The following is a 72,089-nucleotide window of genomic DNA, read 5'->3' as shown; positions in this document are numbered from 1 at the left end:
GTTATCTTAACTCGAATTAAGGATTTCTCTTATCTTAGCTACCTTTTCTACACTAAGAACTGACTTGGAGATTCTCTTTCAGCTGTTCTAAACAAGTTCTCATCTGTTTACAGTCATTTTCAATGAATTATTCATGTTTTCATGTAGTTTCCTATATTCTGCCTTCTGGTCCAAGTATAAGCTTTGCCCACTTTATCAAACAACTTCCTACACACTGTTATGAACTGAGGCAGCTAGGGAACATTGTCTCTCAACTGTGTTATAGAGTGTAGTACTACATTTCAGTGAAGTGTAAGGCTTTCCAAAGCTGCCGAACGTGTTTCTTTCTCTATTTCAATGGTATTCTGCCTTGTATAACACACATTTACCACTCTAGTCTCCCTTAAGTAAAGAATATAGGATTCATACAGTGTTTCATGTGATCTTAACTCAAATTAAGGATTTCCCGGATCTTAGCTACCTTTTCTACATTAAGAACAGACTTGGAGAATCTCTTTCAGCTGTTCTAAACAAGTTCTCATCTGTTTACAGTCATTTTCACTGAATTATTCATGTTTTCATGTAGTTTCCTATATTCTGCCTTCTGGCCCAAGTATAAGCTTTGCCCACTTTATCAAACAACTTCCTACACACTGTTATGAACTGAGGCAGCTCGGGAACATTGTCTCTCAACTGTGTTATCGAGTGTAGTACTACATTTCAGTGAAGTATAAGGCTTTCCAAAGCTGCCGAACGTGTTTCTTTCTCTATTTCAATGGTATTCTGCCTTGTATAACACACATTTACCACTCTAGTCTCCTTTAAGTAAAGAATATAGGATTCATACAGTGTTTCATGTGAATTTAACTGGAATTACGGATTTCCCTTATCTTAGCTACCTTTTCTACACTAAGTACTGACTTGGAGAATCTCTTTCAGCTGTTCTAAACAAGTTCTCATCTGTTTACAGTCATTTTCACTGAATTATTCATGTTTTCATGTAGTTTCCTATATTCTGCCTTCTGGTCTAAGTATAAGCTTTGCCCACTTTATCAAACAACTTCCTACACACTGTTATGAACTGAGGCAGCTCGGGAACATTGTCTCTCAACTGTGTGATAGAGTGTAGTACTACATTTCAGTGAAGTGTAAGGCTTTCCAAAGCTGCCGAACGTGTTTCTTTCTCTATTTCAATGGTATTCTGCCTTGTATAACACACATTTACCACTCTAGTCTCCTTTAAGTAAAGAATATAGGATTCATACAGTGTTTCATGTGATCTTAACTCGAATTAAGGATTTCCCTTATCTGAGCTACCTTTTCTATACTAAGAACTGACTTGGAGATTCTCTTTCAGCTGTTCTAAACAAGTTATCATCTGTTTACAGTCATTTTCAATGAATTATTCATGTTTTCATGTAGTTTCCTATATTCTGCCTTCTGGTCCAAGTATAAGCTTTGCCCACTTTATCAAACAACTTCCTACACACTGTTATGAACTGAGGCAGCTAGGGAACATTGTCTCTCAACTGTGTTATAGAGTGTAGTACTACATTTCAGTGAAGTGTAAGGCTTTCCAAAGCTGCCGAACGTGTTTCTTTCTCTATTTCAATGGTATTTTGCCTTGTATAACACACATTTACCACTCTAGTCTCCTTTAAGTAAAGAATATAGGATTCATACAGTGTTTCATCTGATCTTAACTCGAATTAAGGATTTCCCTTATCTTAGCTACCTTTTCTATACTAAGAACTGACTTGGAGATTCTCTTTCAGCTGTTCTAAACAAGTTCTCATCTGTTTACAGTCATTTTCAATGAATTATTCATGTTTTCATGTAGTTTCCTATATTCTGCCTTCTGGTCCAAGTATAAGCATTGCCCACTTTATCAAACAACTTCCTACACACTGTTATGAACTGAGGCAGCTAGGGAACATTGTCTCTCAACTGTGTGATAGAGTGTAGTACTACATTTCAGTGAAGTGTAAGGCTTTCCAAAGCTGCCGAACGTGTTTCTTTCTCTATTTCAATGGTATTCTGCCTTATATAACACACAATTACCACTCTAGTCTCCTTTAAGTAAACAATATAGGATTCATACAGTGTTTGATGTTATCTTAACTCGAATTAAGGATTTCTCTTATCTTAGCTACCTTTTCTACACTAAGAACTGACTTGGAGATTCTCTTTCAGCTGTTCTAAACAAGTTCTCATCTGTTTACAGTCATTTTCAATGAATTATTCATGTTTTCATGTAGTTTCCTATATTCTGCCTTCTGGTCCAAGTATAAGCTTTGCCCACTTTATCAAACAACTTCCTACACACTGTTATGAACTGAGGCAGCTAGGGAACATTGTCTCTCAACTGTGTTATAGAGTGTAGTACTACATTTCAGTGAAGTGTAAGGCTTTCCAAAGCTGCCGAACGTGTTTCTTTCTCTATTTCAATGGTATTCTGCCTTGTATAACACACATTTACCACTCTAGTCTCCCTTAAGTAAAGAATATAGGATTCATACAGTGTTTCATGTGATCTTAACTCGAATTAAGGATTTCCCGGATCTTAGCTACCTTTTCTACATTAAGAACAGACTTGGAGAATCTCTTTCAGCTGTTCTAAACAAGTTCTCATCTGTTTACAGTCATTTTCACTGAATTATTCATGTTTTCATGTAGTTTCCTATATTCTGCCTTCTGGCCCAAGTATAAGCTTTGCCCACTTTATCAAACAACTTCCTACACACTGTTATGAACTGAGGCAGCTCGGGAACATTGTCTCTCAACTGTGTTATCGAGTGTAGTACTACATTTCAGTGAAGTATAAGGCTTTCCAAAGCTGCCGAACGTGTTTCTTTCTCTATTTCAATGGTATTCTGCCTTGTATAACACACATTTACCACTCTAGTCTCCTTTAAGTAATGAATATAGGATTCATACAGTGTTTGATGTTATCTTAACTCGAATTAAGGATTTCCCTTATCTTAGCTACCTTTTCTACACTAAGAACTGACTTGGAGATTCTCTTTCAGCTGTTCTAAACAAGTTCTCATCTGTTTACAGTCATTTTCACTGAATTATTCATGTTTTCATGTAGTTTCCTATATTCTGCCTTCTGGTCCAAGTATAAGCTTTGCCCACTTTATCAAACAACTTCCTACACACTGTTATGAACTGAGGCAGCTAGGGAACATTGTCTCTCAACTGTGTTATAGAGTGTAGTACTACATTTCAGTGAAGTGTAAGGCTTTCCAAAGCTGCCGAACGTGTTTCTTTCTCTATTTCAATGGTATTCTGCCTTGTATAACACACATTTACCACTCTAGTCTCACTTAAGTAAAGAATATAGGATTCATACAGTGTTTCATGTGATCTTAACTCGAATTAAGGATTTCCCGGATCTTAGCTACCTTTTCTACATTAAGAACAGACTTGGAGAATCTCTTTCAGCTATTCTAAACAAGTTCTCATCTGTTTACAGTCATTTTCACTGAATTATTCATGTTTTCATGTAGTTTCCTATATTCTGCCTTCTGGCCCAAGTATAAGCTTTGCCCACTTTATCAAACAACTTCCTACACACTGTTATGAACTGAGGCAGCTCGGGAACATTATCTCTCAACTGTGTTATAGAGTTTAGTACTACATTTCAGTGAAGGGTAAGGCTTTCCAAAGCTGCCGAACGTGTTTCTTTCTCTATTTCAATGGTATTCTCCTTATATAACACACATTTACCACTCTAGTCTCCTTTAAGTAAACAATATAGGATTCATACAGTGTTTGATGTTATCTTAACTCGAATCAAGGATTTCCCTTATCTTAGCTACCTTTTCTACACTAAGAACTGACTTGGAGATTCTCTTTCAGCTCTTCTAAACAAGTTCTCATCTGTTTACAGACATTTTCAATGAATTATTCATGTTTTCATGTAGTTTCCTATATTCTGCCTTCTGGTCCAAGTATAAGCTTTGCCCACTTTATCAAACAACTTCCTACACACTGTTATGAACTGAGGCAGCTAGGGAACATTGTCTCTCAACTGTGTTATAGAGTGTAGTACTACATTTCAGTGAAGTATAAGGCTTTCCAAAGCTGCCGAACGTGTTTCTTTCTCTATTTCAATGGTATTCTGCCTTGTATAACACACATTTACCACTCTAGTCTCCTTTAAGTAATGAATATAGGATTCATACAGTGTTTGATGTTATCTTAACTCGAATTAAGGATTTCCCTTATCTTAGCTACCTTTTCTACACTAAGAACTGACTTGGAGATTCTCTTTCAGCTGTTCTAAACAAGTTCTCATCTGTTTACAGTCATTTTCACTGAATTATTCATGTTTTCATGTAGTTTCCTATATTCTGCCTTCTGGTCCAAGTATAAGCTTTGCCCACTTTATCAAACAACTTCCTACACACTGTTATGAACTGAGGCAGCTAGGGAACATTGTCTCTCAACTGTGTTATAGAGTGTAGTACTACATTTCAGTGAAGTATAAGGCTTTCCAAAGCTGCCGAACGTGTTTCTTTCTCTATTTCAATGGTATTCTGCCTTGTATAACACACATTTACCACTCTAGTCTCCCTTAAGTAAAGAATATAGGATTCATACAGTGTTTCATGTGATCTTAACTCGAATTAAGGATTTCCCGGATCTTAGCTACCTTTTCTACATTAAGAACAGACTTGGAGAATCTCTTTCAGCTGTTCTAAACAAGTTCTCATCTGTTTACAGTCATTTTCACTGAATTATTCATGTTTTCATGTAGTTTCCTATATTCTGCCTTCTGGCCCAAGTATAAGCTTTGCCCACTTTATCAAACAACTTCCTACACACTGTTATGAACTGAGGCAGCTCGGGAACATTGTCTCTCAACTGTGTTATCGAGTGTAGTACTACATTTCAGTGAAGTATAAGGCTTTCCAAAGCTGCCGAACGTGTTTCTTTCTCTATTTCAATGGTATTCTGCCTTGTATAACACACATTTACCACTCTAGTCTCCTTTAAGTAATGAATATAGGATTCATACAGTGTTTGATGTTATCTTAACTCGAATTAAGGATTTCCCTTATCTTAGCTACCTTTTCTACACTAAGAACTGACTTGGAGATTCTCTTTCAGCTGTTCTAAACAAGTTCTCATCTGTTTACAGTCATTTTCACTGAATTATTCATGTTTTCATGTAGTTTCCTATATTCTGCCTTCTGGTCCAAGTATAAGCTTTGCCCACTTTATCAAACAACTTCCTACACACTGTTATGAACTGAGGCAGCTAGGGAACATTGTCTCTCAACTGTGTTATAGAGTGTAGTACTACATTTCAGTGAAGTGTAAGGCTTTCCAAAGCTGCCGAACGTGTTTCTTTCTCTATTTCAATGGTATTCTGCCTTGTATAACACACATTTACCACTCTAGTCTCCCTTAAGTAAAGAATATAGGATTCATACAGTGTTTCATGTGATCTTAACTCGAATTAAGGATTTCCCGGATCTTAGCTACCTTTTCTACATTAAGAACAGACTTGGAGAATCTCTTTCAGCTATTCTAAACAAGTTCTCATCTGTTTACAGTCATTTTCACTGAATTATTCATGTTTTCATGTAGTTTCCTATATTCTGCCTTCTGGCCCAAGTATAAGCTTTGCCCACTTTATCAAACAACTTCCTACACACTGTTATGAACTGAGGCAGCTCGGGAACATTGTCTCTCAACTGTGTTATAGAGTTTAGTACTACATTTCAGTGAAGGGTAAGGCTTTCCAAAGCTGCCGAACGTGTTTCTTTCTCTATTTCAATGGTATTCTGCCTTGTATAACACACATTTACCACTCTAGTCTACTTTAAGTAATGAATATAGGATTCATACAGTGTTTGATGTTATCTTAACTCGAATTAAGGATTTCCCTTATCTTAGCTACCTTTTCTACACTAAGAACTGACTTGGAGATTCTCTTTCAGCTGTTCTAAACAAGTTCTCATCTGTTTACAGTCATTTTCACTGAATTATTCATGTTTTCATGTAGTTTCCTATATTCTGCCTTCTGGTCCAAGTATAAGCTTTGCCCACTTTATCAAACAACTTCCTACACACTGTTATGAACAGAGGGAGCTGGGGAACATTGCCTCTCAACTGTGTTATAGAGTGTAGTACTACATTTCAGTGAAGTGTAAGGCTTTCCAAAGCTGCCGAAAGTGTTTCTTTCTCTATTTCAATGGTATTCTCCTTATATAACACACATTTACCACTCTAGTCTCCTTTAAGTAAACAATATAGGATTCATACAGTGTTTGATGTTATCTTAACTCGAATCAAGGATTTCCCTTATCTTAGCTACCTTTTCTACACTAAGAACTGACTTGGAGATTCTCTTTCAGCTCTTCTAAACAAGTTCTCATCTGTTTACAGACATTTTCAATGAATTATTCATGTTTTCATGTAGTTTCCTATATTCTGCCTTCTGGTCCAAGTATAAGCTTTGCCCACTTTATCAAACAACTTCCTACACACTGTTATGAACTGAGGCAGCTAGGGAACATTGTCTCTCAACTGTGTTATAGAGTGTAGTACTACATTTCAGTGAAGTATAAGGCTTTCCAAAGCTGCCGAACGTGTTTCTTTCTCTATTTCAATGGTATTCTGCCTTGTATAACACACATTTACCACTCTAGTCTCCTTTAAGTAATGAATATAGGATTCATACAGTGTTTGATGTTATCTTAACTCGAATTAAGGATTTCCCTTATCTTAGCTACCTTTTCTACACTAAGAACTGACTTGGAGATTCTCTTTCAGCTGTTCTAAACAAGTTCTCATCTGTTTACAGTCATTTTCACTGAATTATTCATGTTTTCATGTAGTTTCCTATATTCTGCCTTCTGGTCCAAGTATAAGCTTTGCCCACTTTATCAAACAACTTCCTACACACTGTTATGAACTGAGGCAGCTAGGGAACATTGTCTCTCAACTGTGTTATAGAGTGTAGTACTACATTTCAGTGAAGTGTAAGGCTTTCCAAAGCTGCCGAACGTGTTTCTTTCTCTATTTCAATGGTATTCTGCCTTGTATAACACACATTTACCACTCTAGTCTCCTTTAAGTAATGAATATAGGATTCATACAGTGTTTGATGTTATCTTAACTCGAATTAAGGATTTCCCTTATCTTAGCTACCTTTTCTACACTAAGAACTGACTTGGAGATTCTCTTTCAGCTGTTCTAAACAAGTTCTCATCTGTTTACAGTCATTTTCACTGAATTATTCATGTTTTCATGTAGTTTCCTATATTCTGCCTTCTGGTCCAAGTATAAGCTTTGCCCACTTTATCAAACAACTTCCTACACAATGTTATGAACTGAGGCAGCTCGGGAACATTGTCTCTCAACTGTGTTATCGAGTGTAGTACTACATTTCAGTGAATTGTAAGGCTTTCCAAAGCTGCCGAACGTGTTTCTTTCTTTATTTCAATGGTATTCTGCCTTGTATAACACACATTTACCACTCTAGTCTCCTTTAAGTAATGAATATAGGATTCATACAGTGTTTGATGTTATCTTAACTCGAATTAAGGATTTCCCTTATCTTAGCTACCTTTTCTACACTAAGAACTGACTTGGAGATTCTCTTTCAGCTGTTCTAAACAAGTTCTCATCTGTTTACAGTCATTTTCACTGAATTATTCATGTTTTCATGTAGTTTCCTATGTTCTGCCTTCTGGTCCAAGTATAAGCTTTGCCCACTTTATCAAACAACTTCCTACACACTGTTATGAACTGAGGCAGCTAGGGAACATTGTCTCTCAACTGTGTGATAGAGTGTAGTACTACATTTCAGTGAAGTGTAAGGCTTTCCAAAGCTGCCGAACGTGTTTCTTTCTCTATTTCAATGGTATTCTGCCTTGTATAACACACATTTACCTCTCTAGTCTCCTTTAAGTAAAGAATATAGGATTCATACAGTGTTTCATGTGAATTTAACTGGAATTACGGATTTCCCTTATCTTAGCTACCTTTTCTACACTAAGAACTGACTTGGAGAATCTCTTTCAGCTGTTCTAAACAAGTTCTCATCTGTTTACAGTCATTTTCACTGAATTATTCATGTTTTGATGTAATTTCCTATATTCTGCCTTCTGGTCCAAGTATAAGCTTTGCCCACTTTATCAAACAACTTCCTACACACTGTTATGAACTGAGGCAGCTCGGGAACATTGTCTCTCAACTGTGTGATAGAGTGTAGTACTACATTTCAGTGAAGTGTAAGGCTTTCCAAAGCTGCCGAACGTGTTTCTTTCTCTATTTCAATGGTATTCTGCCTTGTATAACACACATTTACCACTCTAGTCTCCTTTAAGTAAAGAATATAGGATTCATACAGTGTTTCATGTGATCTTAACTCGAATTAAGGATTTCCCTTATCTGAGCTACCTTTTCTATACTAAGAACTGACTTGGAGATTCTCTTTCAGCTGTTCTAAACAAGTTATCATCTGTTTACAGTCATTTTCAATGAATTATTCATGTTTTCATGTAGTTTCCTATATTCTGCCTTCTGGTCCAAGTATAAGCTTTGCCCACTTTATCAAACAACTTCCTACACACTGTTATGAACTGAGGCAGCTAGGGAACATTGTCTCTCAACTGTGTTATAGAGTGTAGTACTACATTTCAGTGAAGTGTAAGGCTTTCCAAAGCTGCCGAACGTGTTTCTTTCTCTATTTCAATGGTATTTTGCCTTGTATAACACACATTTACCACTCTAGTCTCCTTTAAGTAAAGAATATAGGATTCATACAGTGTTTCATCTGATCTTAACTCGAATTAAGGATTTCCCTTATCTTAGCTACCTTTTCTATACTAAGAACTGACTTGGAGATTCTCTTTCAGCTGTTCTAAACAAGTTCTCATCTGTTTACAGTCATTTTCACTGAATTATTCATGTTTTCATGTAGTTTCCTATATTCTGCCTTCTGGCCCAAGTATAAGCTTTGCCCACTTTATCAAACAACTTCCTACACACTGTTATGAACTGAGGCAGCTCGGGAACATTGTCTCTCAACTGTGTTATAGAGTGTAGTACTACATTTCAGTGAAGGGTAAGGCTTTCCAAATCTGCCGAACGTGTTTCTTTCTCTATTTCAATGGTATTCTGCCTTGTATAACACACATTTACCACTCTAGTCTACTTTAAGTAATGAATATAGGATTCATACAGTGTTTGATGTTATCTTAACTCGAATTAAGGATTTCCCTTATCTTAGCTACCTTTTCTACACTAAGTACTGACTTGGAGAATCTCTTTCAGCTGTTCTAAACAAGTTCTCATCTGTTTACAGTCATTTTCACTGAATTATTCATGTTTTCATGTAGTTTCCTATATTCTGCCTTCTGGTCCAAGTATAAGCTTTGCCCACTTTATCAAACAACTTCCTACACACTGTTATGAACTGAGGCAGCTCGGGAACATTGTCTCTCAACTGTGTGATAGAGTGTAGTACTACATTTCAGTGAAGTGTAAGGCTTTCCAAAGCTGCCGAACGTGTTTCTTTCTCTATTTCAATGGTATTCTGCCTTGTATAACACACATTTACCACTCTAGTCTCCTTTAAGTAAAGAATATAGGATTCATACAGTGTTTCATGTGATCTTAACTCGAATTAAGGATTTCCCTTATCTGAGCTACCTTTTCTATACTAAGAACTGACTTGGAGATTCTCTTTCAGCTGTTCTAAACAAGTTATCATCTGTTTACAGTCATTTTCAATGAATTATTCATGTTTTCATGTAGTTTCCTATATTCTGCCTTCTGGTCCAAGTATAAGCTTTGCCCACTTTATCAAACAACTTCCTACACACTGTTATGAACTGAGGCAGCTAGGGAACATTGTCTCTCAACTGTGTTATAGAGTGTAGTACTACATTTCAGTGAAGTGTAAGGCTTTCCAAAGCTGCCGAACGTGTTTCTTTCTCTATTTCAATGGTATTTTGCCTTGTATAACACACATTTACCACTCTAGTCTCCTTTAAGTAAAGAATATAGGATTCATACAGTGTTTCATCTGATCTTAACTCGAATTAAGGATTTCCCTTATCTTAGCTACCTTTTCTATACTAAGAACTGACTTGGAGATTCTCTTTCAGCTGTTCTAAACAAGTTCTCATCTGTTTACAGTCATTTTCAATGAATTATTCATGTTTGCATGTAGTTTCCTATATTCTGCCTTCTGGTCCAAGTATAAGCTTTGCCCACTTTATCAAACAACTTCCTACACACTGTTATGAACTGAGGCAGCTAGGGAACATTGTCTCTCAACTGTGTTATAGAGTGTAGTACTACATTTCAGTGAGGTGTAAGGCTTTCCAAAGCTGCCGAACGTGTTTCTTTCTCTATTTCAATGGTATTCTGCCTTATATAACACATATTTACCACTCTAGTCTCCTTTAAGTAAACAATATAGGATTCATACAGTGTTTGATGTTATCTTAACTCGAATTAAGGATTTCTCTTATCTTAGCTACCTTTTCTACACTAAGAACTGACTTGGAGATTCTCTTTCAGCTGTGCTAAACAAGTTCTCATCTGTTTACAGTCATTTTCAATGAATTATTCATGTTTTCATGTAGTTTCCTATATTCTGCCTTCTGGTCCAAGTATAAGCTTTGCCCACTTTATCAAACAACTTCCTACACACTGTTATGTACTGAGGCAGCTAGGGAACATTGTCTCTCAACTGTGTTATAGAGTGTAGTACTACATTTCAGTGAAGTGTAAGGCTTTCCAAAGCTGCCGAACGTGTTTCTTTCTCTATTTCAATGGTATTCTGCCTTGTATAACACACATTTACCACTCTAGTCTCCTTTAAGTAAAGAATATAGGATTCATACAGTGTTTCATGTGATCTTAACTCGAATTAAGGATTTCCCGGATCTTAGCTACCTTTTCTACATTAAGAACAGACTTGGAGAATCTCTTTCAGCTGTTCTAAACAAGTTCTCATCTGTTTACAGTCATTTTCACTGAAATATTCATGTTTTCATGTAGTTTCCTATATTCTGCCTTCTGGCCCAAGTATAAGCTTTGCCCACTTTATCAAACAACTTCCTACACACTGTTATGAACTGAGGCAGCTCGGGAACATTGTCTCTCAACTGTGTTATCGAGTGTAGTTCTACATTTCAGTGAAGTATAAGGCTTTCCAAAGCTGCCGAACGTGTTTCTTTCTCTATTTCAATGGTATTCTGCCTTGTATAACACACATTTACCACTCTAGTCTCCTTTAAGTAATGAATATAGGATTCATACAGTGTTTGATGTTATCTTAACTCGAATTAAGGATTTCCCTTATCTTAGCTACCTTTTCTACACTAAGAACTGACTTGGAGATTCTCTTTCAGCTGTTCTAAACAAGTTCTCATCTGTTTACAGTCATTTTCACTGAATTATTCATGTTTTTATGTAGTTTCCTATATTCTGCCTTCTGGTCCAAGTATAAGCTTTGCCCACTTTATCAAACAACTTCCTACACACTGTTATGAACTGAGGCAGCTAGGGAACATTGTCTCTCAACTGTGTTATAGAGTGTAGTACTACATTTCAGTGAAGTGTAAGGCTTTCCAAAGCTGCCGAACGTGTTTCTTTCTCTATTTCAATGGTATTCTGCCTTGTATAACACACATTTACCACTCTAGTCTCCCTTAAGTAAAGAATATAGGATTCATACAGTGTTTCATGTGATCTTAACTCGAATTAAGGATTTCCCGGATCTTAGCTACCTTTTCTACATTAAGAACAGACTTGGAGAATCTCTTTCAGCTATTCTAAACAAGTTCTCATCTGTTTACAGTCATTTTCACTGAATTATTCATGTTTTCATGTAGTTTCCTATATTCTGCCTTCTGGCCCAAGTATAAGCTTTGCCCACTTTATCAAACAACTTCCTACACACTGTTATGAACTGAGGCAGCTCGGGAACATTGTCTCTCAACTGTGTTATAGAGTGTAGTACTACATTTCAGTGAAGGGTAAGGCTTTCCAAATCTGCCGAACGTGTTTCTTTCTCTATTTCAATGGTATTCTGCCTTGTATAACACACATTTACCACTCTAGTCTACTTTAAGTAATGAATATAGGATTCATACAGTGTTTGATGTTATCTTAACTCGAATTAAGGATTTCCCTTATCTTAGCTACCTTTTCTACACTAAGAACTGACTTGGAGATTCTCTTTCAGCTGTTCTAAACAAGTTCTCATCTGTTTACAGTCATTTTCACTGAATTATTCATGTTTTCATGTAGTTTCCTATATTCTGCCTTCTGGTCCAAGTATAAGCTTTGCCCACTTTATCAAACAACTTCCTACACACTGTTATGAACTGAGGGAGCTGGGGAACATTGCCTCTCAACTGTGTTATAGAGTGTAGTACTACATTTCAGTGAAGTGTAAGGCTTTCCAAAGCTGCCGAAAGTGTTTCTTTCTCTATTTCAATGGTATTCTCCTTATATAACACACATTTACCACTCTAGTCTCCTTTAAGTAAACAATATAGGATTCATACAGTGTTTGATGTTATCTTAACTCGAATTAAGGATTTCCCTTATCTTAGCTACCTTTTCTACACTAAGAACTGACTTGGAGATTCTCTTTCAGCTGCTCTAAACAAGTTCTCATCTGTTTACAGTCATTTTCACTGAATTATTCATGTTTTCATGTAGTTTCCTATATTCTGCCTTCTGGTCCAAGTATAAGCTTTGCCCACTTTATCAAACAACTTCCTACACACTGTTATGAACTGAGGCAGCTAGGGAACATTGTCTCTCAACTGTGTGATAGAGTGTAGTACTACATTTCAGTGAAGTGTAAGGCTTTCCAAAGCTGCCGAACGTGTTTCTTTCTCTATTTCAATGGTATTCTGCCTTGTATAACACACATTTACCACTCTAGTCTCCTTTAAGTAAAGAATATAGGATTCATACAGTGTTTCATGTGATCTTAACTCGAATTAAGGATTTCCCTTATCTTAGCTACCTTTTCTATACTAAGAACTGACTTGGAGATTCTCTTTCAGCTGTTCTAAACAAGTTCTCATCTGTTTACAGTCATTTTCAATGAATTATTCATGTTTTCATGTAGTTTCCTATATTCTGCCTTCTGGTCCAAGTATAAGCTTTGCCCACTTTATCAAACAACTTCCTACACACTGTTATGAACTGAGGCAGCTAGGGAACATTGTCTCTCAACTGTGTTATAGAGTGTAGTACTACATTTCAGTGAAGTGTAAGGCTTTCCAAAGCTGCCGAACGTGTTTCTTTCTCTATTTCAATGGTATTCTGCCTTGTATAACACACATTTACCACTCTAGTCTCCCTTAAGTAAAGAATATAGGATTCATACAGTGTTTCATGTGATCTTAACTCGAATTAAGGATTTCCCGGATCTTAGCTACCTTTTCTACATTAAGAACAGACTTGGAGAATCTCTTTCAGCTATTCTAAACAAGTTCTCATCTGTTTACAGTCATTTTCACTGAATTATTCATGTTTTCATATAGTTTCCTATATTCTGCCTTCTGGCCCAAGTATAAGCTTTGCCCACTTTATCAAACAACTTCCTACACACTGTTATGAACTGAGGCAGCTCGGGAACATTGTCTCTCAACTGTGTTATAGAGTGTAGTACTACATTTCAGTGAAGGGTAAGGCTTTCCAAATCTGCCGAACGTGTTTCTTTCTCTATTTCAATGGTATTCTGCCTTGTATAACACACATTTACCACTCTAGTCTACTTTAAGTAATGAATATAGGATTCATACAGTGTTTGATGTTATCTTAACTCGAATTAAGGATTTCCCTTATCTTAGCTACCTTTTCTACACTAAGAACTGACTTGGAGATTCTCTTTCAGCTGTTCTAAACAAGTTCTCATCTGTTTACAGTCATTTTCACTGAATTATTCATGTTTTCATGTAGTTTCCTATATTCTGCCTTCTGGTCCAAGTATAAGCTTTGCCCACTTTATCAAACAACTTCCTACACACTGTTATGAACTGAGGGAGCTGGGGAACATTGCCTCTCAACTGTGTTATAGAGTGTAGTACTACATTTCAGTGAAGTGTAAGGCTTTCCAAAGCTGCCGAAAGTGTTTCTTTCTCTATTTCAATGGTATTCTCCTTATATAACACACATTTACCACTCTAGTCTCCTTTAAGTAAACAATATAGGATTCATACAGTGTTTGATGTTATCTTAACTCGAATTAAGGATTTCCCTTATCTTAGCTACCTTTTCTACACTAAGAACTGACTTGGAGATTCTCTTTCAGCTGTTCTAAACAAGTACTCATCTGTTTACAGTCATTTTCACTGAATTATTCATGTTTTCATGTATTTTCCTATATTCTGCCTTCTGGTCCAAATATAAGCTTTGCCCACTTTATCAAACAACTTCCTACACACTGTTATGAACTGAGGCAGCTCGGGAACATTGTCTCTCAACTGTGTGATAGAGTGTAGTACTACATTTCAGTGAAGTGTAAGGCTTTCCAAAGCTGCCGAACGTGTTTCTTTCTCTATTTCAATGGTATTCTGCCTTGTATAACACACATTTACCACTCTAGTCTCCTTTAAGTAATGAATATAGGATTCATACAGTGTTTAATGTTATCTTAACTCGAATTAAGGATTTCCCTTATCTTAGCTACCTTTTCTACACTAAGAACTGACTTGGAGATTCTCTTTCAGCTGCTCTAAACAAGTTCTCATCTGTTTACAGTCATTTTCACTGAATTATTCATGTTTTCATGTAGTTTCCTATATTCTGCCTTCTGGTCCAAGTATAAGCTTTGCCCACTTTATCAAACAACTTCCTACACACTGTTATGAACTGAGGCAGCTAGGGAACATTGTCTCTCAACTGTGTGATAGAGTGTAGTACTACATTTCAGTGAAGTGTAAGGCTTTCCAAAGCTGCCGAACGTGTTTCTTTCTCTATTTCAATGGTATTCTGCCTTGTATAACACACATTTACCACTCTAGTCTCCTTTAAGTAAAGAATATAGGATTCATACAGTGTTTCATGTGATCTTAACTCGAATTAAGGATTTCCCTTATCTTAGCTACCTTTTCTATACTAAGAACTGACTTGGAGATTCTCTTTCAGCTGTTCTAAACAAGTTCTCATCTGTTTACAGTCATTTTCAATGAATTATTCATGTTTTCATGTAGTTTCCTATATTCTGCCTTCTGGTCCAAGTATAAGCTTTGCCCACTTTATCAAACAACTTCCTACACACTGTTATGAACTGAGGCAGCTAGGGAACATTGTCTCTCAACTGTGTTATAGAGTGTAGTACTACATTTCAGTGAAGTGTAAGGCTTTCCAAAGCTGCCGAACGTGTTTCTTTCTCTATTTCAATGGTATTCTGCCTTGTATAACACACATTTACCACTCTAGTCTCCTTTAAGTAAAGAATATAGGATTCATACAGTGTTTCATGTGATCTTAACTCGAATTAAGGATTTCCCGGATCTTAGCTACCTTTTCTACATTAAGAACAGACTTGGAGAATCTCTTTCAGCTGTTCTAAACAAGTTCTCATCTGTTTACAGTCATTTTCACTGAATTATTCATGTTTTCATGTAGTTTCCTATATTCTGCCTTCTGGCCCAAGTATAAGCTTTGCCCACTTTATCAAACAACTTCCTACACACTGTTATGAACTGAGGCAGCTCGGGAACATTGTCTCTCAACTGTGTTATCGAGTGTAGTACTACATTTCAGTGAAGTATAAGGCTTTCCAAAGCTGCCGAACGTGTTTCTTTCTCTATTTCAATGGTATTCTGCCTTGTATAACACACATTTACCACTCTAGTCTCCTTTAAGTAATGAATATAGGATTCATACAGTGTTTGATGTTATCTTAACTCGAATTAAGGATTTCCCTTATCTTAGCTACCTTTTCTACACTAAGAACTGACTTGGAGATTCTCTTTCAGCTGTTCTAAACAAGTTCTCATCTGTTTACAGTCATTTTCACTGAATTATTCATGTTTTCATGTAGTTTCCTATATTCTGCCTTCTAGTCCAAGTATAAGCTTTGCCCACTTTATCAAACAACTTCCTACACACTGTTATGAACTGAGGGAGCTGGGGAACATTGCCTCTCAACTGTGTTATAGAGTGTAGTACTACATTTCAGTGAAGTGTAAGGCTTTCCAAAGCTGCCGAAAGTGTTTCTTTCTCTATTTCAATGGTATTCTCCTTATATAACACACATTTACCACTCTAGTCTCCTTTAAGTAAACAATATAGGATTCATACAGTGTTTGATGTTATCTTAACTCGAATTAAGGATTTCCCTTATCTTAGCTACCTTTTCTACACTAAGAACTGACTTGGAGATTCTCTTTCAGCTGTTCTAAACAAGTTCTCATTTGTTTACAGTCATTTTCACTGAATTATTCATGTTTTCATGTATTTTCCTATATTCTGCCTTCTGGTCCAAGTATAAGCTTTGCCAACTTTATCAAACAACTTCCTACACACTGTTATGAACTGAGGCAGCTCGGGAACATTGTCTCTCAACTGTGTGATAGAGTGTAGTACTACATTTCAGTGAAGTGTAAGGCTTTCCAAAGCTGCCGAACGTGTTTCTTTCTCTATTTCAATGGTATTCTGCCTTGTATAACACACATTTACCACTCTAGTCTCCTTTAAGTAATGAATATAGGATTCATACAGTGTTTAATGTTATCTTAACTCGAATTAAGGATTTCCCTTATCTTAGCTACCTTTTCTACACTAAGAACTGACTTGGAGATTCTCTTTCAGCTGTTCTAAACAAGTTCTCATCTGTTTACAGTCATTTTCACTGAATTATTCATGTTTTCATGTAGTTTCCTATATTCTGCCTTCTGGTCCAAGTATAAGCTTTGCCCACTTTATCAAACAACTTCCTACACACTGTTATGAACTGAGGCAGCTAGGGAACATTGTCTCTCAACTGTGTGATAGAGTGTAGTACTACATTTCAGTGAAGTGTAAGGCTTTCCAAAGCTGCCGAACGTGTTTCTTTCTCTATTTCAATGGTATTCTGCCTTGTATAACACACATTTACCACTCTAGTCTCCTTTAAGTAAAGAATATAGGATTCATACAGTGTTTCATGTGATCTTAACTCGAATTAAGGATTTCCCTTATCTTAGCTACCTTTTCTATACTAAGAACTGACTTGGAGATTCTCTTTCAGCTGTTCTAAACAAGTTCTAATCTGTTTACAGTCATTTTCAATGAATTATTCATGTTTTCATGTAGTTTCCTATATTCTGCCTTCTGGTCCAAGTATAAGCTTTGCCCACTTTATCAAACAACTTCCTACACACTGTTATGAACTGAGGCAGCTAGGGAACATTGTCTCTCAACTGTGTTATAGAGTGTAGTACTACATTTCAGTGAAGTATAAGGCTTTCCAAAGCTGCCGAACGTGTTTCTTTCTCTATTTCAATGGTATTCTGCCTTGTATAACACACATTTACCACTCTAGTCTCCTTTAAGTAATGAATATAGGATTCATACAGTGTTTGATGTTATCTTAACTCGAATTAAGGATTTCCCTTATCTTAGCTACCTTTTCTACACTAAGAACTGACTTGGAGATTCTCTTTCAGCTGTTCTAAACAAGTTCTCATCTGTTTACAGTCATTTTCACTGAATTATTCATGTTTTCATGTAGTTTCCTATATTCTGCCTTCTGGTCCAAGTATAAGCTTTGCCCACTTTATCAAACAACTTCCTACACACTGTTATGAACTGAGGCAGCTAGGGAACATTGTCTCTCAACTGTGTTATAGAGTGTAGTACTACATTTCAGTGAAGTGTAAGGCTTTCCAAAGCTGCCGAACGTGTTTCTTTCTCTATTTCAATGGTATTCTGCCTTGTATAACACACATTTACCACTCTAGTCTCCCTTAAGTAAAGAATATAGGATTCATACAGTGTTTCATGTGATCTTAACTCGAATTAAGGATTTCCCGGATCTTAGCTACCTTTTCTACATTAAGAACAGACTTGGAGAATCTCTTTCAGCTATTCTAAACAAGTTCTCATCTGTTTACAGTCATTTTCACTGAATTATTCATGTTTTCATGTAGTTTCCTATATTCTGCCTTCTGGCCCAAGTATAAGCTTTGCCCACTTTATCAAACAACTTCCTACACACTGTTATGAACTGAGGCAGCTCGGGAACATTGTCTCTCATCTGTGTTATAGAGTGTAGTACTACATTTCAGTGAAGGGTAAGGCTTTCCAAAGCTGCCGAACGTGTTTCTTTCTCTATTTCAATGGTATTCTGCCTTGTATAACACACATTTACCACTCTAGTCTACTTAAAGTAATGAATATAGGATTCATACAGTGTTTGATGTTATCTTAACTCGAATTAAGGATTTCCCTTATCTTAGCTACCTTTTCTACACTAAGAACTGACTTGGAGAATCTCTTTCAGCTGTTCTAAACAAGTTCTCATCTGTTTACAGTCATTTTCACTGAATTATTCATGTTTTCATGTAATTTCCTATATTCTGCCTTCTGGTCCAAGTATAAGCTTTGCCCACTTTATCAAACAACTTCCTACACACTGTTATGAACTGAGGCAGCTCGGGAACATTGTCTCTCAACTGTGTGATAGAGTGTAGTACTACATTTCAGTGAAGTGTAAGGCTTTCCAAAGCTGCCGAACGTGTTTCTTTCTCTATTTCAATGGTATTCTGCCTTGTATAACACACATTTACCACTCTAGTCTCCTTTAAGTAATGAATATAGGATTCATACAGTGTTTAATGTTATCTTAACTCGAATTAAGGATTTCCCTTATCTTAGCTACCTTTTCTACACTAAGAACTGACTTGGAGATTCTCTTTCAGCTGTTCTAAACAAGTTCTCATCTGTTTACAGTCATTTTCACTGAATTATTCATGTTTTCATGTAGTTTCCTATATTCTGCCTTCTGGTCCAAGTATAAGCTTTGCCCACTTTATCAAACAACTTCCTACACACTGTTATGAACTGAGGCAGCTAGGGAACATTGTCTCTCAACTGTGTGATAGAGTGTAGTACTACATTTCAGTGAAGTGTAAGGCTTTCCAAAGCTGCCGAACGTGTTTCTTTCTCTATTTCAATGGTATTCTGCCTTGTATAACACACATTTACCACTCTAGTCTCCTGTAAGTAAAGAATATAGGATTCATACAGTGTTTCATGTGATCTTAACTCGAATTAAGGATTTCCCTTATCTTAGCTACCTTTTCTATACTAAGAACTGACTTGGAGATTCTCTTTCAGCTGTTCTAAACAAGTTCTCATCTGTTTACAGTCATTTTCAATGAATTATTCATGTTTTCATGTAGTTTCCTATATTCTGCCTTCTGGTCCAAGTATAAGCTTTGCCCACTTTATCAAACAACTTCCTACACACTGTTATGTACTGAGGCAGCTAGGGAACATTGTCTCTCAACTGTGTTATAGAGTGTAGTACTACATTTCAGTGAGGTGTAAGGCTTTCCAAAGCTGCCTAACGTGTTTCTTTCTCTATTTCAATGGTATTCTGCCTTGTATAACACACATTTACCACTCTAGTCTCCCTTAAGTAAAGAATATAGGATTCATACAGTGTTTCATGTGATCTTAACTCGAATTAAGGATTTCCCGGATCTTAGCTACCTTTTCTACATTAAGAACAGACTTGGAGAATCTCTTTCAGCTATTCTAAACAAGTTCTCATCTGTTTACAGTCATTTTCACTGAATTATTCATGTTTTCATGTAGTTTCCTATATTCTGCCTTCTGGCCCAAGTATAAGCTTTGCCCACTTTATCAAACAACTTCCTACACACTGTTATGAACTGAGGCAGCTCGGGAACATTGTCTCTCAACTGTGTTATAGAGTGTAGTACTACATTTCAGTGAAGGGTAAGGCTTTCCAAATCTGCCGAACGTGTTTCTTTCTCTATTTCAATGGTATTCTGCCTTGTATAACACACATTTACCACTCTAGTCTACTTTAAGTAATGAATATAGGATTCATACAGTGTTTGATGTTATCTTAACTCGAATTAAGGATTTCCCTTATCTTAGCTACCTTTTCTACACTAAGAACTGACTTGGAGATTCTCTTTCAGCTGTTCTAAACAAGTTCTCATCTGTTTACAGTCATTTTCACTGAATTATTCATGTTTTCATGTAGTTTCCTATATTCTGCCTTCTGGTCCAAGTATAAGCTTTGCCCACTTTATCAAACAACTTCCTACACACTGTTATGAACTGAGGCAGCTAGGGAACATTGTCTCTCAACTGTGTTATAGAGTGTAGTACTACATTTCAGTGAAGTGTAAGGCTTTCCAAAGCTGCCGAACGTGTTTCTTTCTCTATTTCAATGGTATTCTGCCTTGTATAACACACATTTACCACTCTAGTCTCCTTTAAGTAATGAATATAGGATTCATACAGTGTTTGATGTTATCTTAACTCGAATTAAGGATTTCCCTTATCTTAGCTACCTTTTCTACACTAAGAACTGACTTGGAGATTCTCTTTCAGCTGTTCTAAACAAGTTCTCATCTGTTTACAGTCATTTTCACTGAATTATTCATGTTTTCATGTAGTTTCCTATATTCTGCCTTCTGGTCCAAGTATAAGCTTTGCCCACTTTATCAAACAACTTCCTACACAATGTTATGAACTGAGGCAGCTCGGGAACATTGTCTCTCAACTGTGTTATCGAGTGTAGTACTACATTTCAGTGAATTGTAAGGCTTTCCAAAGCTGCCGAACGTGTTTCTTTCTTTATTTCAATGGTATTCTGCCTTGTATAACACACATTTACCACTCTAGTCTCCTTTAAGTAATGAATATAGGATTCATACAGTGTTTGATGTTATCTTAACTCGAATTAAGGATTTCCCTTATCTTAGCTACCTTTTCTACACTAAGAACTGACTTGGAGATTCTCTTTCAGCTGTTCTAAACAAGTTCTCATCTGTTTACAGTCATTTTCACTGAATTATTCATGTTTTCATGTAGTTTCCTATATTCTGCCTTCTGGTCCAAGTATAAGCTTTGCCCACTTTATCAAACAACTTCCTACACACTGTTATGAACTGAGGCAGCTAGGGAACATTGTCTCTCAACTGTGTGATAGAGTGTAGTACTACATTTCAGTGAAGTGTAAGGCTTTCCAAAGCTGCCGAACGTGTTTCTTTCTCTATTTCAATGGTATTCTGCCTTGTATAACACACATTTACCTCTCTAGTCTCCTTTAAGTAAAGAATATAGGATTCATACAGTGTTTCATGTGAATTTAACTGGAATTACGGATTTCCCTTATCTTAGCTACCTTTTCTACACTAAGAACTGACTTGGAGAATCTCTTTCAGCTGTTCTAAACAAGTTCTCATCTGTTTACAGTCATTTTCACTGAATTATTCATGTTTTCATGTAGTTTCCTATATTCTGCCTTCTGGTCCAAGTATAAGCTTTGCCCACTTTATCAAACAACTTCCTACACAATGTTATGAACTGAGGGAGCTCGGGAACATTGTCTCTCAACTGTGTTATCGAGTGTAGTACTACATTTCAGTGAATTGTAAGGCTTTCCAAAGCTGCCGAACGTGTTTCTTTCTTTATTTCAATGGTATTCTGCCTTGAATAACACACATTTACCACTCTAGTCTCCTTTAAGTAATGAATATAGGATTCATACAGTGTTTGATGTTATCTTAACTCGAATTAAGGATTTCCCTTATCTTAGCTACCTTTTCTACACTAAGAACTGACTTGGAGATTCTCTTTCAGCTGTTCTAAACAAGTTCTCATCTGTTTACAGTCATTTTCACTGAATTATTCATGTTTTCATGTAGTTTCCTATATTCTGCCTTCTGGTCCAAGTATAAGCTTTGCCCACTTTATCAAACAACTTCCTACACACTGTTATGAACTGAGGCAGCTAGGGAACATTGTCTCTCAACTGTGTGATAGAGTGTAGTACTACATTTCAGTGAAGTGTAAGGCTTTCCAAAGCTGCCGAACGTGTTTCTTTCTCTATTTCAATGGTATTCTGCCTTGTATAACACACATTTACCTCTCTAGTCTCCTTTAAGTAAAGAATATAGGATTCATACAGTGTTTCATGTGAATTTAACTGGAATTACGGATTTCCCTTATCTTAGCTACCTTTTCTACACTAAGAACTGACTTGGAGATTCTCTTTCAGCTGCTCTAAACAAGTTCTCATCTGTTTACAGTCATTTTCACTGAATTATTCATGTTTTCATGTAGTTTCCTATATTCTGCCTTCTGGTCCAAGTATAAGCTTTGCCCACTTTATCAAACAACTTCCTACACACTGTTATGAACTGAGGCAGCTAGGGAACATTGTCTCTCAACTGTGTGATAGAGTGTAGTACTACATTTCAGTGAAGTGTAAGGCTTTCCAAAGCTGCCGAACGTGTTTCTTTCTCTATTTCAATGGTATTCTGCCTTGTATAACACACATTTACCACTCTAGTCTCCTTTAAGTAAAGAATATAGGATTCATACAGTGTTTCATGTGATCTTAACTCGAATTAAGGATTTCCCTTATCTTAGCTACCTTTTCTATACTAAGAACTGACTTGGAGATTCTCTTTCAGCTGTTCTAAACAAGTTCTCATCTGTTTACAGTCATTTTCAATGAATTATTCATGTTTTCATGTAGTTTCCTATATTCTGCCTTCTGGTCCAAGTATAAGCTTTGCCCACTTTATCAAACAACTTCCTACACACTGTTATGAACTGAGGCAGCTAGGGAACATTGTCTCTCAACTGTGTTATAGAGTGTAGTACTACATTTCAGTGAAGTGTAAGGCTTTCCAAAGCTGCCGAACGTGTTTCTTTCTCTATTTCAATGGTATTCTGCCTTGTATAACACACATTTACCACTCTAGTCTCCTTTAAGTAAAGAATATAGGATTCATACAGTGTTTCATGTGATCTTAACTCGAATTAAGGATTTCCCGGATCTTAGCTACCTTTTCTACATTAAGAACAGACTTGGAGAATCTCTTTCAGCTGTTCTAAACAAGTTCTCATCTGTTTACAGTCATTTTCACTGAATTATTCATGTTTTCATGTAGTTTCCTATATTCTGCCTTCTGGCCCAAGTATAAGCTTTGCCCACTTTATCAAACAACTTCCTACACACTGTTATGAACTGAGGCAGCTCGGGAACATTGTCTCTCAACTGTGTTATCGAGTGTAGTACTACATTTCAGTGAAGTATAAGGCTTTCCAAAGCTGCCGAACGTGTTTCTTTCTCTATTTCAATGGTATTCTGCCTTGTATAACACACATTTACCACTCTAGTCTCCTTTAAGTAATAAATATAGGATTCATACAGTGTTTGATGTTATCTTAACTCGAATTAAGGATTTCCCTTATCTTAGCTACCTTTTCTACACTAAGAACTGACTTGGAGATTCTCTTTCAGCTGTTCTAAACAAGTTCTCATCTGTTTACAGTCATTTTCACTGAATTATTCATGTTTTCATGTAGTTTCCTATATTCTGCCTTCTAGTCCAAGTATAAGCTTTGCCCACTTTATCAAACAACTTCCTACACACTGTTATGAACTGAGGGAGCTGGGGAACATTGCCTCTCAACTGTGTTATAGAGTGTAGTACTACATTTCAGTGAAGTGTAAGGCTTTCCAAAGCTGCCGAAAGTGTTTCTTTCTCTATTTCAATGGTATTCTCCTTATATAACACACATTTACCACTCTAGTCTCCTTTAAGTAAACAATATAGGATTCATACAGTGTTTGATGTTATCTTAACTCGAATTAAGGATTTCCCTTATCTTAGCTATCTTTTCTACACTAAGAACTGACTTGGAGATTCTCTTTCAGCTGTTCTAAACAAGTTCTCATTTGTTTACAGTCATTTTCACTGAATTATTCATGTTTTCATGTATTTTCCTATATTCTGCCTTCTGGTCCAAGTATAAGCTTTGCCCACTTTATCAAACAACTTCCTACACACTGTTATGAACTGAGGCAGCTCGGGAACATTGTCTCTCAACTGTGTGATAGAGTGTAGTACTACATTTCAGTGAAGTGTAAGGCTTTCCAAAGCTGCCGAACGTGTTTCTTTCTCTATTTCAATGGTATTCTGCCTTGTATAACACACATTTACCACTCTAGTCTCCTTTAAGTAATGAATATAGGATTCATACAGTGTTTAATGTTATCTTAACTCGAATTAAGGATTTCCCTTATCTTAGCTACCTTTTCTACACTAAGAACTGACTTGGAGATTCTCTTTCAGCTGTTCTAAACAAGTTCTCATCTGTTTACAGTCATTTTCACTGAATTATTCATGTTTTCATGTAGTTTCATATATTCTGCCTTCTGGTCCAAGTATAAGCTTTGCCCACTTTATCAAACAACTTCCTACACACTGTTATGAACTGAGGCAGCTAGGGAACATTGTCTCTCAACTGTGTGATAGAGTGTAGTACTACATTTCAGTGAAGTGTAAGGCTTTCCAAAGCTGCCGAACGTGTTTCTTTCTCTATTTCAATGGTATTCTGCCTTGTATAACACACATTTACCACTCTAGTCTCCTTTAAGTAAAGAATATAGGATTCATACAGTGTTTCATGTGATCTTAACTCGAATTAAGGATTTCCCTTATCTTAGCTACCTTTTCTATACTAAGAACTGACTTGGAGATTCTCTTTCAGCTGTTCTAAACAAGTTCTCATCTGTTTACCGTCATTTTCAATGAATTATTCATGTTTTCATGTAGTTTCCTATATTCTGCCTTCTGGTCCAAGTATAAGCTTTGCCCACTTTATCAAACAACTTCCTACACACTGTTATGAACTGAGGCAGCTAGGGAACATTGTCTCTCAACTGTGTTATAGAGTGTAGTACTACATTTCAGTGAAGTATAAGGCTTTCCAAAGCTGCCGAACGTGTTTCTTTCTCTATTTCAATGGTATTCTGCCTTGTATAACACACATTTACCACTCTAGTCTCCTTTAAGTAATGAATATAGGATTCATACAGTGTTTGATGTTATCTTAACTCGAATTAAGGATTTCCCTTATCTTAGCTACCTTTTCTACACTAAGAACTGACTTGGAGATTCTCTTTCAGCTGTTCTAAACAAGTTCTCATCTGTTTACAGTCATTTTCACTGAATTATTCATGTTTTCATGTAGTTTCCTATATTCTGCCTTCTGGTCCAAGTATAAGCTTTGCCCACTTTATCAAACAACTTCCTACACACTGTTATGAACTGAGGCAGCTAGGGAACATTGTCTCTCAACTGTGTTATAGAGTGTAGTACTACATTTCAGTGAAGTGTAAGGCTTTCCAAAGCTGCCGAACGTGTTTCTTTCTCTATTTCAATGGTATTCTGCCTTGTATAACACACATTTACCACTCTAGTCTCCCTTAAGTAAAGAATATAGGATTCATACAGTGTTTCATGTGATCTTAACTCGAATTAAGGATTTCCCGGATCTTAGCTACCTTTTCTACATTAAGAACAGACTTGGAGAATCTCTTTCAGCTATTCTAAACAAGTTCTCATCTGTTTACAGTCATTTTCACTGAATTATTCATGTTTTCATGTAGTTTCCTATATTCTGCCTTCTGGCCCAAGTATAAGCTTTGCCCACTTTATCAAACAACTTCCTACACACTGTTATGAACTGAGGCAGCTCGGGAACATTGTCTCTCATCTGTGTTATAGAGTGTAGTACTACATTTCAGTGAAGGGTAAGGCTTTCCAAAGCTGCCGAACGTGTTTCTTTCTCTATTTCAATGGTATTCTGCCTTGTATAACACACATTTACCACTCTAGTCTACTTAAAGTAATGAATATAGGATTCATACAGTGTTTGATGTTATCTTAACTCGAATTAAGGATTTCCCTTATCTTAGCTACCTTTTCTACACTAAGAACTGACTTGGAGAATCTCTTTCAGCTGTTCTAAACAAGTTCTCATCTGTTTACAGTCATTTTCACTGAATTATTCATGTTTTCATGTAATTTCCTATATTCTGCCTTCTGGTCCAAGTATAAGCTTTGCCCACTTTATCAAACAACTTCCTACACACTGTTATGAACTGAGGCAGCTCGGGAACATTGTCTCTCAACTGTGTGATAGAGTGTAGTACTACATTTCAGTGAAGTGTAAGGCTTTCCAAAGCTGCCGAACGTGTTTCTTTCTCTATTTCAATGGTATTCTGCCTTGTATAACACACATTTACCACTCTAGTCTCCTTTAAGTAATGAATATAGGATTCATACAGTGTTTAATGTTATCTTAACTCGAATTAAGGATTTCCCTTATCTTAGCTACCTTTTCTACACTAAGAACTGACTTGGAGATTCTCTTTCAGCTGTTCTAAACAAGTTCTCATCTGTTTACAGTCATTTTCACTGAATTATTCATGTTTTCATGTAGTTTCCTATATTCTGCCTTCTGGTCCAAGTATAAGCTTTGCCCACTTTATCAAACAACTTCCTACACACTGTTATGAACTGAGGCAGCTAGGGAACATTGTCTCTCAACTGTGTGATAGAGTGTAGTACTACATTTCAGTGAAGTGTAAGGCTTTCCAAAGCTGCCGAACGTGTTTCTTTCTCTATTTCAATGGTATTCTGCCTTGTATAACACACATTTACCACTCTAGTCTCCTGTAAGTAAAGAATATAGGATTCATACAGTGTTTCATGTGATCTTAACTCGAATTAAGGATTTCCCTTATCTTAGCTACCTTTTCTATACTAAGAACTGACTTGGAGATTCTCTTTCAGCTGTTCTAAACAAGTTCTCATCTGTTTACAGTCATTTTCAATGAATTATTCATGTTTTCATGTAGTTTCCTATATTCTGCCTTCTGGTCCAAGTATAAGCTTTGCCCACTTTATCAAACAACTTCCTACACACTGTTATGTACTGAGGCAGCTAGGGAACATTGTCTCTCAACTGTGTTATAGAGTGTAGTACTACATTTCAGTGAGGTGTAAGGCTTTCCAAAGCTGCCTAACGTGTTTCTTTCTCTATTTCAATGGTATTCTGCCTTGTATAACACACATTTACCACTCTAGTCTCCCTTAAGTAAAGAATATAGGATTCATACAGTGTTTCATGTGATCTTAACTCGAATTAAGGATTTCCCGGATCTTAGCTACCTTTTCTACATTAAGAACAGACTTGGAGAATCTCTTTCAGCTATTCTAAACAAGTTCTCATCTGTTTACAGTCATTTTCACTGAATTATTCATGTTTTCATGTAGTTTCCTATATTCTGCCTTCTGGCCCAAGTATAAGCTTTGCCCACTTTATCAAACAACTTCCTACACACTGTTATGAACTGAGGCAGCTCGGGAACATTGTCTCTCAACTGTGTTATAGAGTGTAGTACTACATTTCAGTGAAGGGTAAGGCTTTCCAAATCTGCCGAACGTGTTTCTTTCTCTATTTCAATGGTATTCTGCCTTGTATAACACACATTTACCACTCTAGTCTACTTTAAGTAATGAATATAGGATTCATACAGTGTTTGATGTTATCTTAACTCGAATTAAGGATTTCCCTTATCTTAGCTACCTTTTCTACACTAAGAACTGACTTGGAGATTCTCTTTCAGCTGTTCTAAACAAGTTCTCATCTGTTTACAGTCATTTTCACTGAATTATTCATGTTTTCATGTAGTTTCCTATATTCTGCCTTCTGGTCCAAGTATAAGCTTTGCCCACTTTATCAAACAACTTCCTACACACTGTTATGAACTGAGGGAGCTGGGGAACATTGCCTCTCAACTGTGTTATAGAGTGTAGTACTACATTTCAGTGAAGTGTAAGGCTTTCCAAAGCTGCCGAAAGTGTTTCTTTCTCTATTTCAATGGTATTCTCCTTATATAACACACATTTACCACTCTAGTCTCCTTTAAGTAAACAATATAGGATTCATACAGTGTTTGATGTTATCTTAACTCGAATTAAGGATTTCCCTTATCTTAGCTACCTTTTCTACACTAAGAACTGACTTGGAGATTCTCTTTCAGCTGTTCTAAACAAGTTCTCATCTGTTTACAGTCATTTTCACTGAATTATTCATGTTTTCATGTATTTTCCTATATTCTGCCTTCTGGTCCAAATATAAGCTTTGCCCACTTTATCAAACAACTTCCTACACACTGTTATGAACTGAGGCAGCTCGGGAACATTGTCTCTCAACTGTGTGATAGAGTGTAGTACTACATTTCAGTGAAGTGTAAGGCTTTCCAAAGCTGCCGAACGTGTTTCTTTCTCTATTTCAATGGTATTCTGCCTTGTATAACACACATTTACCACTCTAGTCTCCTTTAAGTAATGAATATAGGATTCATACAGTGTTTAATGTTATCTTAACTCGAATTAAGGATTTCCCTTATCTTAGCTACCTTTTCTACACTAAGAACTGACTTGGAGATTCTCTTTCAGCTGCTCTAAACAAGTTCTCATCTGTTTACAGTCATTTTCACTGAATTATTCATGTTTTCATGTAGTTTCCTATATTCTGCCTTCTGGTCCAAGTATAAGCTTTGCCCACTTTATCAAACAACTTCCTACACACTGTTATGAACTGAGGCAGCTAGGGAACATTGTCTCTCAACTGTGTGATAGAGTGTAGTACTACATTTCAGTGAAGTGTAAGGCTTTCCAAAGCTGCCGAACGTGTTTCTTTCTCTATTTCAATGGTATTCTGCCTTGTATAACACACATTTACCACTCTAGTCTCCTTTAAGTAAAGAATATAGGATTCATACAGTGTTTCATGTGATCTTAACTCGAATTAAGGATTTCCCGGATCTTAGCTACCTTTTCTACATTAAGAACAGACTTGGAGAATCTCTTTCAGCTGTTCTAAACAAGTTCTCATCTGTTTACAGTCATTTTCACTGAATTATTCATGTTTTCATGTAGTTTCCTATATTCTGCCTTCTGGCCCAAGTATAAGCTTTGCCCACTTTATCAAACAACTTCCTACACACTGTTATGAACTGAGGCAGCTCGGGAACATTGTCTCTCAACTGTGTTATCGAGTGTAGTACTACATTTCAGTGAAGTATAAGGCTTTCCAAAGCTGCCGAACGTGTTTCTTTCTCTATTTCAATGGTATTCTGCCTTGTATAACACACATTTACCACTCTAGTCTCCTTTAAGTAATGAATATAGGATTCATACAGTGTTTGATGTTATCTTAACTCGAATTAAGGATTTCCCTTATCTTAGCTACCTTTTCTACACTAAGAACTGACTTGGAGATTCTCTTTCAGCTGTTCTAAACAAGTTCTCATCTGTTTACAGTCATTTTCACTGAATTATTCATGTTTTCATGTAGTTTCCTATATTCTGCCTTCTGGCCCAAGTATAAGCTTTGCCCACTTTATCAAACAACTTCCTACACACTGTTATGAACTGAGGCAGCTCGGGAACATTGTCTCTCAACTGTGTTATCGAGTGTAGTACTACATTTCAGTGAAGTATAAGGCTTTCCAAAGCTGCCGAACGTGTTTCTTTCTCTATTTCAATGGTATTCTGCCTTGTATAACACACATTTACCACTCTAGTCTCCTTTAAGTAATGAATATAGGATTCATACAGTGTTTGATGTTATCTTAACTCGAATTAAGGATTTCCCTTATCTTAGCTACCTTTTCTACACTAAGAACTGACTTGGAGATTCTCTTTCAGCTGTTCTAAACAAGTTCTCATCTGTTTACAGTCATTTTCACTGAATTATTCATGTTTTCATGTAGTTTCCTATATTCTGCCTTCTAGTCCAAGTATAAGCTTTGCCCACTTTATCAAACAACTTCCTACACACTGTTATGAACTGAGGGAGCTGGGGAACATTGCCTCTCAACTGTGTTATAGAGTGTAGTACTACATTTCAGTGAAGTGTAAGGCTTTCCAAAGCTGCCGAAAGTGTTTCTTTCTCTATTTCAATGGTATTCTCCTTATATAACACACATTTACCACTCTAGTCTCCTTTAAGTAAACAATATAGGATTCATACAGTGTTTGATGTTATCTTAACTCGAATTAAGGATTTCCCTTATCTTAGCTACCTTTTCTACACTAAGAACTGACTTGGAGATTCTCTTTCAGCTGTTCTAAACAAGTTCTCATCTGTTTACAGTCATTTTCACTGAATTATTCATGTTTTCATGTATTTTCCTATATTCTGCCTTCTGGTTCAAATATAAGCTTTGCCCACTTTATCAAACAACTTCCTACACACTGTTATGAACTGAGGCAGCTCGGGAACATTGTCTCTCAACTGTGTGATAGAGTGTAGTACTACATTTCAGTGAAGTGTAAGGCTTTCCAAAGCTGCCGAACGTGTTTCTTTCTCTATTTCAATGGTATTCTGCCTTGTATAACACACATTTACCACTCTAGTCTCCTTTAAGTAATGAATATAGGATTCATACAGTGTTTAATGTTATCTTAACTCGAATTAAGGATTTCCCTTATCTTAGCTACCTTTTCTACACTAAGAACTGACTTGGAGATTCTCTTTCAGCTGCTCTAAACAAGTTCTCATCTGTTTACAGTCATTTTCACTGAATTATTCATGTTTTCATGTAGTTTCCTATATTCTGCCTTCTGGTCCAAGTATAAGCTTTGCCCACTTTATCAAACAACTTCCTACACACTGTTATGAACTGAGGCAGCTAGGGAACATTGTCTCTCAACTGTGTGATAGAGTGTAGTACTACATTTCAGTGAAGTGTAAGGCTTTCCAAAGCTGCCGAACGTGTTTCTTTCTCTATTTCAATGGTATTCTGCCTTGTATAACACACATTTACCACTCTAGTCTCCTTTAAGTAAAGAATATAGGATTCATACAGTGTTTCATGTGATCTTAACTCGAATTAAGGATTTCCCGGATCTTAGCTACCTTTTCTACATTAAGAACAGACTTGGAGAATCTCTTTCAGCTGTTCTAAACAAGTTCTCATCTGTTTACAGTCATTTTCACTGAATTATTCATGTTTTCATGTAGTTTCCTATATTCTGCCTTCTGGCCCAAGTATAAGCTTTGCCCACTTTATCAAACAACTTCCTACACACTGTTATGAACTGAGGCAGCTCGGGAACATTGTCTCTCAACTGTGTTATCGAGTGTAGTACTACATTTCAGTGAAGTATAAGGCTTTCCAAAGCTGCCGAACGTGTTTCTTTCTCTATTTCAATGGTATTCTGCCTTGTATAACACACATTTACCACTCTAGTCTCCTTTAAGTAATGAATATAGGATTCATACAGTGTTTGATGTTATCTTAACTCGAATTAAGGATTTCCCTTATCTTAGCTACCTTTTCTACACTAAGAACTGACTTGGAGATTCTCTTTCAGCTGTTCTAAACAAGTTCTCATCTGTTTACAGTCATTTTCACTGAATTATTCATGTTTTCATGTAGTTTCCTATATTCTGCCTTCTAGTCCAAGTATAAGCTTTGCCCACTTTATCAAACAACTTCCTACACACTGTTATGAACTGAGGGAGCTGGGGAACATTGCCTCTCAACTGTGTTATAGAGTGTAGTACTACATTTCAGTGAAGTGTAAGGCTTTCCAAAGCTGCCGAAAGTGTTTCTTTCTCTATTTCAATGGTATTCTCCTTATATAACACACATTTACCACTCTAGTCTCCTTTAAGTAAACAATATAGGATTCATACAGTGTTTGATGTTATCTTAACTCGAATTAAGGATTTCCCTTATCTTAGCTACCTTTTCTACACTAAGAACTGACTTGGAGATTCTCTTTCAGCTGTTCTAAACAAGTTCTCATTTGTTTACAGTCATTTTCACTGAATTATTCATGTTTTCATGTATTTTCCTATATTCTGCCTTCTGGTCCAAGTATAAGCTTTGCCCACTTTATCAAACAACTTCCTACACACTGTTATGAACTGAGGCAGCTCAGGAACATTGTCTCTCAACTGTGTGATAGAGTGTAGTACTACATTTCAGTGAAGTGTAAGGCTTTCCAAAGCTGCCGAACGTGTTTCTTTCTCTATTTCAATGGTATTCTGCCTTGTATAACACACATTTACCACTCTAGTCTCCTTTAAGTAATGAATATAGGATTCATACAGTGTTTAATGTTATCTTAACTCGAATTAAGGATTTCCCTTATCTTAGCTACCTTTTCTACACTAAGAACTGACTTGGAGATTCTCTTTCAGCTGTTCTAAACAAGTTCTCATCTGTTTACAGTCATTTTCACTGAATTATTCATGTTTTCATGTAGTTTCCTATATTCTGCCTTCTGGTCCAAGTATAAGCTTTGCCCACTTTATCAAACAACTTCCTACACACTGTTATGAACTGAGGCAGCTAGGGAACATTGTCTCTCAACTGTGTGATAGAGTGTAGTACTACATTTCAGTGAAGTGTAAGGCTTTCCAAAGCTGCCGAACGTGTTTCTTTCTCTATTTCAATGGTATTCTGCCTTGTATAACACACATTTACCACTCTAGTCTCCTTTAAGTAAAGAATATAGGATTCATACAGTGTTTCATGTGATCTTAACTCGAATTAAGGATTTCCCGGATCTTAGCTACCTTTTCTACATTAAGAACAGACTTGGAGAATCTCTTTCAGCTGTTCTAAACAAGTTCTCATCTGTTTACAGTCATTTTCACTGAATTATTCATGTTTTCATGTAGTTTCCTATATTCTGCCTTCTGGCCCAAGTATAAGCTTTGCCCACTTTATCAAACAACTTCCTACACACTGTTATGAACTGAGGCAGCTCGGGAACATTGTCTCTCAACTGTGTTATCGAGTGTAGTACTACATTTCAGTGAAGTATAAGGCTTTCCAAAGCTGCCGAACGTGTTTCTTTCTCTATTTCAATGGTATTCTGCCTTGTATAACACACATTTACCACTCTAGTCTCCTTTAAGTAATGAATATAGGATTCATACAGTGTTTGATGTTATCTTAACTCGAATTAAGGATTTCCCTTATCTTAGCTACCTTTTCTACACTAAGAACTGACTTGGAGATTCTCTTTCATCTGTTCTAAACAAGTTCTCATCTGTTTACAGTCATTTTCACTGAATTATTCATGTTTTCATGTAGTTTCCTATATTCTGCCTTCTGGCCCAAGTATAAGCTTTGCCCACTTTATCAAACAACTTCCTACACACTGTTATGAACTGAGGCAGCTCGGGAACATTGTCTCTCAACTGTGTTATCGAGTGTAGTACTACATTTCAGTGAAGTATAAGGCTTTCCAAAGCTGCCGAACGTGTTTCTTTCTCTATTTCAATGGTATTCTGCCTTGTATAACACACATTTACCACTCTAGTCTCCTTTAAGTAATGAATATAGGATTCATACAGTGTTTGATGTTATCTTAACTCGAATTAAGGATTTCCCTTATCTTAGCTACCTTTTCTACACTAAGAACTGACTTGGAGATTCTCTTTCAGCTGTTCTAAACAAGTTCTCATCTGTTTACAGTCATTTTCACTGAATTATTCATGTTTTCATGTAGTTTCCTATATTCTGCCTTCTAGTCCAAGTATAAGCTTTGCCCACTTTATCAAACAACTTCCTACACACTGTTATGAACTGAGGGAGCTGGGGAACATTGCCTCTCAACTGTGTTATAGAGTGTAGTACTACATTTCAGTGAAGTGTAAGGCTTTCCAAAGCTGCCGAAAGTGTTTCTTTCTCTATTTCAATGGTATTCTCCTTATATAACACACATTTACCACTCTAGTCTCCTTTAAGTAAACAATATAGGATTCATACAGTGTTTGATGTTATCTTAACTCGAATTAAGGATTTCCCTTATCTTAGCTACCTTTTCTACACTAAGAACTGACTTGGAGATTCTCTTTCAGCTGTTCTAAACAAGTTCTCATCTGTTTACAGTCATTTTCACTGAATTATTCATGTTTTCATGTATTTTCCTATATTCTGCCTTCTGGTTCAAATATAAGCTTTGCCCACTTTATCAAACAACTTCCTACACACTGTTATGAACTGAGGCAGCTCGGGAACATTGTCTCTCAACTGTGTGATAGAGTGTAGTACTACATTTCAGTGAAGTGTAAGGCTTTCCAAAGCTGCCGAACGTGTTTCTTTCTCTATTTCAATGGTATTCTGCCTTGTATAACACACATTTACCACTCTAGTCTCCTTTAAGTAATGAATATAGGATTCATACAGTGTTTAATGTTATCTTAACTCGAATTAAGGATTTCCCTTATCTTAGCTACCTTTTCTACACTAAGAACTGACTTGGAGATTCTCTTTCAGCTGCTCTAAACAAGTTCTCATCTGTTTACAGTCATTTTCACTGAATTATTCATGTTTTCATGTAGTTTCCTATATTCTGCCTTCTGGTCCAAGTATAAGCTTTGCCCACTTTATCAAACAACTTCCTACACACTGTTATGAACTGAGGCAGCTAGGGAACATTGTCTCTCAACTGTGTGATAGAGTGTAGTACTACATTTCAGTGAAGTGTAAGGCTTTCCAAAGCTGCCGAACGTGTTTCTTTCTCTATTTCAATGGTATTCTGCCTTGTATAACACACATTTACCACTCTAGTCTCCTTTAAGTAAAGAATATAGGATTCATACAGTGTTTCATGTGATCTTAACTCGAATTAAGGATTTCCCGGATCTTAGCTACCTTTTCTACATTAAGAACAGACTTGGAGAATCTCTTTCAGCTGTTCTAAACAAGTTCTCATCTGTTTACAGTCATTTTCACTGAATTATTCATGTTTTCATGTAGTTTCCTATATTCTGCCTTCTGGCCCAAGTATAAGCTTTGCCCACTTTATCAAACAACTTCCTACACACTGTTATGAACTGAGGCAGCTCGGGAACATTGTCTCTCAACTGTGTTATCGAGTGTAGTACTACATTTCAGTGAAGTATAAGGCTTTCCAAAGCTGCCGAACGTGTTTCTTTCTCTATTTCAATGGTATTCTGCCTTGTATAACACACATTTACCACTCTAGTCTCCTTTAAGTAATGAATATAGGATTCATACAGTGTTTGATGTTATCTTAACTCGAATTAAGGATTTCCCTTATCTTAGCTACCTTTTCTACACTAAGAACTGACTTGGAGATTCTCTTTCAGCTGTTCTAAACAAGTTCTCATCTGTTTACAGTCATTTTCACTGAATTATTCATGTTTTCATGTAGTTTCCTATATTCTGCCTTCTAGTCCAAGTATAAGCTTTGCCCACTTTATCAAACAACTTCCTACACACTGTTATGAACTGAGGGAGCTGGGGAACATTGCCTCTCAACTGTGTTATAGAGTGTAGTACTACATTTCAGTGAAGTGTAAGGCTTTCCAAAGCTGCCGAAAGTGTTTCTTTCTCTATTTCAATGGTATTCTCCTTATATAACACACATTTACCACTCTAGTCTCCTTTAAGTAAACAATATAGGATTCATACAGTGTTTGATGTTATCTTAACTCGAATTAAGGATTTCCCTTATCTTAGCTACCTTTTCTACACTAAGAACTGACTTGGAGATTCTCTTTCAGCTGTTCTAAACAAGTTCTCATTTGTTTACAGTCATTTTCACTGAATTATTCATGTTTTCATGTATTTTCCTATATTCTGCCTTCTGGTCCAAGTATAAGCTTTGCCCACTTTATCAAACAACTTCCTACACACTGTTATGAACTGAGGCAGCTCAGGAACATTGTCTCTCAACTGTGTGATAGAGTGTAGTACTACATTTCAGTGAAGTGTAAGGCTTTCCAAAGCTGCCGAACGTGTTTCTTTCTCTATTTCAATGGTATTCTGCCTTGTATAACACACATTTACCACTCTAGTCTCCTTTAAGTAATGAATATAGGATTCATACAGTGTTTAATGTTATCTTAACTCGAATTAAGGATTTCCCTTATCTTAGCTACCTTTTCTACACTAAGAACTGACTTGGAGATTCTCTTTCAGCTGTTCTAAACAAGTTCTCATCTGTTTACAGTCATTTTCACTGAATTATTCATGTTTTCATGTAGTTTCCTATATTCTGCCTTCTGGTCCAAGTATAAGCTTTGCCCACTTTATCAAACAACTTCCTACACACTGTTATGAACTGAGGCAGCTAGGGAACATTGTCTCTCAACTGTGTGATAGAGTGTAGTACTACATTTCAGTGAAGTGTAAGGCTTTCCAAAGCTGCCGAACGTGTTTCTTTCTCTATTTCAATGGTATTCTGCCTTGTATAACACACATTTACCACTCTAGTCTCCTTTAAGTAAAGAATATAGGATTCATACAGTGTTTCATGTGATCTTAACTCGAATTAAGGATTTCCCGGATCTTAGCTACCTTTTCTACATTAAGAACAGACTTGGAGAATCTCTTTCAGCTGTTCTAAACAAGTTCTCATCTGTTTACAGTCATTTTCACTGAATTATTCATGTTTTCATGTAGTTTCCTATATTCTGCCTTCTGGCCCAAGTATAAGCTTTGCCCACTTTATCAAACAACTTCCTACACACTGTTATGAACTGAGGCAGCTCGGGAACATTGTCTCTCAACTGTGTTATCGAGTGTAGTACTACATTTCAGTGAAGTATAAGGCTTTCCAAAGCTACCGAACGTGTTTCTTTCTCTATTTCAATGGTATTCTGCCTTGTATAACACACATTTACCACTCTAGTCTCCTTTAAGTAATGAATATAGGATTCATACAGTGTTTGATGTTATCTTAACTCGAATTAAGGATTTCCCTTATCTTAGCTACCTTTTCTACACTAAGAACTGACTTGGAGATTCTCTTTCAGCTGTTCTAAACAAGTTCTCATCTGTTTACAGTCATTTTCACTGAATTATTCATGTTTTCATGTAGTTTCCTATATTCTGCCTTCTGGCCCAAGTATAAGCTTTGCCCACTTTATCAAACAACTTCCTACACACTGTTATGAACTGAGGGAGCTGGGGAACATTGCCTCTCAACTGTGTTATAGAGTGTAGTACTACATTTCAGTGAAGTGTAAGGCTTTCCAAAGCTGCCGAAAGTGTTTCTTTCTCTATTTCAATGGTATTCTCCTTATATAACACACATTTACCACTCTAGTCTCCTTTAAGTAAACAATATAGGATTCATACAGTGTTTGATGTTATCTTAACTCGAATTAAGGATTTCCCTTATCTTAGCTACCTTTTCTACACTAAGAACTGACTTGGAGATTCTCTTTCAGCTGTTCTAAACAAGTTCTCATCTGTTTACAGTCATTTTCACTGAATTATTCATGTTTTCATGTATTTTCCTATATTCTGCCTTCTGGTTCAAATATAAGCTTTGCCCACTTTATCAAACAACTTCCTACACACTGTTATGAACTGAGGCAGCTCGGGAACATTGTCTCTCAACTGTGTGATAGAGTGTAGTACTACATTTCAGTGAAGTGTAAGGCTTTCCAAAGCTGCCGAACGTGTTTCTTTCTCTATTTCAATGGTATTCTGCCTTGTATAACACACATTTACCACTCTAGTCTCCTTTAAGTAATGAATATAGGATTCATACAGTGTTTAATGTTATCTTAACTCGAATTAAGGATTTCCCTTATCTTAGCTACCTTTTCTACACTAAGAACTGACTTGGAGATTCTCTTTCAGCTGCTCTAAACAAGTTCTCATCTGTTTACAGTCATTTTCACTGAATTATTCATGTTTTCATGTAGTTTCCTATATTCTGCCTTCTGGTCCAAGTATAAGCTTTGCCCACTTTATCAAACAACTTCCTACACACTGTTATGAACTGAGGCAGCTAGGGAACATTGTCTCTCAACTGTGTGATAGAGTGTAGTACTACATTTCAGTGAAGTGTAAGGCTTTCCAAAGCTGCCGAACGTGTTTCTTTCTCTATTTCAATGGTATTCTGCCTTGTATAACACACATTTACCACTCTAGTCTCCTTTAAGTAAAGAATATAGGATTCATACAGTGTTTCATGTGATCTTAACTCGAATTAAGGATTTCCCGGATCTTAGCTACCTTTTCTACATTAAGAACAGACTTGGAGAATCTCTTTCAGCTGTTCTAAACAAGTTCTCATCTGTTTACAGTCATTTTCACTGAATTATTCATGTTTTCATGTAGTTTCCTATATTCTGCCTTCTGGCCCAAGTATAAGCTTTGCCCACTTTATCAAACAACTTCCTACACACTGTTATGAACTGAGGCAGCTCGGGAACATTGTCTCTCAACTGTGTTATCGAGTGTAGTACTACATTTCAGTGAAGTATAAGGCTTTCCAAAGCTGCCGAACGTGTTTCTTTCTCTATTTCAATGGTATTCTGCCTTGTATAACACACATTTACCACTCTAGTCTCCTTTAAGTAATGAATATAGGATTCATACAGTGTTTGATGTTATCTTAACTCGAATTAAGGATTTCCCTTATCTTAGCTACCTTTTCTACACTAAGAACTGACTTGGAGATTCTCTTTCAGCTGTTCTAAACAAGTTCTCATCTGTTTACAGTCATTTTCACTGAATTATTCATGTTTTCATGTAGTTTCCTATATTCTGCCTTCTAGTCCAAGTATAAGCTTTGCCCACTTTATCAAACAACTTCCTACACACTGTTATGAACTGAGGGAGCTGGGGAACATTGCCTCTCAACTGTGTTATAGAGTGTAGTACTACATTTCAGTGAAGTGTAAGGCTTTCCAAAGCTGCCGAAAGTGTTTCTTTCTCTATTTCAATGGTATTCTCCTTATATAACACACATTTACCACTCTAGTCTCCTTTAAGTAAACAATATAGGATTCATACAGTGTTTGATGTTATCTTAACTCGAATTAAGGATTTCCCTTATCTTAGCTACCTTTTCTACACTAAGAACTGACTTGGAGATTCTCTTTCAGCTGTTCTAAACAAGTTCTCATTTGTTTACAGTCATTTTCACTGAATTATTCATGTTTTCATGTATTTTCCTATATTCTGCCTTCTGGTCCAAGTATAAGCTTTGCCCACTTTATCAAACAACTTCCTACACACTGTTATGAACTGAGGCAGCTCAGGAATATTGTCTCTCAACTGTGTGATAGAGTGTAGTACTACATTTCAGTGAAGTGTAAGGCTTTCCAAAGCTGCCGAACGTGTTTCTTTCTCTATTTCAATGGTATTCTGCCTTGTATAACACACATTTACCACTCTAGTCTCCTTTAAGTAATGAATATAGGATTCATACAGTGTTTAATGTTATCTTAACTCGAATTAAGGATTTCCCTTATCTTAGCTACCTTTTCTACACTAAGAACTGACTTGGAGATTCTCTTTCAGCTGTTCTAAACAAGTTCTCATCTGTTTACAGTCATTTTCACTGAATTATTCATGTTTTCATGTAGTTTCCTATATTCTGCCTTCTGGTCCAAGTATAAGCTTTGCCCACTTTATCAAACAACTTCCTACACACTGTTATGTACTGAGGCAGCTAGGGAACATTGTCTCTCAACTGTGTTATAGAGTGTAGTACTACATTTCAGTGAGGTGTAAGGCTTTCCAAAGCTGCCTAACGTGTTTCTTTCTCTATTTCAATGGTATTCTGCCTTGTATAACACACATTTACCACTCTAGTCACCTTTAAGTAAAGAATATAGGATTCATACAGTGTTTCATGTGATCTTAACTCGAATTAAGGATTTCCCTTATCTTAGCTACCTTTTCTATACTAAGAACTGAGTTGGAGATTCTCTTTCAGCTGTTCTAAACAAGTTCTCATCTGTTTACAGTCATTTTCAATGAATTATTCATGTTTTCATGTAGTTTCCTATATTCTGCCTTCTAGTCCAAGTATAAGCTTTGCCCACTTTATCAAACAACTTCCTACACACTGTTATGAACTGAGGGAGCTGGGGAACATTGCCTCTCAACTGTGTTATAGAGTGTAGTACTACATTTCAGTGAAGGGTAAGGCTTTCCAAAGCTGCCGAACGTGTTTCTTTCTCTATTTCAATGGTATTCTGCCTTGTATAACACACATTTACCACTCTAGTCTACTTAAAGTAATGAATATAGGATTCATACAGTGTTTGATGTTATCTTAACTCGAATTAAGGATTTCCCTTATCTTAGCTACCTTTTCTACACTAAGAACTGACTTGGAGAATCTCTTTCAGCTGTTCTAAACAAGTTCTCATCTGTTTACAGTCATTTTCACTGAATTATTCATGTTTTCATGTAATTTCCTATATTCTGCCTTCTGGTCCAAGTATAAGCTTTGCCCACTTTATCAAACAACTTCCTACACACTGTTATGAACTGAGGCAGCTCGGGAACATTGTCTCTCAACTGTGTGATAGAGTGTAGTACTACATTTCAGTGAAGTGTAAGGCTTTCCAAAGCTGCCGAACGTGTTTCTTTCTCTATTTCAATGGTATTCTGCCTTGTATAACACACATTTACCACTCTAGTCTCCTTTAAGTAATGAATATAGGATTCATACAGTGTTTAATGTTATCTTAACTCGAATTAAGGATTTCCCTTATCTTAGCTACCTTTTCTACACTAAGAACTGACTTGGAGATTCTCTTTCAGCTGTTCTAAACAAGTTCTCATCTGTTTACAGTCATTTTCACTGAATTATTCATGTTTTCATGTAGTTTCCTATATTCTGCCTTCTGGTCCAAGTATAAGCTTTGCCCACTTTATCAAACAACTTCCTACACACTGTTATGAACTGAGGCAGCTAGGGAACATTGTCTCTCAACTGTGTGATAGAGTGTAGTACTACATTTCAGTGAAGTGTAAGGCTTTCCAAAGCTGCCGAACGTGTTTCTTTCTCTATTTCAATGGTATTCTGCCTTGTATAACACACATTTCCCACTCTAGTCTCCTTTAAGTAAAGAATATAGGATTCATACAGTGTTTCATGTGATCTTAACTCGAATTAAGGATTTCCCTTATCTTAGCTACCTTTTCTATACTAAGAACTGACTTGGAGATTCTCTTTCAGCTGTTCTAAACAAGTTCTCATCTGTTTACAGTCATTTTCAATGAATTATTCATGTTTTCATGTAGTTTCCTATATTCTGCCTTCTGGTCCAAGTATAAGCTTTGCCCACTTTATCAAACAACTTCCTACACACTGTTATGAACTGAGGCAGCTAGGGAACATTGTCTCTCAACTGTGTTATAGAGTGTAGTACTACATTTCAGTGAAGTATAAGGCTTTCCAAAGCTGCCGAACGTGTTTCTTTCTCTATTTCAATGGTATTCTGCCTTGTATAACACACATTTACCACTCTAGTCTCCTTTAAGTAATGAATATAGGATTCATACAGTGTTTGATGTTATCTTAACTCGAATTAAGGATTTCCCTTATCTTAGCTACCTTTTCTACACTAAGAACTGACTTGGAGATTCTCTTTCAGCTGTTCTAAACAAGTTCTCATCTGTTTACAGTCATTTTCACTGAATTATTCATGTTTTCATGTAGTTTCCTATATTCTGCCTTCTGGTCCAAGTATAAGCTTTGCCCACTTTATCAAACAACTTCCTACACACTGTTATGAACTGAGGCAGCTAGGGAACATTGTCTCTCAACTGTGTTATAGAGTGTAGTACTACATTTCAGTGAAGTGTAAGGCTTTCCAAAGCTGCCGAACGTGTTTCTTTCTCTATTTCAATGGTATTCTGCCTTGTATAACACACATTTACCACTCTAGTCTCCCTTAAGTAAAGAATATAGGATTCATACAGTGTTTCATGTGATCTTAACTCGAATTAAGGATTTCCCGGATCTTAGCTACCTTTTCTACATTAAGAACAGACTTGGAGAATCTCTTTCAGCTATTCTAAACAAGTTCTCATCTGTTTACAGTCATTTTCACTGAATTATTCATGTTTTCATGTAGTTTCCTATATTCTGCCTTCTGGCCCAAGTATAAGCTTTGCCCACTTTATCAAACAACTTCCTACACACTGTTATGAACTGAGGCAGCTCGGGAACATTGTCTCTCATCTGTGTTATAGAGTGTAGTACTACATTTCAGTGAAGGGTAAGGCTTTCCAAAGCTGCCGAACGTGTTTCTTTCTCTATTTCAATGGTATTCTGCCTTGTATAACACACATTTACCACTCTAGTCTACTTAAAGTAATGAATATAGGATTCATACAGTGTTTGATGTTATCTTAACTCGAATTAAGGATTTCCCTTATCTTAGCTACCTTTTCTACACTAAGAACTGACTTGGAGAATCTCTTTCAGCTGTTCTAAACAAGTTCTCATCTGTTTACAGTCATTTTCACTGAATTATTCATGTTTTCATGTAATTTCCTATATTCTGCCTTCTGGTCCAAGTATAAGCTTTGCCCACTTTATCAAACAACTTCCTACACACTGTTATGAACTGAGGCAGCTCGGGAACATTGTCTCTCAACTGTGTGATAGAGTGTAGTACTACATTTCAGTGAAGTGTAAGGCTTTCCAAAGCTGCCGAACGTGTTTCTTTCTCTATTTCAATGGTATTCTGCCTTGTATAACACACATTTACCACTCTAGTCTCCTTTAAGTAATGAATATAGGATTCATACAGTGTTTAATGTTATCTTAACTCGAATTAAGGATTTCCCTTATCTTAGCTACCTTTTCTACACTAAGAACTGACTTGGAGATTCTCTTTCAGCTGTTCTAAACAAGTTCTCATCTGTTTACAGTCATTTTCACTGAATTATTCATGTTTTCATGTAGTTTCCTATATTCTGCCTTCTGGTCCAAGTATAAGCTTTGCCCACTTTATCAAACAACTTCCTACACACTGTTATGAACTGAGGCAGCTAGGGAACATTGTCTCTCAACTGTGTGATAGAGTGTAGTACTACATTTCAGTGAAGTGTAAGGCTTTCCAAAGCTGCCGAACGTGTTTCTTTCTCTATTTCAATGGTATTCTGCCTTGTATAACACACATTTACCACTCTAGTCTCCTTTAAGTAAAGAATATAGGATTCATACAGTGTTTCATGTGATCTTAACTCGAATTAAGGATTTCCCTTATCTTAGCTACCTTTTCTATACTAAGAACTGACTTGGAGATTCTCTTTCAGCTGTTCTAAACAAGTTCTCATCTGTTTACAGTCATTTTCAATGAATTATTCATGTTTTCATGTAGTTTCCTATATTCTGCCTTCTGGTCCAAGTATAAGCTTTGCCCACTTTATCAAACAACTTCCTACACACTGTTATGAACTGAGGCAGCTAGGGAACATTGTCTCTCAACTGTGTTATAGAGTGTAGTACTACATTTCAGTGAAGTATAAGGCTTTCCAAAGCTGCCGAACGTGTTTCTTTCTCTATTTCAATGGTATTCTGCCTTGTATAACACACATTTACCACTCTAGTCTCCTTTAAGTAATGAATATAGGATTCATACAGTGTTTGATGTTATCTTAACTCGAATTAAGGATTTCCCTTATCTTAGCTACCTTTTCTACACTAAGAACTGACTTGGAGATTCTCTTTCAGCTGTTCTAAACAAGTTCTCATCTGTTTACAGTCATTTTCACTGAATTATTCATGTTTTCATGTAGTTTCCTATATTCTGCCTTCTGGTCCAAGTATAAGCTTTGCCCACTTTATCAAACAACTTCCTACACACTGTTATGAACTGAGGCAGCTAGGGAACATTGTCTCTCAACTGTGTTATAGAGTGTAGTACTACATTTCAGTGAAGTGTAAGGCTTTCCAAAGCTGCCGAACGTGTTTCTTTCTCTATTTCAATGGTATTCTGCCTTGTATAACACACATTTACCACTCTAGTCTCCCTTAAGTAAAGAATATAGGATTCATACAGTGTTTCATGTGATCTTAACTCGAATTAAGGATTTCCCGGATCTTAGCTACCTTTTCTACATTAAGAACAGACTTGGAGAATCTCTTTCAGCTATTCTAAACAAGTTCTCATCTGTTTACAGTCATTTTCACTGAATTATTCATGTTTTCATGTAGTTTCCTATATTCTGCCTTCTGGCCCAAGTATAAGCTTTGCCCACTTTATCAAACAACTTCCTACACACTGTTATGAACTGAGGCAGCTCGGGAACATTGTCTCTCAACTGTGTTATAGAGTGTAGTACTACATTTCAGTGAAGGGTAAGGCTTTCCAAAGCTGCCGAACGTGTTTCTTTCTCTATTTCAATGGTATTCTGCCTTGTATAACACACATTTACCACTCTAGTCTACTTAAAGTAATGAATATAGGATTCATACAGTGTTTGATGTTATCTTAACTCGAATTAAGGATTTCCCTTATCTTAGCTACCTTTTCTACACTAAGAACTGACTTGGAGAATCTCTTTCAGCTGTTCTAAACAAGTTCTCATCTGTTTACAGTCATTTTCACTGAATTATTCATGTTTTCATGTAATTTCCTATATTCTGCCTTCTGGTCCAAGTATAAGCTTTGCCCACTTTATCAAACAACTTCCTACACACTGTTATGAACTGAGGCAGCTCGGGAACATTGTCTCTCAACTGTGTGATAGAGTGTAGTACTACATTTCAGTGAAGTGTAAGGCTTTCCAAAGCTGCCGAACGTGTTTCTTTCTCTATTTCAATGGTATTCTGCCTTGTATAACACACATTTACCACTCTAGTCTCCTTTAAGTAATGAATATAGGATTCATACAGTGTTTAATGTTATCTTAACTCGAATTAAGGATTTCCCTTATCTTAGCTACCTTTTCTACACTAAGAACTGACTTGGAGATTCTCTTTCAGCTGTTCTAAACAAGTTCTCATCTGTTTACAGTCATTTTCACTGAATTATTCATGTTTTCATGTAGTTTCCTATATTCTGCCTTCTGGTCCAAGTATAAGCTTTGCCCACTTTATCAAACAACTTCCTACACACTGTTATGAACTGAGGCAGCTAGGGAACATTGTCTCTCAACTGTGTGATAGAGTGTAGTACTACATTTCAGTGAAGTGTAAGGCTTTCCAAAGCTGCCGAACGTGTTTCTTTCTCTATTTCAATGGTATTCTGCCTTGTATAACACACATTTACCACTCTAGTCTCCTTTAAGTAAAGAATATAGGATTCATACAGTGTTTCATGTGATCTTAACTCGAATTAAGGATTTCCCTTATCTTAGCTACCTTTTCTATACTAAGAACTGACTTGGAGATTCTCTTTCAGCTGTTCTAAACAAGTTCTCATCTGTTTACAGTCATTTTCAATGAATTATTCATGTTTTCATGTAGTTTCCTATATTCTGCCTTCTGGTCCAAGTATAAGCTTTGCCCACTTTATCAAACAACTTCCTACACACTGTTATGTACTGAGGCAGCTAGGGAACATTGTCTCTCAACTGTGTTATAGAGTGTAGTACTACATTTCAGTGAGGTGTAAGGCTTTCCAAAGCTGCCTAACCTGTTTCTTTCTCTATTTCAATGGTATTCTGCCTTGTATAACACACATTTACCACTCTAGTCTCCTTTAAGTAATGAATATAGGATTCATACAGTGTTTAATGTTATCTTAACTCGAATTAAGGATTTCCCTTATCTTAGCTACCTTTTCTACACTAAGAACTGACTTGGAGATTCTCTTTCAGCTGTTCTAAACAAGTTCTCATCTGTTTACAGTCATTTTCACTGAATTATTCATGTTTTCATGTAGTTTCCTATATTCTGCCTTCTGGTCCAAGTATAAGCTTTGCCCACTTTATCAAACAACTTCCTACACACTGTTATGAACTGAGGCAGCTAGGGAACATTGTCTCTCAACTGTGTGATAGAGTGTAGTACTACATTTCAGTGAAGTGTAAGGCTTTCCAAAGCTGCCGAACGTGTTTCTTTCTCTATTTCAATGGTATTCTGCCTTGTATAACACACATTTACCACTCTAGTCTCCTTTAAGTAAAGAATATAGGATTCATACAGTGTTTCATGTGATCTTAACTCGAATTAAGGATTTCCCTTATCTTAGCTACCTTTTCTATACTAAGAACTGACTTGGAGATTCTCTTTCAGCTGTTCTAAACAAGTTCTCATCTGTTTACAGTCATTTTCAATGAATTATTCATGTTTTCATGTAGTTTCCTATATTCTGCCTTCTGGTCCAAGTATAAGCTTTGCCCACTTTATCAAACAACTTCCTACACACTGTTATGTACTGAGGCAGCTAGGGAACATTGTCTCTCAGCTGTGTTATAGAGTGTAGTACTACATTTCAGTGAGGTGTAAGGCTTTCCAAAGCTGCCTAACGTGTTTCTTTCTCTATTTCAATGGTATTCTGCCTTGTATAACACACATTTACCACTCTAGTCACCTTTAAGTAAAGAATATAGGATTCATACAGTGTTTCATGTGATCTTAACTCGAATTAAGGATTTCCCTTATCTTAGCTACCTTTTCTATACTAAGAACTGACTTGGAGATTCTCTTTCAGCTGTTCTAAACAAGTTCTCATCTGTTTACAGTCATTTTCAATGAATTATTCATGTTTTCATGTAGTTTCCTATATTCTGCCTTCTGGTCCAAGTATAAGCTTTGCCCACTTTATCAAACAACTTCCTACACACTGTTATGTACTGAGGCAGCTAGGGAACATTGTCTCTAAACTGTGTTATAGAGTGCAGTACTACATTTCAGTGAAGTGTAAGGCTTTCCAAAGCTGCCGAACGTGTTTCTTTCTCTATTTCAATGGTATTCTGCCTTGTATAACACACATTTACCACTCTAGTCTCCTTTAAGTAAAGAATATAGGATTCATACAGTGTTTCATGTGATCTTAACTCGAATTAAGGATTTCCCGGATCTTAGCTACCTTTTCTACATTAAGAACAGACTTGGAGAATCTCTTTCAGCTGTTCTAAACAAGTTCTCATCTGTTTACAGTCATTTTCACTGAATTATTCATGTTTTCATGTAGTTTCCTATATTCTGCCTTCTGGCCCAAGTATAAGCTTTGCCCACTTTATCAAACAATTTCCTACACAATGTTATGAACTGAGGCAGCTCGGGAACATTGTCTCTCAACTGTGTTATCGAGTGTAGTACTACATTTCAGTGAATTGTAAGGCTTTCCAAAGCTGCCGAACGTGTTTCTTTCTTTATTTCAATGGTATTCTGCCTTGTATAACACACATTTACCACTCTAGTCTCCTTTAAGTAATGAATATAGGATTCATACAGTGTTTGATGTTATCTTAACTCGAATTAAGGATTTCCCTTATCTTAGCTACCTTTTCTACACTAAGAACTGACTTGGAGATTCTCTTTCAGCTGTTCTAAACAAGTTCTCATCTGTTTACAGTCATTTTCACTGAATTATTCATGTTTTCATGTAGTTTCCTATATTCTGCCTTCTGGTCCAAGTATAAGCTTTGCCCACTTTATCAAACAACTTCCTACACACTGTTATGAACTGAGGCAGCTAGGGAACATTGTCTCTCAACTGTGTGATAGAGTGTAGTACTACATTTCAGTGAAGTGTAAGGCTTTCCAAAGCTGCCGAACGTGTTTCTTTCTCTATTTCAATGGTATTCTGCCTTGTATAACACACATTTACCTCTCTAGTCTCCTTTAAGTAAAGAATATAGGATTCATACAGTGTTTCATGTGAATTTAACTGGAATTACGGATTTCCCTTATCTTAGCTACCTTTTCTACACTAAGAACTGACTTGGAGAATCTCTTTCAGCTGTTCTAAACAAGTTCTCATCTGTTTACAGTCATTTTCACTGAATTATTCATGTTTTAATGTAATTTCCTATATTCTGCCTTCTGGTCCAAGTATAAGCTTTGCCCACTTTATCAAACAACTTCCTACACACTGTTATGAACTGAGGCAGCTCGGGAGCATTGTCTCTCAACTGTGTGATAGAGTGTAGTACTACATTTCAGTGAAGTGTAAGGCTTTCCAAAGCTGCCGAACGTGTTTCTTTCTCTATTTCAATGGTATTCTGCCTTGTATAACACACATTTACCACTCTAGTCTCCTTTAAGTAATGAATATAGGATTCATACAGTGTTTAATGTCATCTTAACTCGAATTAAGGATTTCCCTTATCTTAGCTACCTTTTCTACACTAAGAACTGACTTGGAGATTCTCTTTCAGCTGTTCTAAACAAGTTCTCATCTGTTTACAGTCATTTTCACTGAATTATTCATGTTTTCATGTAGTTTCCTATATTCTGCCTTCTGGTCCAAGTATAAGCTTTGACCACTTTATCAAACAACTTCCTACACACTGTTATGAACTGAGGCAGCTAGGGAACATTGTCTCTCAACTGTGTGATAGAGTGTAGTACTACATTTCAGTGAAGTGTAAGGCTTTCCAAAGCTGCCGAACGTGTTTCTTTCTCTATTTCAATGGTATTCTGCCTTGTATAACACACATTTACCACTCTAGTCTCCTTTAAGTAAAGAATATAGGATTCATACAGTGTTTCATGTGATCTTAACTCGAATTAAGGATTTCCCTTATCTTAGCTACCTTTTCTATACTAAGAACTGACTTGGAGATTCTCTTTCAGCTGTTCAAAACAAGTTCTCATCTGTTTACAGTCATTTTCAATGAATTATTCATGTTTTCATGTAGTTTCCTATATTCTGCCTTCTGGTCCAAGTATAAGCTTTGCCCACTTTATCAAACAACTTCTTACACACTGTTATGTACTGAGGCAGCTAGGGAACATTGTCTCTCAACTGTGTTATAGAGTGTAGTACTACATTTCAGTGAGGTGTAAGGCTTTCCAAAGCTGCCGAACGTGTTTCTTTCTCTATTTCAATGGTATTCTGCCTTGTATAACACACATTTACCACTCTAGTCACCTTTAAGTAAAGAATATAGGATTCATACAGTGTTTCATGTGATCTTAACTCGAATTAAGGATTTCCCTTATCTTAGCTACCTTTTCTATACTAAGAACTGACTTGGAGATTCTCTTTCAGCTGTTCTAAACAAGTTCTCATCTGTTTACAGTCATTTTCAATGAATTATTCATGTTTTCATGTAGTTTCCTATATTCTGCCTTCTGGTCCAAGTATAAGCTTTGCCCACTTTATCAAACAACTTCCTACACACTGTTATGAACTGAGGCAGCTAGGGAACATTGTCTCTCAACTGTGTTATAGAGTGTAGTACTACATTTCAGTGAGGTGTAAGGCTTTCCAAAGCTGCCGAACGTGTTTCTTTCTCTATTTCAATGGTATTCTGCCTTATATAACACACATTTACCACTCTAGTCTCCTTTAAGTAAACAATATAGGATTCATACAGTGTTTGATGTTATCTTAACTCGAATTAAGGATTTCTCTTATCTTAGCTACCTTTTCTACACTAAGAACTGACTTGGAGATTCTCTTTCAGCTGTTCTAAACAAGTTCTCATCTGTTTACAGTCATTTTCAATGAATTATTCATGTTTTCATGTAGTTTCCTATATTCTGCCTTCTGGTCAAGTATAAGCTTTGCCCACTTTATCAAACAACTTCCTACACACTGTTATGTACTGAGGCAGCTAGGGAACATTGTCTCTCAACTGTGTTATAGAGTGTAGTACTACATTTCAGTGAAGTGTAAGGCTTTCCAAATCTGCCGAACGTGTTTCTTTCTCTATTTCAATGGTATTCTGCCTTGTATAACACACATTTACCACTCTAGTCTCCTTTAAGTAAAGAATATAGGATTCATACAGTGTTTCATGTGATCTTAACTCGAATTAAGGATTTCCCGGATCTTAGCTACCTTTTCTACATTAAGAACAGACTTGGAGAATCTCTTTCAGCTGTTCTAAACAAGTTCTCATCTGTTTACAGTCATTTTCAATGAATTATTCATGTTTTCATGTAGTTTCCTATATTCTGCCTTCTGGTCCAAGTATAAGCTTTGCCCACTTTATCAAACAACTTCCTACACACTGTTATGTACTGAGGCAGCTAGGGAACATTGTCTCTAAACTGTGTTATAGAGTGCAGTACTACATTTCAGTGAAGTGTAAGGCTTTCCAAAGCTGCCGAACGTGTTTCTTTCTCTATTTCAATGGTATTCTGCCTTGTATAACACACATTTACCACTCTAGTCTCCTTTAAGTAAAGAATATAGGATTCATACAGTGTTTCATGTGATCTTAACTCGAATTAAGGATTTCCCGGATCTTAGCTACCTTTTCTACATTAAGAACAGACTTGGAGAATCTCTTTCAGCTGTTCTAAACAAGTTCTCATCTGTTTACAGTCATTTTCACTGAATTATTCATGTTTTCATGTAGTTTCCTATATTCTGCCTTCTGGCCCAAGTATAAGCTTTGCCCACTTTATCAAACAATTTCCTACACAATGTTATGAACTGAGGCAGCTCGGGAACATTGTCTCTCAACTGTGTTATCGAGTGTAGTACTACATTTCAGTGAATTGTAAGGCTTTCCAAAGCTGCCGAACGTGTTTCTTTCTTTATTTCAATGGTATTCTGCCTTGTATAACACACATTTACCACTCTAGTCTCCTTTAAGTAATGAATATAGGATTCATACAGTGTTTGATGTTATCTTAACTCGAATTAAGGATTTCCCTTATCTTAGCTACCTTTTCTACACTAAGAACTGACTTGGAGATTCTCTTTCAGCTGTTCTAAACAAGTTCTCATCTGTTTACAGTCATTTTCACTGAATTATTCATGTTTTCATGCAGTTTCCTATATTCTGCCTTCTGGTCCAAGTATAAGCTTTGCCCACTTTATCAAACAACTTCCTACACACTGTTATGAACTGAGGCAGCTAGGGAACATTGTCTCTCAACTGTGTGATAGAGTGTAGTACTACATTTCAGTGAAGTGTAAGGCTTTCCAAAGCTGCCGAACGTGTTTCTTTCTCTATTTCAATGGTATTCTGCCTTGTATAACACACATTTACCACTCTAGTCTCCTTTAAGTAAAGAATATAGGATTCATACAGTGTTTCATGTGATCTTAACTCGAATTAAGGATTTCCCTTATCTTAGCTACCTTTTCTATACTAAGAACTGACTTGGAGATTCTCTTTCAGCTGTTCAAAACAAGTTCTCATCTGTTTACAGTCATTTTCAATGAATTATTCATGTTTTCATGTAGTTTCCTATATTCTGCCTTCTGGTCCAAGTATAAGCTTTGCCCACTTTATCAAACAACTTCTTACACACTGTTATGTACTGAGGCAGCTAGGGAACATTGTCTCTCAACTGTGTTATAGAGTGTAGTACTACATTTCAGTGAGGTGTAAGGCTTTCCAAAGCTGCCGAACGTGTTTCTTTCTCTATTTCAATGGTATTCTGCCTTGTATAACACACATTTACCACTCTAGTCACCTTTAAGTAAAGAATATAGGATTCATACAGTGTTTCATGTGATCTTAACTCGAATTAAGGATTTCCCTTATCTTAGCTACCTTTTCTATACTAAGAACTGACTTGGAGATTCTCTTTCAGCTGTTCTAAACAAGTTCTCATCTGTTTACAGTCATTTTCAATGAATTATTCATGTTTTCATGTAGTTTCCTATATTCTGCCTTCTGGTCCAAGTATAAGCTTTGCCCACTTTATCAAACAACTTCCTACACACTGTTATGAACTGAGGCAGCTAGGGAACATTGTCTCTCAACTGTGTTATAGAGTGTAGTACTACATTTCAGTGAGGTGTAAGGCTTTCCAAAGCTGCCGAACGTGTTTCTTTCTCTATTTCAATGGTATTCTGCCTTATATAACACACATTTACCACTCTAGTCTCCTTTAAGTAAACAATATAGGATTCATACAGTGTTTGATGTTATCTTAACTCGAATTAAGGATTTCTCTTATCTTAGCTACCTTTTCTACACTAAGAACTGACTTGGAGATTCTCTTTCAGCTGTTCTAAACAAGTTCTCATCTGTTTACAGTCATTTTCAATGAATTATTCATGTTTTCATGTAGTTTCCTATATTCTGCCTTCTGGTCCAAGTATAAGCTTTGCCCACTTTATCAAACAACTTCCTACACACTGTTATGTACTGAGGCAGCTAGGGAACATTGTCTCTCAACTGTGTTATAGAGTGTAGTACTACATTTCAGTGAAGTGTAAGGCTTTCCAAATCTGCCGAACGTGTTTCTTTCTCTATTTCAATGGTATTCTGCCTTGTATAACACACATTTACCACTCTAGTCTCCTTTAAGTAAAGAATATAGGATTCATACAGTGTTTCATGTGATCTTAACTCGAATTAAGGATTTCCCGGATCTTAGCTACCTTTTCTACATTAAGAACAGACTTGGAGAATCTCTTTCAGCTGTTCTAAACAAGTTCTCATCTGTTTACAGTCATTTTCAATGAATTATTCATGTTTTCATGTAGTTTCCTATATTCTGCCTTCTGGTCCAAGTATAAGCTTTGCCCACTTTATCAAACAACTTCCTACACACTGTTATGTACTGAGGCAGCTAGGGAACATTGTCTCTAAACTGTGTTATAGAGTGCAGTACTACATTTCAGTGAAGTGTAAGGCTTTCCAAAGCTGCCGAACGTGTTTCTTTCTCTATTTCAATGGTATTCTGCCTTGTATAACACACATTTACCACTCTAGTCTCCTTTAAGTAAAGAATATAGGATTCATACAGTGTTTCATGTGATCTTAACTCGAATTAAGGATTTCCCGGATCTTAGCTACCTTTTCTACATTAAGAACAGACTTGGAGAATCTCTTTCAGCTGTTCTAAACAAGTTCTCATCTGTTTACAGTCATTTTCACTGAATTATTCATGTTTTCATGTAGTTTCCTATATTCTGCCTTCTGGCCCAAGTATAAGCTTTGCCCACTTTATCAAACAATTTCCTACACAATGTTATGAACTGAGGCAGCTCGGGAACATTGTCTCTCAACTGTGTTATCGAGTGTAGTACTACATTTCAGTGAATTGTAAGGCTTTCCAAAGCTGCCGAACGTGTTTCTTTCTTTATTTCAATGGTATTCTGCCTTGTATAACACACATTTACCACTCTAGTCTCCTTTAAGTAATGAATATAGGATTCATACAGTGTTTGATGTTATCTTAACTCGAATTAAGGATTTCCCTTATCTTAGCTACCTTTTCTACACTAAGAACTGACTTGGAGATTCTCTTTCAGCTGTTCTAAACAAGTTCTCATCTGTTTACAGTCATTTTCACTGAATTATTCATGTTTTCATGTAGTTTCCTATATTCTGCCTTCTGGTCCAAGTATAAGCTTTGCCCACTTTATCAAACAACTTCCTACACACTGTTATGAACTGAGGCAGCTAGGGAACATTGTCTCTCAACTGTGTGATAGAGTGTAGTACTACATTTCAGTGAAGTGTAAGGCTTTCCAAAGCTGCCAAACGTGTTTCTTTCTCTATTTCAATGGTATTCTGCCTTGTATAACACACATTTACCTCTCTAGTCTCCTTTAAGTAAAGAATATAGGATTCATACAGTGTTTCATGTGAATTTAACTGGAATTACGGATTTCCCTTATCTTAGCTACCTTTTCTACACTAAGAACTGACTTGGAGAATCTCTTTCAGCTGTTCTAAACAAGTTCTCATCTGTTTACAGTCATTTTCACTGAATTATTCATGTTTTAATGTAATTTCCTATATTCTGCCTTCTGGTCCAATTATAAGCTTTGCCCACTTTATCAAACAACTTCCTACACACTGTTATGAACTGAGGCAGCTCGGGAACATTGTCTCTCAACTGTGTGATAGAGTGTAGTACTACATTTCAGTGAAGTGTAAGGCTTTCCAAAGCTGCCGAACGTGTTTCTTTCTCTATTTCAATGGTATTCTGCCTTGTATAACACACATTTACCACTCTAGTCTCCTTTAAGTAATGAATATAGGATTCATACAGTGTTTAATGTCATCTTAACTCGAATTAAGGATTTCCCTTATCTTAGCTACCTTTTCTACACTAAGAACTGACTTGGAGATTCTCTTTCAGCTGTTCTAAACAAGTTCTCATCTGTTTACAGTCATTTTCACTGAATTATTCATGTTTTCATGTAGTTTCCTATATTCTGCCTTCTGGTCCAAGTATAAGCTTTGCCCACTTTATCAAACAACTTCCTACACACTGTTATGAACTGAGGCAGCTAGGGAACATTGTCTCTCAACTGTGTGATAGAGTGTAGTACTACATTTCAGTGAAGTCTAAGGCTTTCCAAAGCTGCCGAACGTGTTTCTTTCTCTATTTCAATGGTATTCTGCCTTGTATAACACACATTTACCACTCTAGTCTCCTTTAAGTAAAGAATATAGGATTCATACAGTGTTTCATGTGATCTTAACTCGAATTAAGGATTTCCCTTATCTTAGCTACCTTTTCTATACTAAGAACTGACTTGGAGATTCTCTTTCAGCTGTTCAAAACAAGTTCTCATCTGTTTACAGTCATTTTCAATGAATTATTCATGTTTTCATGTAGTTTCCTATATTCTGCCTTCTGGTCCAAGTATAAGCTTTGCCCACTTTATCAAACAACTTCCTACACACTGTTATGTACTGAGGCAGCTAGGGAACATTGTCTCTCAACTGTGTTATAGAGTGTAGTACTACATTTCAGTGAGGTGTAAGGCTTTCCAAAGCTGCCGAACGTGTTTCTTTCTCTATTTCAATGGTATTCTGCCTTGTATAACACACATTTACCACTCTAGTCACCTTTAAGTAAAGAATATAGGATTCATACAGTGTTTCATGTGATCTTAACTCGAATTAAGGATTTCCCTTATCTTAGCTACCTTTTCTATACTAAGAACTGACTTGGAGATTCTCTTTCAGCTGTTCTAAACAAGTTCTCATCTGTTTACAGTCATTTTCAATGAATTATTCATGTTTTCATGTAGTTTCCTATATTCTGCCTTCTGGTCCAAGTATAAGCTTTGCCCACTTTATCAAACAACTTCCTACACATTGTTATGAACTGAGGCAGCTAGGGAACATTGTCTCTCAACTGTGTTATAGAGTGTAGTACTACATTTCAGTGAGGTGTAAGGCTTTCCAAAGCTGCCGAACGTGTTTCTTTCTCTATTTCAATGGTATTCTGCCTTATATAACACACATTTACCACTCTAGTCTCCTTTAAATAAACAATATAGGATTCATACAGTGTTTGATGTTATCTTAACTCGAATTAAGGATTTCTCTTATCTTAGCTACCTTTTCTACACTAAGAACTGACTTGGAGATTCTCTTTCAGCTGTTCTAAACAAGTTCTCATCTGTTTACAGTCATTTTCAATGAATTATTCATGTTTTCATGTAGTTTCCTATATTCTGCCTTCTGGTCCAAGTATAAGCTTTGCCCACTTTATCAAACAACTTCCTACACACTGTTATGTACTGAGGCAGCTAGGGAACATTGTCTCTCAACTGTGTTATAGAGTGTAGTACTACATTTCAGTGAAGTGTAAGGCTTTCCAAAGCTGCCGAACGTGTTTCTTTCTCTATTTCAATGGTATTCTGCCTTGTATAACACACATTTACCACTCTAGTCCCCTTTAAGTAAAGAATATAGGATTCATACAGTGTTTCATGTGATCTTAACTTGAATTAAGGATTTCCCGGATCTTAGCTACCTTTTCTACATTAAGAACAGACTTGGAGAATCTCTTTCAGCTGTTCTAAACAAGTTCTCATCTGTTTACAGTCATTTTCACTGAATTATTCATGTTTTCATGTAGTTTCCTATATTCTGCCTTCTGGTCCAAGTAGAAGCTTTGCCCACTTTATCAAACAACTTCCTACACACTGTTATGAACTGAGGCAGCTAGGGAACATTGTCTCTCAACTGTGTGATAGAGTGTAGTACTACATTTCAGTGAAGTGTAAGGCTTTCCAAAGCTGCCGAACGTGTTTCTTTCTCTATTTCAATGGTATTCTGCCTTGTATAACACACATTTACCTCTCTAGTCTCCTTTAAGTAAAGAATATAGGATTCATACAGTATTTCATGTGAATTTAACTGGAATTACGGATTTCCCTTATCTTAGCTACCTTTTCTACACTAAGAACTGACTTGGAGAATCTCTTTCAGCTGTTCTAAACAAGTTATCATCTGTTTACAGTCATTTTCACTGAATTATTCATGTTTTCATGTAATTTCCTATATTCTGCCTTCTGGTCCAAGTATAAGCTTTGCCCACTTTATCAAACAACTTCCTACACACTGTTATGAACTGAGGCAGCTCGGGAACATTGTCTCTCAACTGTGTGATAGAGTGTAGTACTACATTTCAGTGAAGTGTAAGGCTTTCCAAAGCTGCCGAACGTGTTTCTTTCTCTATTTCAATGGTATTCTGCCTTGTATAACACACATTTACCACTCTAGTCTCCTTAAAGTAATGAATATAGGATTCATACAGTGTTTAATGTTATCTTAACTCGAATTAAGGATTTCCCTTATCTTAGTTACCTTTTCTACACTAAGAACTGACTTGGAGATTCTCTTTCAGCTGTTCTAAACAAGTTCTCATCTGTTTACAGTCATTTTCACTGAATTATTCATGTTTTCATGTAGTTTCCTATATTCTGCCTTCTGGTCCAAGTATAAGCTTTGCCCACTTTATCAAACAACTTCCTACACACTGTTATGAACTGAGGCAGCTAGGGAACATTGTCTCTCAACTGTGTGATAGAGTGTAGTACTACATTTCAGTGAAGTGTAAGGCTTTCCAAAGCTGCCGAACGTGTTTCTTTCTCTATTTCAATGGTATTCTGCCTTGTATAACACACATTTACCACTCTAGTCTCCTTTAAGTAAACAATATAGGATTCATACAGTGTTTGATGTTATCTTAACTCGAATTAAGGATTTCCCTTATCTTAGCTACCTTTTCTACACGAAGAACTGACTTGGAGATTCTCTTTCAGCTGTTCTAAACAAGTTCTCATCTGTTTACAGTCATTTTCACTGAATTATTCATGTTTTCATGTAGTTTCCTATATTCTGCCTTCTGGTCCAAGTATAAGCTTTGCCCACTTTATCAAACAACTTCCTACACACTGTTATGAACTGAGGCAGCTAGGGAACATTGTCTCTCAACTGTGTGATAGAGTGTAGTACTACATTTCAGTGAAGTGTAAGGCTTTCCAAAGCTGCCGAACGTGTTTCTTTCTCTATTTCAATGGTATTCTGCCTTGTATAACACACATTTACCACTCTAGTCTCCTTTAAGTAAAGAATATAGGATTCATACAGTGTTTCATGTGATCTTAACTCGAATTAAGGATTTCCCTTATTTTAGCTACCTTTTCTATACTAAGAACTGACTTGGAGATTCTCTTTCAGCTGTTCTAAACAAGTTCTCATCTGTTTACAGTCATTTTCAATGAATTATTCATGTTTTCATGTAGTTTCCTATATTCTGCCTTCTGGTCCAAGTATAAGCTTTGCCCACTTTATCAAACAACTTCCTACACACTGTTATGTACTGAGGCAGCTAGGGAACATTGTCTCTCAACTGTGTTATAGAGTGTAGTACTACATTTCAGTGAGGTGTAAGGCTTTCCAAAGCTGCCGAACGTGTTTCTTTCTCTATTTCAATGGTATTCTGCCTTGTATAACACACATTTACCACTCTAGTCTCCTTTAAGTAAAGAATATAGGATTCATACAGTGTTTCATGTGAATTTAACTGGAATTACGGATTTCCCTTATCTTAGCTACCTTTTCTACACTAAGAACTGACTTGGAGAATCTCTTTCAGCTGTTCTAAACAAGTTCTCATCTGTTTACAGTCATTTTCACTGAATTATTCATGTTTTCATGTAGTTTCCTATATTCTGCCTTCTGGTCCAAGTATAAGCTTTGCCCACTTTATCAAACAACTTCCTACACACTGTTATGAACTGAGGCAGCTCGGGAACATTGTCTCTCAACTGTGTGATAGAGTGTAGTACTACATTTCAGTGAAGTGTAAGGCTTTCCAAAGCTGCCGAACGTGTTTCTTTCTCTATTTCAATGGTATTCTGCCTTGTATAACACACATTTACCACTCTAGTCTCCTTTAAGTAAAGAATATAGGATTCATACAGTGTTTCATGTGATCTTAACTCGAATTAAGGATTTCCCTTATCTGAGCTACCTTTTCTATACTAAGAACTGACTTGGAGATTCTCTTTCAGCTGTTCTAAACAAGTTATCATCTGTTTACAGTCATTTTCAATGAATTATTCATGTTTTCATGTAGTTTCCTATATTCTGCCTTCTGGTCCAAGTATAAGCTTTGCCCACTTTATCAAACAACTTCCTACACACTGTTATGAACTGAGGCAGCTAGGGAACATTGTCTCTCAACTGTGTTATAGAGTGTAGTACTACATTTCAGTGAAGTGTAAGGCTTTCCAAAGCTGCCGAACGTGTTTCTTTCTCTATTTCAATGGTATTCTGCGTTGTATAACACACATTTACCACTCTAGTCTCCTTTAAGTAAAGAATATAGGATTCATACAGTGTTTCATGTGATCTTAACTCGAATTAAGGATTTCCCGGATCTTAGCTACCTTTTCTACATTAAGAACAGACTTGGAGAATCTCTTTCAGCTGTTCTAAACAAGTTCTCATCTGTTTACAGTCATTTTCACTGAATTATTCATGTTTTCATGTAGTTTCCTATATTCTGCCTTCTGGCCCAAGTATAAGCTTTGCCCACTTTATCAAACAACTTTCTACACACTGTTATGAACTGAGGCAGCTCGGGAACATTGTCTCTCAACTGTGTGATAGAGTGTAGTACTACATTTCAGTGAAGTGTAAGGCTTTCCAAAGCTGCCGAACGTGTTTCTTTCTCTATTTCAATGGTATTCTGCCTTGTATAACACACATTTACCACTCTAGTCTCCTTTAAGTAATGAATATAGGATTCATACAATGTTTCATGTGATCTTAACTCGAATTAAGGATTTCCCTTATCTTAGCTACCTTTTCTATACTAAGAACTGACTTGGAGATTCTCTTTCAGCTGTTCTAAACAAGTTCTCATCTGTTTACAGTCATTTTCAATGAATTATTCATGTTTTCATGTAGTTTCCTATATTCTGCCTTCTGGTCCAAGTATAAGCTTTGCCCACTTTATCAAACAACTTCCTACACACTGTTATGTACTGAGGCAGCTAGGGAACATTGTCTCTCAACTGTGTTATAGAGTGTAGTACTACATTTCAGTGAGGTGTAAGGCTTTCCAAAGCTGCCGAACGTGTTTCTTTCTCTATTTCAATGGTATTCTGCCTTGTATAACACACATTTACCACTCTAGTCTCCTTTAAGTAAAGAATATAGGATTCATACAGTGTTTCATGTGAATTTAACTGGAATTACGGATTTCCCTTATCTTAGCTACCTTTTCTACACTAAGAACTGACTTGGAGAATCTCTTTCAGCTGTTCTAAACAAGTTATCATCTGTTTACAGTCATTTTCACTGAATTATTCATGTTTTCATGTAATTTCCTATATTCTGCCTTCTGGTCCAAGTATAAGCTTTGCCCACTTTATCAAACAACTTCCTACACACTGTTATGAACTGAGGCAGCTAGGGAACATTGTCTCTCAACTGTGTGATAGAGTGTAGTACTACATTTCAGTGAAGTGTAAGGCTTTCCAAAGCTGCCGAACGTGTTTCTTTCTCTATTTCAATGGTATTCTGCCTTGTATAACACACATTTACCACTCTAGTCTCCTTTAAGTAAACAATATAGGATTCATACAGTGTTTGATGTTATCTTAACTCGAATTAAGGATTTCCCTTATCTTAGCTACCTTTTCTACACGAAGAACTGACTTGGAGATTCTCTTTCAGCTGTTCTAAACAAGTTCTCATCTGTTTACAGTCATTTTCACTGAATTATTCATGTTTTCATGTAGTTTCCTATATTCTGCCTTCTGGTCCAAGTATAAGCTTTGCCCACTTTATCAAACAACTTCCTACACACTGTTATGAACTGAGGCAGCTAGGGAACATTGTCTCTCAACTGTGTGATAGAGTGTAGTACTACATTTCAGTGAAGTGTAAGGCTTTCCAAAGCTGCCGAACGTGTTTCTTTCTCTATTTCAATGGTATTCTGCCTTGTATAACACACATTTACCACTCTAGTCTCCTTTAAGTAAAGAATATAGGATTCATACAGTGTTTCATGTGATCTTAACTCGAATTAAGGATTTCCCTTATTTTAGCTACCTTTTCTATACTAAGAACTGACTTGGAGATTCTCTTTCAGCTGTTCTAAACAAGTTCTCATCTGTTTACAGTCATTTTCAATGAATTATTCATGTTTTCATGTAGTTTCCTATATTCTGCCTTCTGGTCCAAGTATAAGCTTTGCCCACTTTATCAAACAACTTCCTACACACTGTTATGTACTGAGGCAGCTAGGGAACATTGTCTCTCAACTGTGTTATAGAGTGTAGTACTACATTTCAGTGAGGTGTAAGGCTTTCCAAAGCTGCCGAACGTGTTTCTTTCTCTATTTCAATGGTATTCTGCCTTGTATAACACACATTTACCACTCTAGTCTCCTTTAAGTAAAGAATATAGGATTCATACAGTGTTTCATGTGAATTTAACTGGAATTACGGATTTCCCTTATCTTAGCTACCTTTTCTACACTAAGAACTGACTTGGAGAATCTCTTTCAGCTGTTCTAAACAAGTTCTCATCTGTTTACAGTCATTTTCACTGAATTATTCATGTTTTCATGTAGTTTCCTATATTCTGCCTTCTGGTCCAAGTATAAGCTTTGCCCACTTTATCAAACAACTTCCTACACACTGTTATGAACTGAGGCAGCTCGGGAACATTGTCTCTCAACTGTGTGATAGAGTGTAGTACTACATTTCAGTGAAGTGTAAGGCTTTCCAAAGCTGCCGAACGTGTTTCTTTCTCTATTTCAATGGTATTCTGCCTTGTATAACACACATTTACCACTCTAGTCTCCTTTAAGTAAAGAATATAGGATTCATACAGTGTTTCATGTGATCTTAACTCGAATTAAGGATTTCCCTTATCTGAGCTACCTTTTCTATACTAAGAACTGACTTGGAGATTCTCTTTCAGCTGTTCTAAACAAGTTATCATCTGTTTACAGTCATTTTCAATGAATTATTCATGTTTTCATGTAGTTTCCTATATTCTGCCTTCTGGTCCAAGTATAAGCTTTGCCCACTTTATCAAACAACTTCCTACACACTGTTATGAACTGAGGCAGCTAGGGAACATTGTCTCTCAACTGTGTTATAGAGTGTAGTACTACATTTCAGTGAAGTGTAAGGCTTTCCAAAGCTGCCGAACGTGTTTCTTTCTCTATTTCAATGGTATTCTGCGTTGTATAACACACATTTACCACTCTAGTCTCCTTTAAGTAAAGAATATAGGATTCATACAGTGTTTCATGTGATCTTAACTCGAATTAAGGATTTCCCGGATCTTAGCTACCTTTTCTACATTAAGAACAGACTTGGAGAATCTCTTTCAGCTGTTCTAAACAAGTTCTCATCTGTTTACAGTCATTTTCACTGAATTATTCATGTTTTCATGTAGTTTCCTATATTCTGCCTTCTGGCCCAAGTATAAGCTTTGCCCACTTTATCAAACAACTTTCTACACACTGTTATGAACTGAGGCAGCTCGGGAACATTGTCTCTCAACTGTGTGATAGAGTGTAGTACTACATTTCAGTGAAGTGTAAGGCTTTCCAAAGCTGCCGAACGTGTTTCTTTCTCTATTTCAATGGTATTCTGCCTTGTATAACACACATTTACCACTCTAGTCTCCTTTAAGTAATGAATATAGGATTCATACAATGTTTCATGTGATCTTAACTCGAATTAAGGATTTCCCTTATCTTAGCTACCTTTTCTATACTAAGAACTGACTTGGAGATTCTCTTTCAGCTGTTCTAAACAAGTTCTCATCTGTTTACAGTCATTTTCAATGAATTATTCATGTTTTCATGTAGTTTCCTATATTCTGCCTTCTGGTCCAAGTATAAGCTTTGCCCACTTTATCAAACAACTTCCTACACACTGTTATGTACTGAGGCAGCTAGGGAACATTGTCTCTCAACTGTGTTATAGAGTGTAGTACTACATTTCAGTGAGGTGTAAGGCTTTCCAAAGCTGCCGAACGTGTTTCTTTCTCTATTTCAATGGTATTCTGCCTTGTATAACACACATTTACCACTCTAGTCTCCTTTAAGTAAAGAATATAGGATTCATACAGTGTTTCATGTGAATTTAACTGGAATTACGGATTTCCCTTATCTTAGCTACCTTTTCTACACTAAGAACTGACTTGGAGAATCTCTTTCAGCTGTTCTAAACAAGTTATCATCTGTTTACAGTCATTTTCACTGAATTATTCATGTTTTCATGTAATTTCCTATATTCTGCCTTCTGGTCCAAGTATAAGCTTTGCCCACTTTATCAAACAACTTCCTACACACTGTTATGAACTGAGGCAGCTCGGGAACATTGTCTCTCAACTGTGTGATAGAGTGTAGTACTACATTTCAGTGAAGTGTAAGGCTTTCCAAAGCTGCCGAACGTGTTTCTTTCTCTATTTCAATGGTATTCTGCCTTGTATAACACACATTTACCACTCTAGTCTCCTTAAAGTAATGAATATAGGATTCATACAGTGTTTAATGTTATCTTAACTCGAATTAAGGATTTCCCTTATCTTAGTTACCTTTTCTACACTAAGAACTGACTTGGAGATTCTCTTTCAGCTGTTCTAAACAAGTTCTCATCTGTTTACAGTCATTTTCACTGAATTATTCATGTTTTCATGTAGTTTCCTATATTCTGCCTTCTGGTCCAAGTATAAGCTTTGCCCACTTTATCAAACAACTTCCTACACACTGTTATGAACTGAGGCAGCTAGGGAACATTGTCTCTCAACTGTGTGATAGAGTGTAGTACTACATTTCAGTGAAGTGTAAGGCTTTCCAAAGCTGCCGAACGTGTTTCTTTCTCTATTTCAATGGTATTCTGCCTTGTATAACACACATTTACCACTCTAGTCTCCTTTAAGTAAACAATATAGGATTCATACAGTGTTTGATGTTATCTTAACTCGAATTAAGGATTTCCCTTATCTTAGCTACCTTTTCTACACGAAGAACTGACTTGGAGATTCTCTTTCAGCTGTTCTAAACAAGTTCTCATCTGTTTACAGTCATTTTCACTGAATTATTCATGTTTTCATGTAGTTTCCTATATTCTGCCTTCTGGTCCAAGTATAAGCTTTGCCCACTTTATCAAACAACTTCCTACACACTGTTATGAACTGAGGCAGCTAGGGAACATTGTCTCTCAACTGTGTGATAGAGTGTAGTACTACATTTCAGTGAAGTGTAAGGCTTTCCAAAGCTGCCGAACGTGTTTCTTTCTCTATTTCAATGGTATTCTGCCTTGTATAACACACATTTACCACTCTAGTCTCCTTTAAGTAAAGAATATAGGATTCATACAGTGTTTCATGTGATCTTAACTCGAATTAAGGATTTCCCTTATTTTAGCTACCTTTTCTATACTAAGAACTGACTTGGAGATTCTCTTTCAGCTGTTCTAAACAAGTTCTCATCTGTTTACAGTCATTTTCAATGAATTATTCATGTTTTCATGTAGTTTCCTATATTCTGCCTTCTGGTCCAAGTATAAGCTTTGCCCACTTTATCAAACAACTTCCTACACACTGTTATGTACTGAGGCAGCTAGGGAACATTGTCTCTCAACTGTGTTATAGAGTGTAGTACTACATTTCAGTGAGGTGTAAGGCTTTCCAAAGCTGCCGAACGTGTTTCTTTCTCTATTTCAATGGTATTCTGCCTTGTATAACACACATTTACCACTCTAGTCTCCTTTAAGTAAAGAATATAGGATTCATACAGTGTTTCATGTGAATTTAACTGGAATTACGGATTTCCCTTATCTTAGCTACCTTTTCTACACTAAGAACTGACTTGGAGAATCTCTTTCAGCTGTTCTAAACAAGTTCTCATCTGTTTACAGTCATTTTCACTGAATTATTCATGTTTTCATGTAGTTTCCTATATTCTGCCTTCTGGTCCAAGTATAAGCTTTGCCCACTTTATCAAACAACTTCCTACACACTGTTATGAACTGAGGCAGCTCGGGAACATTGTCTCTCAACTGTGTGATAGAGTGTAGTACTACATTTCAGTGAAGTGTAAGGCTTTCCAAAGCTGCCGAACGTGTTTCTTTCTCTATTTCAATGGTATTCTGCCTTGTATAACACACATTTACCACTCTAGTCTCCTTTAAGTAAAGAATATAGGATTCATACAGTGTTTCATGTGATCTTAACTCGAATTAAGGATTTCCCTTATCTGAGCTACCTTTTCTATACTAAGAACTGACTTGGAGATTCTCTTTCAGCTGTTCTAAACAAGTTATCCTCTGTTTACAGTCATTTTCAATGAATTATTCATGTTTTCATGTAGTTTCCTATATTCTGCCTTCTGGTCCAAGTATAAGCTTTGCCCACTTTATCAAACAACTTCCTACACACTGTTATGAACTGAGGCAGCTAGGGAACATTGTCTCTCAACTGTGTTATAGAGTGTAGTACTACATTTCAGTGAAGTGTAAGGCTTTCCAAAGCTGCCGAACGTGTTTCTTTCTCTATTTCAATGGTATTCTGCGTTGTATAACACACATTTACCACTCTAGTCTCCTTTAAGTAAAGAATATAGGATTCATACAGTGTTTCATGTGATCTTAACTCGAATTAAGGATTTCCCGGATCTTAGCTACCTTTTCTACATTAAGAACAGACTTGGAGAATCTCTTTCAGCTGTTCTAAACAAGATCTCATCTGTTTACAGTCATTTTCACTGAATTATTCATGTTTTCATGTAGTTTCCTATATTCTGCCTTCTGGCCCAAGTATAAGCTTTGCCCACTTTATCAAACAACTTTCTACACACTGTTATGAACTGAGGCAGCTCGGGAACATTGTCTCTCAACTGTGTGATAGAGTGTAGTACTACATTTCAGTGAAGTGTAAGGCTTTCCAAAGCTGCCGAACGTGTTTCTTTCTCTATTTCAATGGTATTCTGCCTTGTATAACACACATTTACCACTCTAGTCTCCTTTAAGTAATGAATATAGGATTCATACAATGTTTCATGTGATCTTAACTCGAATTAAGGATTTCCCTTATCTTAGCTACCTTTTCTATACTAAGAACTGACTTGGAGATTCTCTTTCAGCTGTTCTAAACAAGTTCTCATCTGTTTACAGTCATTTTCAATGAATTATTCATGTTTTCATGTAGTTTCCTATATTCTGCCTTCTGGTCCAAGTATAAGCTTTGCCCACTTTATCAAACAACTTCCTACACACTGTTATGTACTGAGGCAGCTAGGGAACATTGTCTCTCAACTGTGTTATAGAGTGTAGTACTACATTTCAGTGAGGTGTAAGGCTTTCCAAAGCTGCCGAACGTGTTTCTTTCTCTATTTCAATGGTATTCTGCCTTGTATAACACACATTTACCACTCTAGTCTCCTTTAAGTAAAGAATATAGGATTCATACAGTGTTTCATGTGAATTTAACTGGAATTACGGATTTCCCTTATCTTAGCTACCTTTTCTACACTAAGAACTGACTTGGAGAATCTCTTTCAGCTGTTCTAAACAAGTTCTCATCTGTTTACAGTCATTTTCACTGAATTATTCATGTTTTCATGTAGTTTCCTATATTCTGCCTTCTGGTCCAAGTATAAGCTTTGAACACTTTATCAAACAACTTCCTACACACTGTTCTGAACTGAGGCAGCTCGGGAACATTGTCTCTCAACTGTGTGATAGAGTGTAGTACTACATTTCAGTGAAGCGTAAGGCTTTCCAAAGCTGCCGAACGTGTTTCTTTCTTAATTTCAATGGTATTCTGCCTTATATAACACACATTTACCACTCTAGTCTCCTTTAAGTAAACAATATAGGATTCATACAGTGTTTGATGTTATCTTAACTCGAATTAAGGATTTCCCTTATCTCAGCTACCTTTTCTGCACTAAGAACTGACTTGGAGATTCTCTTTCAGCTGTTCTAAACAAGTTCTCATCTGTTTACAGTCATTTTCACTGAATTATTCATGTTTTCATGTAGTTTCCTATATTCTGCCTTCTGGCCCAAGTATAAGCTTTGCCCACTTTACCAAACAACTTCCTACACACTGTTATGAACTGAGGCAGCTCGGGAACATTGTCTCTCAACTGTGTTATCGAGTGTAGTACTACATTTCAGTGAGGTGTAAGGCTTTCCAAAGCTGCCGAACGTGTTTCTTTCTCTATTTCAATGGTATTCTGCCTTATATAACACACATTTACCACTCTAGTCTCCTTTAAGTAAACAACATAGGATTCATACAGTGTTTGATGTTATCTTAACTCGAATTAAGGATTTCTCTTATCTTAGCTACATTTTCTACACTAAGAACTGACTTGGAGATTCTCTTTCAGCTGTTCTAAACAATTTCTCATCTGTTTACAGTCATTTTCAATGAATTATTCATGTTTTCATGTAGTTTCCTATATTCTGCCTTCTGGCCCAAGTATAAGCTTTGCCCACTTTATCAAACAACTTCCTACACACTGTTATGAACTGAGGCAGCTCGGGAACATTGTCTCTCAAATGTGTGATAGAGTGTAGTACTACATTTCAGTGAGGTGTAAGGCTTTCTAAAGCTGCCGAACGTGTTTCTTTCTCTATTTCAATGGTATTTTGCCTTATATAACACACATTTACCACTCTAGTCTTTTTTAAGTAAACAATATAGGATTCATACAGTGTTTGATGTTATCTTAACTCGAATTAAGGATTTCTCTTATCTTAGCTACATTTTCTACACTAAGAACTGACTTGGAGATTCTCTTTCAGCTGTTCTAAACAAGTTCTCATCTGTTTACAGTCATTTTCACTGAATTATTCATGTTTTCATGTAGTTTCCTATATTCTGCCTTCTGGTCCAAGTATAAGCTTTGCCCACTTTATCAAACAACTTCCTACACACTGTTATGAACTGAGGCAGCTAGGGAACATTGTCTCTCAACTGTGTTATAGAGTGTAGTACTACATTTCAGTGAAGTGTAAGGCTTTCCAAAGCTGCCGAACCTGTTTCTTTCTCTATTTCAATGGTATTCTGCGTTGTATAACACACATTTACCACTCTAGTCTCCTTTAAGTAAAGAATATAGGATTCATACAGTGTTTCATGTGATCTTAACTCGAATTAAGGATTTCCCGGATCTTAGCTACCTTTTCTACATTAAGAACAGACTTGGAGAATCTCTTTCAGCTGTTCTAAACAAGTTCTCATCTGTTTACAGTCATTTTCACTGAATTATTCATGTTTTCATGTAGTTTCCTATATTCTGCCTTCTGGCCCAAGTATAAGCTTTGCCCACTTTATCAAACAACTTCCTACACACTGTTCTGAACTGAGGCAGCTCGGGAACATTGTCTCTCAACTGTGTGATAGAGTGTAGTACTACATTTCATTGAAGTGTAAGGCTTTCCAAAGCTGCCGAACGTGTTTCTTTCTCTATTTCAATGGTATTCTGCCTTGTATAACAGACATTTACCACTCTAGTCTCCTTTAAGTAAAGAATATAGGATTCATACAGTGTTTCATGTGATCTTAACTCGAATTAAGGATTTCCCTTATCTTAGCTACCTTTTCTATACTAAGAACTGACTTGGAGATTCTCTTTCAGCTGTTCTAAACAAGTTCTCATCAGTTTACAGTCATTTTCAATGAATTATTCATGTTTTCATGTAGTTTCCTCTATTCTGCCTTCTGGTCCAAGTATAAGCTTTGCCCACTTTATCAAACAACTTCCTACACACTTTTATGAACTGAGGCAGCTAGGGAACATTGTCTCTCAACTGTGTTATAGAGTGTAGTACTACATTTCAGTGAGGTGTAAGGCTTTCCAAAGCTGCCGAACGTGTTTCTTTCTCTATTTCAATGGTATTCTGCCTTATATAATACACATTTACCACTCTAGTCTCCTTTAAGTAAACAACATAGGATTCATACAGTGTTTGATGTTATCTTAACTCGAATTAAGGATTTCTCTTATCTTAGCTACATTTTCTACACTAAGAACTGACTTGGAGATTCTCTTTCAGCTGTTCTAAACAATTTCTCATCTGTTTACAGTCATTTTCAATGAATTATTCATGTTTTCATGTAGTTTCCTATATTCTGCCTTCTGGCCCAAGTATAAGCTTTGCCCACTTTATCAAACAACTTCCTACACACTGTTATGAACTGAGGCAGCTCGGGAACATTGTCTCTCAAATGTGTGATAGAGTGTAGTACTACATTTCAGTGAGGTGTAAGGCTTTCTAAAGCTGCCGAACGTGTTTCTTTCTCTATTTCAATGGTATTCTGCCTTATATAACACACATTTACCACTCTAGTCTCCTTTAAGTAAACAATATAGGATTCATACAGTGTTTGATGTTATCTTAACTCGAATTAAGGATTTCTCTTATCTTAGCTACATTTTCTACACTAAGAACTGACTTGGAGATTCTCTTTCAGCTGTTCTAAACAAGTTCTCATCTGTTTACAGTCATTTTCAATGAATTATTCATGTTTTCATGTAGTTTCCTATATTCTGCCTTCTGGTCCAAGTATAAGCTTTGCCCACTTTATCAAACAACTTCCTACACACTGTTATGTACTGAGGCAGCTAGGGAACATTGTCTCTCAACTGTGTTATAGAGTGTAGTACTACATTTCAGTGAAGTGTAAGGCTTTCCAAAGCTGCCGAACGTGTTTCTTTCTCTATTTCAATGGTATTCTGCATTGTATAACACACATTTACCACTCTAGTCTCCTTTAAGTAAAGAATATAGGATTCATACAGTGTTTCATGTCATCTTAACTCGAATTAAGGATTTCCCGGATCTTAGCTACCTTTTCTACATTAAGAACAGACTTGGAGAATCTCTTTCAGCTGTTCTAAACAAGTTCTCATCTGTTTACAGTCATTTTCACTGAATTATTCATGTTTTCATGTAGTTTCCTATATTCTGCCTTCTGGCCCAAGTATAAGCTTTGCCCACTTTATCAAACAACTTCCTACACACTGTTCTGAACTGAGGCAGCTCGGGAACATTGTCTCTCAACTGTGTGATAGAGTGTAGTACTACATTTCAGTGAAGCGTAAGGCTTTCCAAAGCTGCCGAACGTGTTTCTTTCTCTATTTCAATGGTATTCTGCCTCATATAACACACATTTACCACTCTAGTCTCCTTTAAGTAAACAATATAGGATTCATACAGTGTTTGATGTTATCTTAACTCGAATTAAGGATTTCTCTTATCTTAGCTACATTTTCTACACTAAGAACTGACTTGGAGATTCTCTTTCAGCTGTTCTAAACAAGTTCTCATCTGTTTACAGTCATTTTCAATGAATTATTCATGTTTTCATGTTGTTTCCTATATTCTGCCTTCTGGTCCAAGTATAAGCTTTGTCCACTTTCTCAAACAACTTCCTACACACTGTTATGAACTGAGGGAGCTGGGGAACATTGTCTCTCAACTGTGTTATAGAGTGTAGTACTACATTTCAGTGAAGTGTAAGGCTTTCCAAAGCTGCCGAACGTGTTTCTTTCTCTATTTCAATAGTATTCTGCCTTATATAACACACATTTACCACTCTCGTCTCCTTTAAGTAAACAATATAGGATTCATACAGTGTTTGATGTTATCTTAACTCGAATTAAGGATTTCCCTTATCTTAGCTACCTTTTCTACACTAAGAACTGACTTGGAGATTCTCTTTCAGCTGTTCTAAACAAGTTCTCATGTGTTTACAGTCATTTTCACTGAATTATTCATGTTTTCATGTAGTTTCCTATATTCTGCCTTCTGGTCCAAGTATAAGCTTTGCCCACTTTATCAAACAACTTCCTACACAGTGTTATGAACTGAGGCAGCTAGGGAACATTGTCTCTCAACTGTGTGATAGAGTGTAGTACTACATTTCAGTGAAGTGTAAGGCTTTCCAAAGCTGCCGAACGTGTTTCTTTCTCTATTTCAATGGTATTCTGCCTTGTAAAACACACATTTACCACTCTAGTCTCCCTTAAGTAAAGAATATAAGATTCATACAGTGTTTCATGTGAATTTAACTGGAATTACGGATTTCCCTTATCTTAGCTACCTTTTCTACACTAAGAACTGACTTGGAGAATCTCTTTCAGCTGTTCTAAACAAGTTCTCATCTGTTTACAGTCATTTTCACTGAATTATTCATGTTTTCATGTAGTTTCCTATATTCTTCCTTCTGGTCCAAGAATAAGCTTTGCCCACTTTATCAAACAACTTCCTACACACTGTTATGAACTGAGGGAGCTGTGGAACATTGTCTTTCAACTGTTTTATAGAGTGTAGTACTACATTTCAGTGAAGTGTAAGGCTTTCCAAAGCTGCCGACCTTGTTTCTTTCTCTATTTCAATGGTATTCTGCCTTATATAACACACATTTACCACTCTAGTCTCCTTTAAGTAAACAATATAGGATTCATACAGTGTGTGATGTTATCTTAACTCGAATTAAGGATTTCCCTTATCTTAGCTACCTTTTCTACACTAAGAACTGACTTGGAGAATCTCTTTCAGCTGTTCTAAACAAGTTCTCATCTGTTTACAGTCATTTTCACTGAATTATTCATGTTTTCATGTAGTTTCCTATATTCTGCCTTCTGGCCCAAGTATAAGCTTTGCCCACTTTATCAAACAACTTCCTACACACTGTTCTGAACTGAGGCAGCTCGGGAACATTGTCTCTCAACTGTGTGATAGAGTGTAGTACTACATTTCAGTGAAGTGTAAGGCTTTCCAAAGCTGCCGAACGTGTTTCTTTCTCTATTTCAATGGTATTCTGCCTTGTATAACAGACATTTACCACTCTAGTCTCCTTTAAGTAAAGAATATAGGATTCATACAGTGTTTCATGTGATCTTAACTCGAATTAAGGATTTCCCTTATCTTAGCTACCTTTTCTATACTAAGAACTGACTTGGAGATTCTCTTTCAGCTGTTCTAAACAAGTTCTCATCAGTTTACAGTCATTTTCAATGAATTATTCATGTTTTCATGTAGTTTCCTCTATTCTGCCTTCTGGTCCAAGTATAAGCTTTGCCCACTTTATCAAACAACTTCCTACACACTTTTATGAACTGAGGCAGCTAGGGAACATTGTCTCTCAACTGTGTTATAGAGTGTAGTACTACATTTCAGTGAGGTGTAAGGCTTTCCAAAGCTGCCGAACGTGTTTCTTTCTCTATTTCAATGGTATTCTGCCTTATATAATACACATTTACCACTCTAGTCTCCTTTAAGTAAACAACATAGGATTCATACAGTGTTTGATGTTATCTTAACTCGAATTAAGGATTTCTCTTATCTTAGCTACATTTTCTACACTAAGAACTGACTTGGAGATTCTCTTTCAGCTGTTCTAAACAATTTCTCATCTGTTTACAGTCATTTTCAATGAATTATTCATGTTTTCATGTAGTTTCCTATATTCTGCCTTCTGGCCCAAGTATAAGCTTTGCCCACTTTATCAAACAACTTCCTACACACTGTTATGAACTGAGGCAGCTCGGGAACATTGTCTCTCAAATGTGTGATAGAGTGTAGTACTACATTTCAGTGAGGTGTAAGGCTTTCTAAAGCTGCCGAACGTGTTTCTTTCTCTATTTCAATGGTATTTTGCCTTATATAACACACATTTACCACTCTAGTCTCCTTTAAGTAAACAATATAGGATTCATACAGTGTTTGATGTTATCTTAACTCGAATTAAGGATTTCTCTTATCTTAGCTACATTTTCTACACTAAGAACTGACTTGGAGATTCTCTTTCAGCTATTCTAAACAAGTTCTCATCTGTTTACAGTCATTTTCAATGAATTATTCATGTTTTCATGTAGTTTCCTATATTCTGCCTTCTGGTCCAAGTATAAGCTTTGCCCACTTTATCAAACAACTTC

Source organism: Pipistrellus hanaki (genome assembly GCF_964339955.1).
Source record: "Pipistrellus hanaki genome assembly, chromosome: 5".
Lineage (NCBI taxonomy): Eukaryota > Metazoa > Chordata > Mammalia > Chiroptera > Vespertilionidae > Pipistrellus > Pipistrellus hanaki.
Note: the sequence above shows the minus strand (reverse complement) of the source record.